Source organism: Ammospiza nelsoni, chromosome 3, assembly GCF_027579445.1.
Source record: "Ammospiza nelsoni isolate bAmmNel1 chromosome 3, bAmmNel1.pri, whole genome shotgun sequence".
NCBI classification, from domain to species: Eukaryota; Metazoa; Chordata; class Aves; order Passeriformes; family Passerellidae; genus Ammospiza; species Ammospiza nelsoni.
In genome coordinates, this window is record NC_080635.1 from 42066993 (window position 1) to 42139081 (window position 72089).

A 72089-nucleotide genomic window follows, 5' to 3' on the forward strand; every position below is an offset into this window, starting at 1 on the left:
CTACACACCAAGTTGATATAAACAAATTGGTGGAAATTTGTTTCCAAAAAGAAGCATGAATGTTTCCTTAAAGATGATCACTCACTTGTAGCTGAAAGAAAACAATAAAACATGAGAAGATAACTTATCGCTTGATCTTTATGGCCGTTAGCCAATACTTTGGGTTTCTTCGTCCACCAGAAAAAGAAATCACAACTATAATAACATTTCATTTCATTAGTCTTAAATGTATGTAAATTCTGAGTACCTTGAGTCTCAAGTGCTTATCCATGTAGTGAAAGAGTCTTAAAATATTGTTGAACTACTAAAATATATTTTTCATCTGTGGACTCTCCACCTATAAATTTTAAGTTCTGTAAGGATAATGTATAATGAAAATCAAAAAGAATGACCAGATTACCTGTACAGGTCTTCTACAATATAGTAAAGGGGTTTTTTTTAAATAAATTCTTTGATTAGAACAAAGAGCTGCTTATAATAAAACATGTTCATCCATAGATAAGTTACAAGTAAGCATTGCTGACAGTGCCTGTGGTCATTAAAGTGACTCCCTTCTGTAAACATGAAATGCCAAAACAGAAGAACAGGAAAGGGATTTTTCTTCATAGGTCATGTGACCTTTCAAATTCTCGAGACAAAATTGTCTTGTCTTAGTTCAGACTTCTTTTGTGGAAAGAATGCCAACTTTTTGGACTACTTTAAATATTACTGGAGAGCTGAGAAATGAAGAATGTAGTGGGGCTAATTTGGATCTGAAGAAAGATCAGATACTGAGATACTTATCAGAGTGTTTGTGCACATTTCAGAGGAAAAATATTAGAAAATGATCCAATAATTTATCTTCAGATTATCATTATGTCAGCTTCTTTAAGCCTGTGGTATTTACGGTGTTTATTCTTACCTCAAATGCACTAATGAAGGAATATTTCCCTTGAGTAAACAAGGTTTAAATATATTAAAATAAAATGGAAAATACTGAGATTGCAGAGTTTTTGTTTTACATTGAAGTTAACTAAACTGAGGACAGTAAGTGTTTTATAAACCAATGTAAGACTCAAAAATATCTTTTAACACATTTAGAGTTATGATAATCACCATTTTAAATAGTAAATATGTACTCATATGCATAATATTTTAAGTTAAACAGCTGAAGAAACATAATTTTGAAAGACAATTGCATGCCACAGTTAGAGGAATAGCCTTTCTTAAAATGTCTCTGAAAATATTGTCTTTGGGGTTTTTTGAGGATATCTCTTAATTTTATGTGTGAAAGATGGCGCTCGCAATTGTTTCAGCTGGATAAGAAAGGCAGTTCTTGGTTCTTCCCCTGATCCATGTAAAATGGGAATAAGTATTGTGTCCTATTAACAGTAACACAGTCAACAATTTCTTACTTAGTGTCATGTAACACCACTTTCCAACCCAGCATCATAAGGCAGAAGAAACTTACAATGAAACACTTAATATTAAATTTTTCTAGAACACCTCCAGATGTCCTATAACTTACCAGCATTTAATTTTACAGTGTCCCGGATAGCCATGTGGGATTGTTTGTTTGGTTGGGCATTTCTGCAAGGAGATGAGGGAGGCACATTATGCTTTCCTCTCTTGCCATTTCACTGGCAGTAACCAGCTGAGATTAAAAGGGCTTCCTCTATCCATGGGGTCTCAGGACAGCAGGACACAGCCACGGTGGGGACAGCCTGAAGGGCTGTGCTCTATCTTCGACTGCTGCTGCTTTGTGAGTACATGAAAAGACATTCGGGTAAGGGAACGGAATTTCTCCTGGAATAATCTGCCATGGTCCACCTGGGATGTGAGAGAGTCCATCCTGATTTGTGCCACACCCCTGCTTCACAAATCCTCTCATCTAAAAGTAAGGAAACCACTCTGCTTTTAACAGTCTGTCACAGTTGCGAGCTGTGGCTCCATCAAAGGATGTAACAGTGACAAGCAAAAGGTGGTGAATATTTTATTAATCTTGCAGTCTCAGCTGGAGAAACTCCCCATCCATTGCAGGACTCTTGAACATTTTTATGCTTCAGAAGTGACTTATCCCAGAACAACCAACACATGGTCCATAACTACTTCTAGCACCTTGTTTCCTACCAGCAACATGTAGCTCAAGATCTCAGTGTTGAAAAATATGGGGGTTTAATAATTTTCAAGGCAGTTGCCTCTAACTGGACTTCCTGGCAGCAGGTCCTCAGCAGCCAGCAGATGTTGCTCCTGAGCAGCAGAAAGGCCAACACCCCTTTCCTCCAAGGCTCTGGGTGAGCTGGAACTTGGTCTGTGTCCACAAGCCCAACCCCAAAGTCTGACCTTGAGTCATCTGTGGTTAGAGTTGCATGAAGGAAGCAGGGAATTCTGAACCCATTGAGACATAGGGAAGCTGAATGAACAGCAAAGTAGACCTTGGAACAGAAAATTCTCTTCAATATTAGGAATTTTCTTATAATTTGCGGCTTTAAAATTTGTGACACCACATTAGTGCTGGACCACTGATTTCAGCTAACACTCATAAGCTTTATTCTGGTGTCCAAGCAGTACATTTAAGTCTGTCAGACATTCAAAGACAAATGCTCTTTTAGGAATTTTGATGAGGGCCTTTTTAAAGACCTTTTTCATTTAAGGATCTTTTTCAAGTAATGTCCTACAGCAGTGCATAGAGGGTCCATCTGTAAATTGTGCCACTCGGACTAGTAACTGCATGAAGAAATTACAGTTCCTCTAGAGATCATCTTTTCTCATAGAATATGTTGTAAAAAACACTCCAGGAAGTAAATGCAAAGGGACTTTCTTATCTGTTACTTTTCTGGACTCTTTATATTGTCCTTGTTAGCAGTGAGAATGATGGTTTGCATAACAAAGTCAGCTTGTCCCCAGCTGAGATCACTGCACTTCAGGGGTTGTGCAGGTAGCTGCACTAAGGGAATTTCCATCTGCTGTGGAAGGGGTCAATACCATAAGATGACATCTTCATAAAGGGAAGTGATTGTGCAAACTCAATGGCTTCAATGTGAACGTTGACCTATTTTGCAAACACAGTGTCAGCGGTGGGGAGGGGAGGAGAGGTGAAGTTTCCTAGGGAATTTTTTTTTGTTCATTTTCTATTGCTTATTTCTGCTAAAATGCCATTGATCTGGCATCTTTTGAGAAGGAACAGGAAACTGACTCTGCAATGCAAAAAAATATTCCTGGAAAACTGAAACTTCAAAATGCAGCTCTGCCTTTTTTGCTCACATTAGTTCATTCAAAAACTCCCCTGAGTTATCCCTGGGGAAATGAAAACACTGCAGGGAAAAAAATCTCATTATCTAACTCAATTGCTACTGAAACACTTGTCAGCTCTCTGGATGGTGTTTACGGTTCCTTATTAGTCCTGTCACTGTGTATATTTTCAGAGGAGAAAGTACATTATTTAACAAGGAACTCTGATTAACTTAGACTAGGTTGGAAAAGACCTTTCAAAACATTGAGTCCAACCAGTAGCCAAGCACTGCCAAGTCCACCACTGAACCAATCCCTTTGTCCAGATCACCAGTGAAGCTATCAAACAGAACTGGCCCTACTACTGAGCCTAGAGGGACCCCACCAGTGCCCAGGCTCCAGATGGATTTAATTCCATTCACCACCACTCTCTGGGCCCAACTCTCTGGCCAGTTTTTAACCCAGCAAGCAATGCCTCTTCCAAGCCATGAAGAGCCCGCTTCTCCAGGATAATGCTGTTGGAAATGGTGTCAAAGTCTTTACCAAAGCCTAGGTAAACAACATCCTGAGCCTTTTCCTCATCCACCAGGCAGATCCCCTTGTCACAGCAGGACATTGGGTTGGTCAAGCAGCACAGCATCCACCTTTCATAAACTCAAGCTGGCTGGGCCTGATCCCCTGGTTGTCCTGAGCATGCCACATGATGGCCCTCAAGAGATCTGCTCCAGGACCTTCCTGGGCACCAAGGTCAAGCTGACTGGGTTCTGGTTACCCAGATCCTCCCTCTGGTCCTTCTTGTAGATGAGCATCACATTTGCTGACTTCCAGTCAAGTGGGACATCCCTGGTGAGTCAGGACTGCTGGCAAATGATGGAAAGTGGTGTGGTGGGCAACTTGGTCATCTTCCTCAGAATCCCTGGGTGGATCCCTTCTGGCCCCAGTGTGCCCAAGTGGTGCAGCAGGCTGCTGATCAATTTCCCCCAGAATATGGGGGCTTCATTCTGCTGCCCATCCATGCCTTCTGGCTCAGGGGGCAGAACACCTGAAGAACAACTGGTCTTAGTATTGTACATGGAGGCAAAGACATTGAGTACCTCAGGCTTTTCCTCATCCTTTGTCACTATGTTTCCTTTCACATCCAATAAAGGATGGAGATTCCTTGAGCCCTCCTTTTGTTGCTAATGTATTTATACAAACATTTTTAATTGTCTCATAAAGCTCCCTTTTGGAGCTCACAGGGAAATTCTTGGCAGAGTGGGTTTTAAGTTGCCTTTTTCCATCAGGAAATGTCAAAGTCTGGAGTTTTCCTGCAGAAATAAACCTTTACTTACCCTCCTGAAACAACATAGGACTGTAGGACTGACTGAACACAGGATGCAAGAAATATGGATGTGTAATGGGATGTATCTCACATGGTATGTGCAGCAAGCTTTACAGAAGCATCATTTTCAGCCAAAGGTAGAACAGAGATATTGTTTTGTCCATTTTGTAAATAAATGGCCTTTATTGTCTTTCTAAATATTGAAAGCATGTTTTACAGAGAGGCCAAACAAGAAAAGTAAACAAATATTCATTTATATTTAATATTTCTATATTTATATTTAATATTTCTAAAAAGCTCATCTGTTTTCTTCACTGTTTAGACATATATAGATTACTCTCTCTCTAACCAGTTTATTTGCTAAGTAAGGGTACTGATATCCTGCTTGAATTGTAGGATAAACTAAAACCCAACAGACATCTGTATTCAGCAAAAAAACTAATACATTGCATGGTGAAATATTACAACACTTACAGCACCATTATGAACAACTTTAAGAGTATAACATTTACACTCAATATCTCATTATTTTTTCTAATTTAGTCAAGGCCTGAGACAAGGGCCTAGTGAAATCCTACAGAAAAAGAACAAGGATTGCTGATGCCACGTCTCCATGGCAGCACAGCTAATTTGGCAGGACAGCCCAGTGCACAGAAAGAAAAAGAGGTTATTTACAAAGATATCTTTGATAAAAAGGGCTTTGGGGACAGGAAAGTGGTCTGGGGGGTAGGGAAGGGGGGAAGTCACAAAACGTTCCAAACCTTTAAAATAAATTCTTTAAATAAAGAGACAAAATAAATTGAAGAAAAATTTCTTGAGTCAGTAAGCACAGTGAGTTTCATCTTTGTTTGTTGTCGTACAATGCTATAAACCACTCTGAATGGCCCAGAATAACATTAGTGGTTCTGTGTATTGTAACCACTTCAATCAAGGCCTTTTGTTTTGAATCACCTGCCCTGCCTGCATTGGAGACCCTTTTATAGCCCAGTTGCAGCACAGAGATCTAATTTAGTTCCACATACAAAAAGAAGCAAGGAAGAAAATATACCCATCTCTTATGCTCCTTGCTTGAATCTACAAGAGAACAAATGGGACAACAAATGAATCAAAATGCCTTAGAGAACATTTTAAAATTTCCTCAGCTTATGATCCACAAGCAATTTGTAAATGATATTGTTCCAGCATTCCTGATGGATGCAGTTGCCCAGCTGGACACACGTGAAGGTCGCCTCAGCAGTGGGCATGCCTTCCACTGCTGTGAAGAGCAGAGGGGGGCAAGGAGGGCTCACCCTGAAGCCCAGAGAGCCAAGGGCACAGGGCTGTTGTTAGCTTCTGTGGAGCCAGGAAAGGCAGAAGTGCCTCAGAGGATTCCATGTGGTTGATATTCTCTAGCAGACAGCTCACTTGATGTTGCAGGCAATGCACTGAGACCCTGCCCTTGGCCTTGCCACAGGTCCTTTGCAGTCCCCTTCCACATCTTGCCTGTAGAAAGAGCTCAGTGCATAGGCCCATAGGGATTAGTAAGCAACAGAGGAGCATTTCTGTTAAAAATAAACTCTGACAGACATTGAAGTGCTGGTTTCATCTTATGAGACAACCTCAGACCAAGAAATGCATTGTGTCTACCACTGTGAGAATGATCACCTTTCTTCTAGCTTGCTGTAAAAGGATGACGTTTACCTCATCAATTCCCTGTCATGGAGTGGGGCTCAGACAGAGGCTGAGTACCATGAGATTTTGTGAAATGGTTCATTTGCCACAGACATAAAGGCTTCATGTGGGAGCAAAATGCCCCAGGCTGGCCGTGCTCCCTTACAGTGTCATGGACCAGAGCCTGCAACATCTAACCAGGCAGGTGTCTTTCCAGCATGAGGTCACATCCAGCTTGTGATGGGGTCATATCTCTCAGCACCACGGGTACAGCTCATGCTCTTTTGTGCTCTGGATGCTACAGCAGTAAATTTGACATTGCTCTAAAGGCAGCATTGTAGCGGATAGTCTGCAGATGCGCATATAAATGCAGGGTTGATGCTAGAGAAAACACCATGCAAAGTGTGTGTGTGTGTGTGTGTGTGTGTGTGTGTGTGTGTGTTTGAACTACATAGGTTCAGGGTGTGAATTAGCAAAACACAACCATAAACATTAGAATACACCTTCATGAAAGATAAGCATGAGATACCCTTCATGAGGCACCTTCGAAGCATCCTTGTCTTGTCTGAACCTTTCTTCTGGAGGAAATTAATTTCCATTTATAAACAAAAGGGAAAAAATATTATTTTCCAAGTCACTTATCTGGATCTCCTCATTAATTTCAAGTGTGATGTTACCACTTACTAAAGAAACAATCCCACTGGTTTTCCGTCTGCTTGCTACTTTCTACTATGAACGATTAATGTATTAGAAAATTAACTTGCAGATGAAAGAAAAGAACAGCCTGTGGAAGTTGAATAATGACCTTATTTTAAGATTTTCCCTTGAGTAACCCCCACTGTTGCCTCTTACAAATGCAGGAAAAATTATACGTGCCCATCTTTAATGTCTTTTTTGAATGCTGATGAAATGATTAGTGATTTGGAAAAGTCTGTGCAGATGAAACAACAGCAGCAGGAGTAACAGTCAGTGATATTAGCTAGAGACAGCAGTCTGGGAAATGCTGTTCTGCAGTTCAGAGAGAAAAATTAGCATACTAGATTATAATTAATAAACTAGAAGAAAATCAAGATAATATGGTGTGGGGTTTGCAAACCAATGAGATTAACAAATTTAGAAAATGCAGCTTTCTTCACAAGTTAGAAGCAATTACCCATTGCATTTTTGTACCTTATGCATTTATCCAGAAAGCACGTGACAATGTGCGATACCTCGTTGCTGAGGGGACCAAAGAGATCTTATCATTGCACTTCACAAGGGGGAGCCTTTCTGCTTTGGTAAATTAATTCCCTGGGTCCTCTCTCACTCCTCTAGCACCTGGTGGTCCTATTTTTGCTCTTGGGCCTTGCTGGACACTTTTTAGCGCTGTCTACAAAAGCCTTCTCTGCTGACACAGAAAGCCAGCTGAAGGCAACCCTTTCTCTGTTGGGATGCAGATGCCAGACACGGTCTGGGCCAACCAATACTGCCTGCTTCAACAACAATTTCATAGACGTCCTTAGATGAGTCTTGTCACCCCAGAATCCTCTTGTACTGCTGTTTAGAAATTGCATAAGTACTGCAGAACCTATGTTTAATGCCATGTATTTAGATGTTTTCTCTTAGTAGTAAAAGGTCCTTTTCATTTCTTGTGTAGAATGCAGATTTCATGGACCAGAAGGCTTGAAAAGTCACATAGCTGTAAATGGCACATCACTATTGGCCTTCCAGGAAACAGACAAGAGTCTTCCTTCAGTCATCCTTGCACACACATGTAATAGGGGAAGAGAATAATCTTTTTCTTTTCCCCTTGATGCCTTGACCAAAGCCAAGGAAGAGTCACAGCCCATGTACACAGGGAAAATACGCACTGAAATACAGGATTACTCCCTCTAGGAAACCCCTCAAAACCACCACAGTCACTTTGCCATATTTTTCTGAGCTTGCCTTGCCCTTTCAAAGGAGGCAAGAAGGATACATGGCTCTTTCCAAGGGCAACATTTCCTGGTGTGCCCTGCATGATAGTAAACCTGCTGATGGCATTGTTGCCTTCTGGAACCAGACTGCCTTGAACTTCTGAATTACTGTGACCTTCCCTCAGGATGGACAAAAAACTTCATTCCCAGCCTGGTCTGGTACCAAGAAAGATACTATAGGACTTTTCTTAAGGAGAACAATTTTGGAATTTTCTGTTTCAGATAATTCCCCCTTTAATAAAATGAAAACTGGAGGCTGAAGACTTCAGTCTGTATCTGGTCCTTGTCCTGCTTCACTCTGGCATGCTTGATGGTAGGGTCAGGAGGAATACCCTTCAAGTTTGTTCAAGAGGCCATGCAGAAACCAAACACAATTTGGGAGACAAATTTACAGTTCACAGACAAATAATTTCAAACTGGATTTTTAAACTGTAGCTTCGGATGGTCTGTAAATACAAGATGAGTTGTTATATCCAAGTTGAGGACCAAAGAAAGGATGTGTGGATGAATGAAATCAGATGAATATATTCCCTTGACATGATGTCTTACTCCACTAAGGTATCTCCTGTTTTCCTATGTTAAAACTAGCTACCAAATTAAACAACTTGTTGATCCTATATCCGTCTTTTACTGGGATATCCCTTTTCATAATACTGATCATGTCCAATTGACATCCTCAGCTACTGACCACATCCAACTGACATTCTCAGCAGGATTTGTTTCTAAACACTAATGTAGCACAGAAAGGATATAAAAAGTTAATGAATGAGAGAGAAGGAATGATGTATGGGGCTCCAGAGGAAGACTCAGTAGATACAGGTTAGATTTCAGGCTTTGTCATGGGTTTCCCACAAAATGCTGGTCAAAAATCAATTCATTAAATTGGTAATTGAAACAAGGCCAGGGCAAGGACCCAAGTACTGGCTCACAATTGTCTGCACTGTTTAATTGTTAGCACACTCTTTCACATGGCTTTGGCCCATGCTGACTTGATTTCCCCAGACAATGTCAATGCTCAGTTCAGAGGACAGCATGAAGCAGGGACTGCCCCAGCTTTGGGCACTTTGGACAGAAGAGTTCCCCCCTCTCCAGTCACCATGGGGGAGGGCTTAGCCATGTGGCCACAGAACATACCATCACTGGCCTGAAGGGCTACAGAATAGGCCCTCTCCTGCTTTATTTTCTTATATAGATAGAGTAATTTCATCTTTCCTGCCTTGCTTTGTCTGCCCTGTTTAGACTGTAAATTCTTTGGACTGAAGCAACCTTTTAATATGTATTTGAATGATGCCTGACACAATGAGATGCTAGCCTTTGCTGGGGGTTGCCTTTGCTACTGAAGGGACTATTAAAGAAAAAAAAAATAAAATAAGAAAAAAGAAGGAAGATTATTCAGCTCTCAAAACAGCTCTCAGTTATTCTTCTTTTAAATCCACCCATGTCAACAGCATATTTTCATCCTACAGTGGGGCTTTACAGCTGTCAAAATTTGCAGTCTCAGGACTGCAGCACATGTTAACTTTGAACACACAGCAACAGGGACTGAGAAGAAAAGTAAACTGTACCCAGTGATCTCTCACCACCACCAAAATCATTTCTGTGGCTCAGTCCCTCAACTGTCCTACATCATGTAGCTCTCAGAGGGCTCTTGGTGGTGGCCTCATGCCACCAGCAGTCTGAAAGGACCCACATGCAGAGAAAAGCCTAAAAGCCTTTGTTTGGGACCAGACTGTTCCTGTTGCTGACCTCAGGTCAGGACAGCAGCACGGTTAGTGTCCTGGTAGAAAGACAGCATTAAAAACAGGCATTTGCTACTTGCCTTGAATTGTCCCGTTGCTTCTGAGCCAACCTCACAAACAGTTCATCAAGACATCCACCTGGAGAGACAGAGAAATTAAAAATATAGATAAAAGGGCTTTGTCAAAAGCATATTGGAACTGACCTCTTCCAATTCTGTTCTTAACCAGACTAATTTTCAGCATCACTCTTGCTGACAGTCTCCCCTCCAACTCTCCTGTCTCTAGAGCACTTAGACTCCATCTTACTCCAAGGCAACACGTTAACATGCTACAGAGGCAAAGAGCAGAAAATTCTTCTTCATTGCCTGTTCCTCATAACTCTGGTCTTCCAAACACACATTTCTAGCTGGCTAACTCTCTTCTGGGCCAACTCTCTAGAAGTGTCAGGGGTCTTCTGCCTTCCCTGGGACCCCCAATGTACCCTCAGGAGGGAACTCATTGTGCAGTGCAGGTAAAGCTTTTGAGAACCTGAAAGTTGTTTGTGTTTATAGCCACACCTGACAATCCACCTGGATATTACTCATCAACAGCAGAGCTCCAGATCAGAGAGTTCTTTGGCACGGACTATTACATTGCTGTTTCGTTGTCATTAATGCCATTAAAATGCCAAACTTGCCCCCTGTTTGCAAACTCTCTGTTGCACAAGTCAGTTTATCTGTGCAGCATCTCCCCACAGTCACATACTGGCAGGGCAAATGCAAACAGCTTGTACTTTTTACCTCAAATGCTCTTCTTCCACACTTGAACTCAGCTGAATAAATCCTGAGTTGCCCCAGAAGAGTTTGAAAGGAGTTTTTAAGAGTTGTGTATAACTCCTGATGTTCAGATTGCTTTGATATGTTTTCCAAATAAAATAATTTTGTTAGAGAGAGTTTTGCCCAATATGTGCCAGTCACTCTTAAGTAATGTAGCACTATTGCCTTCTATAGGCCATAATACAACTGATGCTCTATAGATGAACTTGTTTAGAAGGCTCTGGGATCAATCATGCAAAGTGCTTATCTCTCTAAATTCCCAAGAGAAGCTCCCAGCTCTGTAGTAGCAGATCCTAAGAACAATCCTAGCATACTAAATTATGCTTTGACCAAGTTAAATATGTAACTCCAACATAGCAGCAATGCAGTGACAGCCAGTGCTCATGAAAGGACTACATTTTCTTGCTGAGCAATGCTGTGTTGGAGCACACTGGGAGACCAGGGAATTGTGGCACTGAGCCATATTAACATTTCCCTTTAAAAATTTTGCAGAAGTGAAACTCCAGCTTTGCATCATCATGTCAAAACTTATCATGGTTTTGATTTTTCAAAAAAAATCCAGGTCACTGCTAATCATAAAAGGGATTAAAAAGGAAATTTCTGACAGCTGGAGATGGTCAGCTAGGGAGAAATACCCACTGTATTTCCTCCTTGCCAAGATGTTGCAGTTCCTTCTCCCCATTCTGCCCTATGTTATAGCTTCTCTGCTCCACAGACCATACCTGCTTCTCATTACTTCAAAAGATCTGGTGTGTTAGACTCTCACTCAATTTTTTAACCCTTTCTCTCAGTGTCTAAGCAATAGCAACATAGAAGAGTAGAATGGTTTGGGTTGGAAGGGACCAAAGCCTCCTGACACAGGCAGAGATACTACCTAAAAATCAGGTTGCTCAGGGCCCCATCTGGCCTTGACCTCTTCCAGGGATGAGACATCCACAATGTCTTTGAGCAATTTCTCATTTACCTGAAGTTGGCCTTAAGCTCCTCTCTTTGCAGACTGCTTCCTCTCACCCTGTGCCTCGCTGTTCCCTGAGGAAGTGTTATGCCTTTTCCTTTATACCTGTTATTTGGTAAGCTCTCCCTGGGAAAAAAGACTGCAGGCAAAACAGCAAAGCTGTTTTCTCAGGGACAGAGTTTGCTTTCTGGGAGCCAAGAATGCCCCATAATGTCCCCAGGCTTAGCATTCTGGATGACCTGGCTATGGAGCTTATGAGACCACACTAGCCATGAAAGCAATAAGAACAGGGAAATGCTGGGACTTTCAAGATGTCATCAGAGGGTGGCTCAAGAATGAGACAGCTCTTTGTCTGATGGGCTTAGATAATTTCACAAACCTGCCAGCAACACAGGGCCCATGCTACAGCTGTGAGGGCTCAGACTCCTTTCCTCTTGCTCCTTCTAGTCCCTGCCTTCCCTAGAAAGCACAACCCCTACCCACAGCACATCTACAAACACAAAGCTAGGTCAGGGAAGGTATAGGTTGGATATTAGGAAGAAATTTTTCACTATAAGAGTAATAAAGTACTGGAATGCTCTTCCCAGGGAGGTGGTAGAATCACCATCTCTGGATGTGTTTACAAAAAGACTGGACATGGCACTTGGTGATGTAGTCTAGTTGAGGTGTAAGGGCATAGGTTGGTCTTGATGATCTTAGAGGTCTCTTCCAACCTCATTATTCTGTGATTCTGTGCTACAAAGAAGCAGCTGTGCCCCTAAAAACAAAATAGCTGGCCTTTGCCTCCACAATTCTCTATGTTCTTGCTTGAAGCTGACAGCCAGACACTGTCAAAGTATAAAATCCACAGTTTAAGAGTAAATCCACAGATTAACACGGAATGAAATATTTTCTTTCCTTCTTTTCATTTTCCCCCTAAGAAAAGTTGCTCAAGTTACATTCTTGTTATCAGCTGTTTGAAGTAATTCTTTTGAACATGTTACCATAGCCAGTTTTGTGAGTGCCTGCACATTACAATGCTTAAGGAACAAGCAAACACAGGGCAGATTTTATAACTTTTTGCCTATCTTCCCTCACTCCATGCAGGCAACTTTTTAAAAATAAATCACTCTGTGAACTTCTGTGCTGGCTGGTAAATCAGCAGCCGTGATAAAATATCATATGGCTTGAAGTGCTTTGTCTTGCAGTTCTGGATATGGTTCAAGAGGATGAGATCATTTCACCATTTTCACCATCCCACACACGCTATACATGCTGGGGATGACTTGAGCACATGTAGTCAGTCCCACTGGCCTCATGCTGAGCTGCTAAACTCTTCCCACAGTGGTACCAATGTGTTGAATGGCTCCAGCTACAACTGAATCCTAAGCTATTCTAATCCTAAACTATTCTCCAGCATGCTGGTGGTACAGCAACATCCTCAGGCTGGGGACATTGGCCAGGACATCCTTGTTCTTTGTGCATGTGGGAGGTGCAGATGCCCGACAGAGAGAATGTTTCTGCCCTGGTCTCTACAGCTGCAGATGTGAGCTGTGAGGATGGAGTGCCATGGTCAAGGACAAACAGAGTGTCCATGCTGCTGCCTCTGCTACAGTGTTTGCGGGATTCTCACACAGCATCAGTCTTGCACCACCTCCTGGGTTTGCTCTGGATATTTGGGGAAGTACAAAATGTCTTTGGAGGCCTGGGGCCTCCTGCTTGTCTGGTGTGTTTCCACAGCCTAGTGTCAGCACTTGCTGAGGAACAGGCAATCCTTAGTTGTTTTATACCCAGAAAAACAAGCTGCTCTTAACAGTGGAGGATGAACTTGACACTCCTATATCCTGCCTAGTATGCATTACTGTCATAGTCTCTGTTCAAAGCGCAGTTTAATATTAAGATTTCTCTTTACCTTTGACATCTTTCCTCTGCCTGATCTTAACTTTGCCTAGCCTAGCCTAAGTAATCTGGAATAAACATGTGGTGTATTCTGTGTATCTGGTTTATCTTGGAGAGAATATCTGCTTTTAAGTTCGAGACATTTTAGAACAACTAACTAGCTTCTGAGAAGGAATTTAGAAAAAATTGTTTTGTCCATGTCCAACAAACAAAATCTTGCATTTGAAAAGTTTAATTATGCCTGCCTTGGAGCCGAGACTTCAGATCTGGAGGCAGGGTTTGGAGAGGTAAGTAGTTTGTCAGTTATTCCCATAAAAGTGCTGTCCAAAGTTGGTTGCCTCTCAGCAAAGCAGAAATTTAATTCTTAGCAGAGATTCCTGCAGTCTTGGCATTTGCATTCCCCAAAGACCTGCTAACTGTACCAGCTCAAGCCAGGGAAGCTCATTTGGAGGCAGAACAAGACCTTTCCCAGCACTACATTTGAAGGAAGAAAACTTCTCCCATCTGTGCTCCAAACCTCACAACTGCTGGGCCAAATCTGCCTAGAAAAAAAGCAGTTTGTAGTCAAACAGAATAAAAATTAGTTCTGTCGGCATAAACTGGGCCAGGAAATGTAGGAAGGTGTGTGGACACTAAATTGGGTAGAGGCTGGTAAGGAGAGGGTGCAGACACTAGCTGGGAAGAGGATGCATGGCTAGGTGAGACACTAGTGCTCCAGGAGAGAAAATAAGGCTCCATTCTCATTCAGCACAATAAGGACTGAGGTCTTGTCTTCCCAGATATACTTATTTCCCTCTTCCAAAATCCTCTTGGGTTGTTAAGAGCTTCTCCTTGACTGCCTGGGACACAGGGTGTATCACTGCTATCCTTCCCACTGCCCTCAGCCCGTGCTGGGAGCCCTCCCTCCAGGGCTCTGTGAAATGCTGCCAGATCAGGAGCTGATGGACCACAGCCAGCAGCCAGGGCTACCTGGAGTTTGTGATCTCTGGCATGTGTCAGCCTACCTACAGCCTGGAAACACTCCCTATGCCAGCCAGGAGCCACCTGAAAAGTGCTGCAACTGCAACTCTTCCAAAGTTATCTCTGCTATAATTTTCATGTCTACACAATAAGTTGTAACATCCTACCTTTATTTTTCTTCTGTTCTTCATAAGTAATTTTCTTGCAGGCTTGCATAGGGATTTGACCAAATAGGTACTCTAGACAATTAAAAATGTGTCTTCATGAGTATTTAAATGCATCAAAATAACCTGTTTTGTCCATGACTCCAGTGTTCATTCAAGAAGTACAGACTTGAGAGACCTCAACTCCCTTTTTAGGGACCAGGCTTTTCAGTGTACAGTCCCAGTAAGAGGGCACTGTGGTTTCAGAGAAGCTGATTGCAAAGGACAAGATCTGTATTTCTCCTGTACAGTAGCATGAGACAGACATAAGGCAAAAATTAAAGTTATGCAGGAGCGACTACAGACATGACAGCTGTTGACTTAGATAAAATTTCTTGATGTTTGCTAATTTCAGATCAAAATATGTAACAAGATTTTCTGGATGAGCGAGATGGAGGTAAAAGATGTCAGTCTTACCTCAAAGAATTTTATGCGTTCTGGTTAAAAACTGCTTCCTAGTAACACCTCTATAAAATCCACAATAGGATGAACTTCAGAGCCTTCCTTCAAGGTGCAAGGATGTTTAAATATGTGACAATCAAATTGAGTCTAATAAAATATATATTTTATTATTTCTGTTAAGTATGACATCTGTTCTCCTATATATGGGGAAATATTTCTCATAAACATCAGATTTTATAGCCACGTGAAACCTCAGTTAAATTCAGCATGGATGCTCTGATGCCAGGAAATGTCACTTCTCTGAAAGACATTGTGGTGGGAAGGGACTTCTGGAGATCATCTGATCCAGTGTCCATGCTCATGCAGGACTCTCTCCACACATGTTCTAAATATCTCCAAGTGTGCAGATTCTACAACATCTCTGGGAAACCTGTCCCAGGTCTCAGTCACCCTCATACTAAAAAGTGTTCCCTTATGTTCAGACAGGACCTCCTGTGATTCAGTTTGTGCCCTTTGCCTCTGCTTCTGTCACTGGGCGCACTGAGAAAAGTCTGACTCCCTCTCCTTTACCACCCCCTCAGATATTTATATATATGGATGAGATACCCCTGAACCCTTTGTCCAAGCTGAACAGTCACAACTGTCTCAGCCCCTCCTCATGGATTAGATGCTCCACATCCATAACCACATTAGTGAGCCTTCACCAGTCTCCCTCCAGTATATTCATATCCCTCTTGTACTGGACAGCTCCATTCTGAACCCCACATTCCAGATACAGCATAGCCAGTGCTTTGGAGAGGGAGACAATCACATCCTCTGACCTGCTGGTCATGTTCCTCCTCTTCCACTGTCAAAACAAAGGTGGACAGCTGTCACCGTTGCCATAACTGATCACATGGTAGCCAGCATGTAGGCTGTCCTGTAGGCTGGCAGGCTACAGTCTGGCCATTGGGACACCCCAGGTGCCACAGGAAGATGTCTGTGATAGGTACACTGAGTATCCTCTGTTTAAATGGACTTGCCAAATGCCCCCCACCATGGCACAGTGCAGTGACACCACCAGCATGGTGGTGACCAGCTGGAGCAACTGAAAATACAAAAGGTTTTTGGCATGGTGTAAGAGATGGGGGGTCAGGCACGGTAGGGACGGACGGAGACGAGATCTCTTTGAAGCCAAGTCGTGAAACTATCGATTTATTACAAAGGGCGTGGGTACAGGGCCCTGTTGCAAGCTGCCAGCCACAGCTCGGAGCAGGGCCAAGAGAAGAGAGGCTTAAAGTGTAAGAGAGTCAACGGCAAAGGTTTAAGAGCAGAGAGCATGTAGAAAGGAGGGGGTGAAGAAGTGCAGAGGGAAGACAAAGAGACAAAGAAAGAAAAGGGCGCGAAGAGGAGCCCAAGAGTGGGCAAAGAGATAAGGGGGAAGAGAGATAAGAGAGCAAAAGAGAGCGAAGCTCCCGTTGCAACACAATAAATCGTCTTCAGTGTTGAATATGCAGATTCTCATTAACCAATCTACTTCAACATGCATATCTTATAACATTTCCACACAACCTATAAGAATCACTACATTACCATACTATGTTTGCGTGTTAAACCCTAAATCTTATTCTTTGGGCCCCATCTGCCAAGCTGCAAGGCCTGCTCTGACTCTTAGGCCTGCCTGCTTGCAGGGGGAATTGTTTCCTCCAGGGGGGATTACATTCAACTGGTCACATCATTGTTTTTCAGCAACTAAGGTATCTCAAAGATTGCTTTCTTATAGTTTCTATATTCTCTAAATCTTTTGCCAGGCAGCCATACCTAAAAGGCTTTCTTGTTTCATCCTCCCCAACATCATAGAGTTCTTAGATTCATTCCTTGCTTTTAACTGGACAGATTTTATTTTTTTTTTTTCAACTTGCTGTGGTCTCTGGCAGCCTGCAGCTATGACAAGCAATATTTTTCCCCTCCTCTTTGAATGACCCAAGTGAGGGATGCTGTCAGCAAAGGCTGATGGACTGAAACTGATGTGAAACAAGAAGAAAGACTCTCTGATTATAGAAATAAAGCTTCCTCTCCTCCCAGTCACTTCTCATCTTCCTGTTCTTCCCTTGTTTTGGGAGGCAGACCTGTCTGAGGAAGCTTCTCCACTTTGCATTTACCCATGGAGAAAGATGACTGTCAGAGCAGGCTCATGCTCCTGTCTAACCTACTGGAAGTGATCCCATGATCCCTTAAAGGGATTTCCTTCCCTCTTCAGGCCAGCTCAGTCCTTGCTGTTGGGGTGCCCACAATACAGCCTCTCATGATAAACTAGTTCTTGCCATTAATGTAAATTCCCTCCAATGGAGATTGATGCAATACACACCCACACAACACTGTAGTGCAGATGGGGTTTTATTTTTCATCCATAGGACTAGATCTAGTCTTTTGTCCTGGTAATATTTGTATTATTCATTTCCTGCAGTAACCAAAAGAGCAGGAAGTGGAATCTAGCCACTTCATTTAACTTTGCAAAGAGGAAGATTTTTGATAAGGAGGATCCTAAGACCTCTGCTTGTGCCACTTGAAATAAAGGGGTTGCTGCCCCAAATCCATCCCATGAGCCCATGAATGCCTTCCTTGTGCTCTCCTTGAATAGGAGAGCCATCAATGAAGTCTGGGTGGGAATGGGTGCCTTCACTTTGTGTGGCTGTCAGAGCTGAAATTTTGGTGTGACCGAGCCCCACCTCAGATGGAAATCACCTGAAATACTGAATTAAGTGTGGAGGCTGCAAACCTGTCCCCTGTCACCAAACAAATGAAATGACTCACTATCTGGGTGTTACACAGCTGGCTTCTCAGAGGGCTGCTTTTGGTGCATGAGTCACATTGTAAGACACTGAGATCACAGGATCAGACTCTGAGGTCTATCACATGAAGTCTCCTAGACTAAACCATGAGGTTGTGTAAGTCCAGGGCACTCCACTGGGGGAAATTAAATCTCTCTGCCTAGAGCCATCTCAAGATCTGAGAGGACAGCTCAGCAGCATTCAGCACATAATATTCAGGGGTAGGACATATAACACAATAGCACACCTGGCTATAAAGCTGCAGTCATTTTGGTGCATGATTGCTTCTTGACACATGCCCAGAAACAATGCTGATGGCCCCTGAGCTGGGCCAGCCATGCTTTTCCCTGCTCCTGGAGGCAGGCAATGCACAGCAGCAGCCCAGACATCTGGAGGCAGCTCTGTGCCCTGTGGCAGCCACACGTACCCAGCCATGTCCCAGGGAGGCAATGGGTGTGCACCACACACCACCCCAGCCCTTGCACGGCTGCACACACACACCTGCACGCACAAGGAAGGCAGCAGAGTTTCTGTCAAACCTGCCCCAACAGTTCTACATCACTCAGGAATCCCCATCACCTTTAAACACAGCAAATGCCACTCAGAGGCCAAGTATTCATTTTGATAGGGATGATTTTCATCAGTGAGGACAACAGATCTCTTCTGGAAAAGCCTTCTCCTTGTCACCGTGCCTGCAGCTCATTTGGGCAATGGCACTCTCCATGAGAGAGATAAATGCGTCATTTCTCAGGGAGCACCTCCAGGGCCACTCGGGCCTACAGGCACAGAGCACATGCTGAATGCACCAACCTTCCCAGCCCTTCAGCCCCAAGGAGCATTTCTCTGTGTACTGCTCCCTGGACTCACACATCACCTCTGGCCCCCAAACTCTCCCTGCTGTCTTCACTGGGAGGAAAAACAGAAAAGACTCTGGGGTCCAGCACACTTCAAAAATAGAAGCGCCCAATAAAATGCTACTCAGATAATCATCACTGTGCAGATCTTTAAAATTATACCCCAGCCTCACATACACTGTGAGAGTAGAGGAAGGATGATCTTTCCTCAATTTGGCTTTTTTTTTTGTGAATAGGGGATTTCTTCAACCCCCAGGAGACAGGGGAAAGGTGATTGCTGAAGCTACAACCACACCACAGTGTAAAATAGGTCAGAAACTGTCGTCCACTCCTGAGGCATGACTGAACTGCTGAAATTTCTGGCCCTGCTTCCACTCCCTACTTTGAAAGATGTCCACATCCAAACTGCTCCCTGGGAAGAGCCGGTTAGATACAATCCTGGGAGACTGAGAGCTTGCACAGATGGAAGGAAGTGTGTGGGCACACATGGAGTCAGAGCTCTGACGTGTGCCCTGCCCCTGCCTCCTCGAGATGACATGGCTGTGGCTCTCTGCTCTCCCAGCCTTTGGACTAGCAGACACATTGTGTGCCTCATGCAGCTACTCTACTCTGCGTTCTCCAACAGATTTGGATAACTGGTGCAGTCATCCCAAGCCCAAAAGACCAACGCAGTGGTTGTTTATTCACATGAAGATTACCCCAACATTTCTACATGATCCACAGGGGATTGGGGCAGAAGTTTCACTCAGGTGGGTGGGCCACCTGTGATCCTGCAACCCTCTTACAGGGGCTTTAGGTCCTGATGTATTTTTATGAAAGAAAGAATAAAAAATTAATTAAAAAGAAAAATTCTCATCTTTTTCATCACATACAAAACTGCCAAATAACATTTTCCTAGAATCTAAAGAAAAAATAAAGTGTAAAAGGCAATAATCCTTTAAATCTGAGTTTGGACTGTAAGGAGGCCAAAAGCTAGCCAGCCTGGAGTAGTTGGGAAGCCCTGCAGCCCACAGAGAAAAGAGCACAAAGCTCCCATTCCCTCTACTGTACCAGAGCTGCCTTCTGACACTGTTTTCGGGAACTTGCCAGCTCATTTTCTAACTTGTTTGTGAGACATCAACAGCCTCAAATTACAGCAGTCTGAACAGCCCAGTAAATATTTACACAAACCTGCTGGTGATGGTTTGAGCTGACATGCGTTACCTTTTGTGTTGGGGGGAGGCTATATTTACAGCCAACCAGCTAATGAACATGATCCCAGCCATGCTTTAATACAGATGGCTCTTTCAGCATTTGCGGCTTTCAAGTTACAGAGAGCACAAACTTCAATAGCCTTCGTTAGAAGGCTCCGTCTCAGCTCTCTCCGTTTTGTTTACAACCAGTCTCTCTTTGTGCAGTCAAGGGTTGACTAATGTTCAGCTGTTTGCAGCCAGAAATGCGGTTGTGTAGGACAGGGCTTGTTTCTTGTCTTTTTTTCTTTCTTTTTTCCCTTTTTTTCTTTTCATTTTGACACTGATGGCTTTTATTTTAAACTTACAACGAATGCGATTTCTGCGATGTAGATTCATTTTTGCTCGAGTGGCATTTCTGCAGGCTGCCTCACAGGGCTGGAGCCTGGTGTGGAGGGAGTGTGGAAGGGGACAGGAAGCCCTGCCCAGACCTGCACTCTGGCTGTGGGGCCAGAGGTAGAGGTCTGTAAGCCATCCTTTTCCAGGGTCACCCCCTAGAGACACATTTTGTCGACACCCAGGTGTCACTGGCTGCTCTGGTTGGATTCCAGACTGCTCTAAGGAAGATGACTAAGAAACTTGTAGTTTATGCAATCAGTGTTTATTGTAACAGCCCACTTTTTATATCTTCTTTTTTAGCCATAATCTAAACCGTTGGCTGGGAAAATCTCAGTTTTTTGTAGCTCTACATCAAAGAAATATTTTAGATAAATGAGATAGGAAAATTGGACTGAGGAAACTAATAAAGGAAATTTAGACTGTTGTTCTGACAATTATTCCAAATTGGTTGGTTATGATAGAAGCAGAGATAATCCTTCTCTTTACTGTCATCACACTTAAAAACCCCAGACTCTAAGAAACTGACTGATTCGAGACTACTGTACTTGAGTCAATACTCCTCAGTAGCAGAGAGTCTGACAAGTGCTCTGTGGTTGAGATTAACTAATTTTAGACTGCATAATGCCACAGTTTTAAACCTACACTACTCTAAAACTAAATGCAGGTGAGGAATTCTGAATGATGAAGCACAGCTGGTTTTAGAAAAAATTCTTGTATTGTGCAAGTATTTTATGGGCTAGTAGAATCTAACATGTCAGACAAAATCCCACCAAAACTGGAGTTTCATCTCCAAACTGGGGATGAACTCCAGTTTTCAAGTCACTGCACTCATATGGACATCTGTCCTGACAGCAGGTCTGACAAAGCACAGAAAATCTATTTGGTCAAACATCTCTCCTGAGAAAGAAAAAAGGTACCAGCGTCCTGAAAATATCTGACCTTTGCAAGGTTGGGCTTGGAAGTTCCCTCACACATCTGGTGAAAATACAATAAAAACATGGCTCAGAGAGATTTATGGCTGAATATAGCTGATCTGAAATTGTTAACGGAAAAGAAGGTCATCTTTTCAGAAGAAGAAATGGCCAATTCTCAAATGATGGGCTGGTCTTTACCCAAAACAAGAAGCTCTTCCCATTGAAAGCATCACCATTTCACTGCTATCATTGAACGAAAACACCTGATATTCCCTGGTGGACCAGAACCCCACGGTACTGGCAACTGCTCTTGAGTTTTGAAGTAAAGCCAGGTGAAAAGGCAGGTGACAAAGCTGGAGTAGGAACTTGATCTCAATCTGCCCTTTCTGACAAAAGTCAGGCCTGCTCTTTTAAGCTCCATGCTGGACCAGACTCCACTACTTATACTGAACCTTTTGCTCCATCAGATCTCTTCCTGGAGTGGTTACACAGAATTAATATTACACCTCATGGAAGCAGCATCATTTATTTAAATGCTTCCAGAGAAGAAAAGCTTTGGAAACAACAGAGTTGCTTAGTAGTACTTTGACAAAACATTTGTTACCAGAACACAGTCTGTTAAGAGCTGTTCACAGAATAACAGAGTTGCTGCCAAATGTCCTAAAACAAAACTTTTAGGGGGAATTTTTGTTTTTAAATAAACAAACATATTTCGAGTGAGATCTGGAATTTCAGATTCTGGTAAAAAGGAAAAAGGCTGATTAAAATAAAATATTACCAAACGTTGTAAGGAAATGATTTGGTCCAAGTAGACCTGGTTGTTTTGTCCTATCTTTTCTGGCTCATGACTATTCAGCTTCATGTTTTCATTTACCTTGGTTAGGAAACAACAGATCTTGAGATCTGTCACAGAATAAGAAGCATGTCTTTGGGCCAGGCGTCCTGCAGCTACATGTGTCTATGTAGAGACTGCCTGTTTCACATTTCCCCCTGTCCTTTGTGTGTTGTTTGTCTGCTTCAACTATAAATACTCCAGGATAGGCAACTTATTGCTATGTACATCTGACAGGCACCTGCCACACTCTTCCTTGCCTCTGGATGTTCCACCACAACAATAATTATTCAATAATACATGAGAATGCAGTACCTCTGAAAGGAAAGTATGTGATCCTATGAGACCAATGCTCATCTCTGTTCGCCAGAAGGAATTGGTTCCTGAGTTTGTAGAGGAGATGGTAATTGTGTCCACTTATCCAAATTTGGGATGGATGCAGGAATATCCTGTGAGAAGGCTTCAAAATGTTTTTGAATGATTGCAACCAGTTAGTGTAGCTGGTGCTAGGGAGAGAAGAACAGGACCATGGTGAGGAGGCAGGACTGCACTAGAAGATGTGCTGTCAGCCTTTTTTTCATTCCATTGTTATTTTCCCTCTTTGGCTGGTGGCATAGCTGATTGAGAACTTCCCACTTTGATTTTCTGCAGAAATATCCCATTTTGTGAAATCTCTAATTTGCTGACTCTCTCCCATTTACAAGGGTTTGTACCAGAGGGTGTGTGGGCACTTGTTATGAGATATAACATCATTCCCTGAACTCTTCCTGACACAGACTGCTTGTTGGCCACCCAGGCAGGCTACAACATGCATGGGAATTTTGTACCTGAGTGTTTATCTGGGCTGTACTCAGACATGTCACTCAGATCTATTGATTTTAGAATTACTGAAGAAACTGCTTGTGATCTGGAAAGTCCCCTCTCAGTCTTGGGGAAGAGCCCTTCCCTAGCAGCTCCCGACATGAAACCAAATAGAAATTTCCTGGGTTTGGACTATTCTAGTACCTCATTCTAATGACAATGTGCTAGTTTTTCATGTGTCTCAGGAAGTGGTCAAAGGTCTTAAAAGGTAAAATTCAAGGACATGTGCAAGGTCCAGCCTCCACCAGCATAAGCTGTGGAAGTCATAAGCCCCTTCTGCTCCCGTTCAATTGCTGCTCCAGAGGGACTGTGACCCAAATTTGATGCACTGGGGCTGTTCTGTTAGGCAGGTCTGGAAAAGGAAAAGGGGGAGAAATCAGAGCCTAAAACAGTCCTAAGAGCCCTGCTGAACCAGGTGAAAGCCCAGTTTGTACCACACAAAAGAAATCAGGAAGGAAGGACCTGGAAACTGAGTATCACACTTTTTCCATGAAGATAATTTAAAGTTTATGCAGGGATATCATTACAACGGCTTATGATTACAGTTGTTCAGCATATTATAAAAACTTGTGGACTAATCTAGGATGGAAGAATTTAGCTCATAGTAGAAATCAAAAAATAACTCATATTAAAAAATGCATTGACACAAAGATAAAACTTGTGCAAGGATAGAGTGAGCTGTTGATACATGTTTGTCTATAAATAGAGCAGCATCACTTAATATTCAGGGATATTTTTTACATTTGATTTTATTCTTTCACATAATCTCCTTCTAGAGAATTTGGACAGAACTGCTCCAGATTTTTTGTCAACTCTTTAATCCATCTTCATGACCATGTACAAAATAAGCCACTGAAGAGGGAATGTACTGAACCAGAATGATGACAATTCTGCTTGGCTGAGCTGAAATGGACAACATGCGTGTCCCAGATGGCTTCAAAAAGAATACATTCTGATTAAGGAGCAGTGGGAACATTTTCCAAATACATTTGGGTGCCTTTTATAAATTTATAAGGCAGATGCTTCTCCTTAGAAGCATCTGCCTCACAGACCCTTTTTTCCCCTCTACTCAGATGTATTGAACTTCTGTGAAATGCTGAGTCCATTGCAGTTTCGTGTACATGCTAAACCCAGTTTTGCCACCTTCACAATGAATGATGCCCTCATTGAAGAGCTTAAACAGGAGGGGGTTGGGTCCTCACCTCACAGAGGATCTGGGAATGGGAAGATACCAGAAAAGAGTGAGATCTAATAGGAAGGACTCTCCTGTATTCATACACAGTACCTAGAGTCCATCTATGAACAGAAGAGGGACTGTTCAAAATTCTCCATCACTGTTGCAGGACTGCTGTTTTGCATTTTATGAGATCCATTATCTTTTTCTGTATTTGATCAGGCTGTGTTCCTCTCTGAGATTAAGTAACCAACCACCTAAGCAGCTAACTGGCTTGTGAAATGTGTGGGCCTCTAACACCACTGCAGAGTGCCTAGAGAAAGGTCTGCTGTGCAGCCACAAGCACATGTGGAGATCAATTCCAGCACACAGACCACAAGACTGGAGCGGTTCCTCAGGGCCTTTTTGGTACACTGGCCTTGAGGGAACCTCTAAGCAGTGATAGCCAAGGCAGTCTTATGAAAATACTTAACTCATCCACAGCACAGTGCATTTATAGCTGCTTAAGGCACATAAATGTTGCTGTCTCTGTTTTCCTTAGACAAGTCAACTTTTTATTGTCTGGGGATTTACAGTGCAGGGTAATGCAATGCCTTGTGAGCCCTGCAGGATCAGGGTGCAGTGCAGGAGGTCAGAGGGAATAAGCTTGTAGCAATAACCATGGGATAAGAAACTCTGCAACTCCCCATTTTACAGCCCAAAGCAGCATACACAGCTCTTACTGGTGATGGAAAAGCAATGTTTGGGTCCTCCTTTGGGTGCCAGAGCAGTTCTGTTGGGGCAGAACATGGTAAGTGCAGAGATTTCTCATCCCTGGGGATCCTATCTACAGCCACCCTCTGTGGGCTGGCCAAGGGACTGACAAGCAGTGGGAGAGCATCACAGGAGTATCACAGCACACATAACTTAACCCAAGGCGTTAGGAACCAAACCACCAAGAGTGCAGGGTGACAGAGCAGATCAGTTTGGAAGATGGGTTAAAGATCTCCGGTTCTGCCCACCAAGGCACATTACCTTGCCATTTGTGTGCTTCAGCTGAGCACAGACAGCTCACGGGGCCCATCATGAGCAGTGCAGCGTGCAGCAGCCTTTCATCTGAAGAATGTGGCTCTGCTTGCTGGGAACCAAGACTCAGTGACAACAGCTTCCCGCGGACACTTGTCAGGCACAGGCACATTTCTGTGTATTTATGGACACAGTGTGGGTCTCTTCTGAGAAAGGACCCAGAAGTGTTGTGGCAGAGACACTAAGTGCTTGGCAGAGTGCACTGGAGAGAGGGAAATAGTGTTTGTCAGTGCCCAGCTTTGCCCTGGCTGCAGCAATTTAGCAAACATTCCTGTTTTGAACATCAGACACGCTCACAGAGACTCTTGTGCTCTTGGATTTCAAATAGATCAGGAGCACCAACAGTCTCAAAAGAAGAAATCACTGTAAATATAATAGTCTTTCTGCTCTAAAAGTCACACAGAAAACCATGCAAGCATCTGTATTTAATCTGCACATCAGTCTGACAGACTGATTAAAAGAACCCAAAACATAAAATGAATAACGTTGCTTTGCCTGAAGAATATTCATGTGATCAAAGAGTAGATTTTTAAGTCAAGTGCAGGGATCAAATGGTACCAAATTCCAGAGTATAACTAGCAGATTGGTGATCCAGTTTTACTTCTTCAAGTCCTTTTCCAGTCCTACTACCCACCTGGCAAAAAAAAAAAAAAAGTGCTGTTCCAGTATTTTTTTTACTCATAAGAGAGCAAATTTAGCCATTTGATCCCAACTCAGAGCTACTGGGCTCATTCCCACTTCTGCAGAGACCTCCCCTGTGAGTTTACATGTTCCAGTTGGGCTCTGCAGCTGCTGGAGACGGTGCCCCACCGCAGTGCCATGCCGTACTTTGGAAAGTCTGTGTCTTGTTAGGAAGCAGTGAGGCTCATGGATGCTGGTGTAAAATTCCCTGTGCCCTTGTGGTCCTGTCTCCAGCTTCTCTGTGCTGTAGACACAACATAGGTCAGAGGGATGTTCCTCAGAGCAAGGTACAACTACACAGGAGAGCAAACTCATGACTTCACTCTCAACAGTACTGTTCCTTACATCTAAAAAAGAGATGTATTTATTCTTCTGTGCCCCATGATGGCTCTAGGACTTTTCCTAGGTGGTTGTTGTCTCTGAATGAACTGTTCCTGAATGGTCCATTAAAAACAGACACATGTACCTGTGGAAGCTCCTACTATTAATGTTCTCTAGCCAAGGCTGATGGTTGCTTGTAATGGCTACCTACCTATGGCAACACTCTTCCCATAAAAATATTTCCTGCCTTTCCCAACCTTTTATCCTTGTCTTACTACTAACTCTTACACATGTATGAGTTCCAGTTAGAGGTGAGCATTTGCCTTGCAAGATAAGAGGTAGTACTACTACCTGTGAAAACTGCTGCCTTTCAGACAGCAGTGTGTGCTGTTGGTAGGGCACCTTGCAGCTGTTTGTGGTGGTGTTTGGTAGATGCAGAAAGCCTGGGGGCACACTCAGCCTGCTGTGACAGCAGGAGGTTACTTCTGTTCTCCTGGACAAGGCAATTGTGGTTTCTCTTTTAGTTTTTTATTTTTTAGAGTGGAGAAAAGGCGGGGGTGCCTCCTGCAGTTTTTCTACATAGTTGAATTTTACACACTTGAAGCAAGAAAGTCTGTTTATGTTGCAGTTCCACTTCTTACAGCCCTATCCCAGACTTATTCCCATTGCCTCACCATGTGCTGTTGTTTTACTGGCCCCCTGCAAGTTAAGACAACCTCTGAGGAACTGACCTCAACAAGTGGCTGCAAGGAGGTCACTACTTGTCTCTGCTACTTTCAGTCTCACCTCTCCATAAAATACAACCTCTGATGTTTCCTTCATCCAAAAAACAAACTCCTTAGGGCAGGAACAGACTCCTATTCTTTGCACAGCATTGGGCAACACAAGACCAGAGCCACCTGGGACAGCTGTCTGCAACACAACACAAATAATGGAGGTTTCACTACCGGGGCAAGAGGGCAGAGTTTTCCTCTGAGCATTCAGAATTTCTGGACTGGCGTTGCAGCACCCAGCAAGCAGCAGAAAGCTGTGGACAATGTGATTAATCTAATTCCCTCTGAGGACAAGACTGCTGCCATGGATGACAGGAGTGGGAGTTTGAACTTGTTGAGTTCAGGGGATTCCCTTCCCTTCTTAGATCTCCTTTGTCTAGATGGCAGCAGCAAATTTTTATGAATTGGAAAAGTCCCAGGGCAGCCCAATTTCCAGCTCCTGCCTTCCCTGAGGCTCAGTGTATAAGGAAGAGGTCACAGAGGGGAGGGGAGGATGCCGTGGGCTGCTGACACATGAAACGCTGCAAATTTCCACCCGCCCGGGGCGCGCCAAAAGGAACTGCTTGAATCAGGAAGTTGGGCAATGCATGGAAACACTTCCCCTCACTGCACACTTCTGAATAGAGTTGTCACAACTCTTTACTTTTAAACTCATTGGCTTTCTCCCTGCTCTGTCGAAGATGTCTCTTTCTTTCCAGAAGAGAAATAGCAATGCATGTGGGAACTCCACAACCTTGAAGGCACCAGAACTGGCTGAATTCAGGAAAGTCAGTAATTTCTCTCCTGCAGGATGCAGAGAACAGAGAACTGAGTCCCCAGGTACTGCTCAGGACCCTTCCCACAACAGAGGTGCTGTTCCCAACACGTATTAGAGATACTCAGCAGGTACAGTCAAGTCCCTGGTCATGAATAATGAGAGTGAGGTGTTTCATGCCAACTTCAAACATTTGTCCTCCTTCTGACCTGGAACTAAATCAGTATCTTTCCCAAGTGTCTGAGGCAGCATGTATAAGGAAAGGTTAGGTCAAAGCTGCAAAAACCCACATTCAAATTCCTGTGTTGCTGGCTCTGAGTCAACATTTCTTTCTCTTAAATTACTCCTCACTGGAGAAATCAAGGATTTCTACCTGGACTTCCCACTATCACCATCAGCATCATAACCAACCACAAGCACACAAAGTGAGAGGCTCCTCTTCCTCCCTGTCACCACAAGAGTCACAGCATCTCATAGCTAGAAGGATGGGGAAAATCTCGTCTGAAAGTATTCTACAGACTAGGAAAAACAAGAGGTTGAAAACTGAAAGCTGAACCTGAGCCTTCTTGGTTTGTTGTGCCATACTGGATGTCTCTTCATGGAGGAGTGGAGGACAGCATGCTTCCATTCCTGGGAGAAAACACAGAATAAAAAACCAGCATTATCGATTACTTTCAAGAGCATCAGCTGGCAAGGCTTGAAAGTGAGCATAGATCTTGCTCCCCTCTCCTTGAATCTCTCCTACCCCTCTTTCTCTCCAGACCTCAGCCCCTGCCCCCCAGAACAACCTAAGCAAACAACTGAGATTTCCTGTGCAGTGAGTCATGGGATGGAGCACAATAGGGAATACAAAGCGATGGATGAGGAAATGCTTCATGTAAGATGGGGGAAGGAGGGAAGCAGGGCAAAAGTGAATTGAAGGTAGAAAGAAAAGTATCAAGCAATTTAGAGAAACTCCGACTTAACTGGAGATTGAACAGAAGAACCTGAAAAGAAGTAATAACTGAAAGTAATGGAAATGCATTAGGAGGTGTTGACGGGCTGCAATGGAATGACAGAGGACAGTGGGAGAGCAGTTCTGCAATGCTCTGAGGTCATTGCAGGCACAGGGTGAAGTCACTCAGGGCAGATACAGGGTGAGGTAGGACTGTGCAGGTGAGCAATGGCCAGGGCAGCAGGGCAGCCAGCAGGCAGAGCTGCTCACTGGATGGAATGAAGGATCCTTGGTAGGGAGTTGGCTGAGCACTGCCCTTAACAAGGATGCATATCTTTTTTCTGAATGCTTTCAAAAGTAGTGATTCCACTTCAGACAACGATGGGTGTTGTCAGAAAAAGGTATCAGAACCCAGAGAAACAGCAAATATGTATTATATAACAGCAAATATATTATATCCAGCAAAGAAGTCAAAGCACACCATGTGAAGATAGCTCTCCTTTGCCATATGTGTTACACAGTTATTTACACCTGTTCAAAGGGGCAGCAAATATTACTAAAATCAAACAGCACTTTGGACTGGTAGCATTTTATGCACATCCCACTTAGCCATTTTGACCTGGCACTGATGACATCCCCAGGGATTGCACAACAAAGCATTAGAAGACCCCTGCTGGCTCCCAAAGCTGAGTCTCCCCAAGACAAGAGCCCTCCTGATATGCCTGCACATGAGATGGGGGCATTTTGTGAAGTCAGGAAAGCAATGACCCCTTTAACACCACTTGGTGCTGGCCAAGGAGCAGTGAGCTGCACAGTGTGTTGTTCTGCCAGCACTGCTGTGTCACCCTCCCAGCCCACAGCTGCCACACTGTGTGTATCTGTGTGCTTTATCTGCCATGTGTCTGGGTGCCAACATCCAGGCCTTCAGCCACAGCAAATCAGCTCTGCTTTGCTGAAATCCACCAGCCTAGGGAGCTACTCCAGCTCACCCAGGATGAGGCCTCTGGAGCACTGAGAGGAAGGGCTGTCTTTGTTCCCTATCTATGTCCTGATTAGTACACTCTGACCTGACCCCTGACTTGGTCTCCAAACACAGATGAAGTACAAATAATAGTGTTGCTGGATTGGATATCAGCAGCTCACTCAGGGATGCACAAAAGTCTTTTGCCCTCTTGCTTTAAACCAAATGTGTGTCAAGCAGGGATCACCCTGGGATGACTCCAGTGCTGCTGCTACTGTGCTAATGGACAGCGCTGCAATACAGCCACAGTCACTGCAGCCCCATCATCACAAAAACAACCCCACACAATTTCAATCCCACCATGGGAATAAGTGACAGAATAAACTCAAAGAAAATAACATCTTGTAGAAATGAAAAGCAAAAATAATTAAAATCCAGAACATCAGACTTTCTAAATTATCTCTTTCCCATTCATCTTTCTATGAAAACACAAATACAAAACTACAATTTGTTGAATTTTGGCAAATTACTGTGGATTTGGACTTTTAAACCCAGATTTTCTGCTTTTTTTTATATATATATACCTAGTTTGTACCAAGATAAGTCCATTTACACAAAGGGAGCTGCTCTCAGGACACCTGAAGCAGTCACCACATCCTTCCGGATCACCCAAGGGTGATGTCACTTTTGTATCCAGGCAGTGGCACAGCAGGAATCAGGAAGTGTGTAAACCTAGAGCTGCAGCCAATGAGGCTGGCAGTGAGAGGCAAACAACCTCAACTCACCCACCTTTGCCTTTTTTCCAGCAGTGGGGCTGTCCTCTAACTGCCCTCAGGGCAATGGGCTATTCCTCAGCACGTCTCCACTCAGGCCCCACAGGGACTTTGCAACCCTCTGTGCAAAGACCTGATCCCCTCACTTCTGTTTGGAGGGCATGGGCTTTCCACAAGGCCAAAACAGAAAAAAAGCGCAGAAGAGTCCAAGCAGAACAGTGCTTAAGTGATAAATCTGGCTCCATACTGCTCCAAGTGTAGGTATTTGGAGCTAGGAGTTGTGGTTCAAGCCCATCTCTAATTCCTCTAAAAATACGTGACACAATCCTGTGAGTCTTTCATGCTAAACACCACTCTCAGAGCTTTCATTTAATGGCTTTTCTTTCCTGCTCACAGCTCCCTCTCATCTCTGCAGCTTTTCACTGTGCAGTGCCAGAGCCATAAAGATCGTACTGTAAAGGCCCCCCAGACTTTATCTTGCATATCACGACATCGTGATTCAAATGTTACAGCGCTGCAACACAAATGTAACATCAATGTACATCCCATAACAGGCCCTAATCCATCCCAGATTTGGATCAGTGCTCACTTGCTCAGATCCCCTTGGACCACACATTGTGTGCCACTGTTTGTGTTCAGCATAAACAAAGCATCAGTGTGGAAATCTCATCAGCACAACAACAGTATGGTCAGATCAAGAGGAGCTAGCAGGAAGCCACTCTGTGTCTTTCCAGGAGACTCACCAATGAGAGTGTTTTATGCTCATGGTGCCTTTATCAGAGGCACTGGAGCTACACTTTGCAAAGGCATTGGCTGCACCCCCCAGGGCAGCCCAACACACAGCACAGCAGAAGCTGTATTCCCAGACACCACCGAGGGATGCCTGGCCTTGCGTGGAGTGGCCAGGGCATGGGAGAGCTCACAGGCTGGGCCTGAGCTGATCCTACTGCTGCTTCAGCCACCTGAGAGCCCAGAGAGGGAGTCATCCCTGGAGAGCAGCAGCAGGAGCCTCAGGGCCCAGCACACCCTTCCTGGGAATGTGCAGGCACCCTCCATTCTTCTGCCACCTGAGCCCCTTTTCCAGTTTGTTGAAATTGTCCTTCTGACAGGAGAGACTTGTGAGCCATTCCCAGGTGAACTCTTTCTTCTCCTTACCTCCTTTGTTGATTGTAGGGAAAACAATAAAAGTCAGCACATCCTCTCCTGCATTCTCAGGCATTGTTCATTTTACTGGGGAAAAACCCTTTCTGTGCAAAATACTGCAAAGACAAGATGAACATCAGGTCTATATTAATATTTACATCAATGAATATTACAGACCAAGGAAATAAAATTCAAAAAAAAAAAACCAAAACAACAAACCCTCCATCTTGATCACAGCTGCTGTGAAAGCCACTCAGCAGTGCTGGAAAGCTTCCTCTCATCCAAGTATTGATTGCTGGAAACATTCCCTGCTTATGACATTCACTGAAAGGGCAAATGCTTTGAAAATACAATAGAGTGAACAATTTTTCTTTCTTTCCTTCATCGTCTTTTTGGACTATGAAGTTTGACAGATTTTTTTTTAATTAAACAAAATCAAGTCCACAGTACAGCTATATGTTGCAATATGTGGTTATATATTTGTCCTGCCCTGCAGATTTAGTGCTCAGGCAATACTCAATATCACTAAAATTAATCCAGAGCAGCCACATCATTCTCCTGTGGCTTTGAGATGACCCTGTATGTGGTTTGACCATCCAACAAGAGAAGCAAACCATGTGTGTGAGCAAAAACATGCTGAATCAGGGAGGCTTATGTTGTTGTTAGGAATACAAAATTGTGTTGTGGAAATACAGCCTGGAGACCCTCATTCCCTCTTGGTAGTTCCTATCCTATGCACTTGCATAAGTTTTTGTCTCAAAACATTGTATGATTCCATAGGTTCCAGAAGCTTTGAGACAAACATGGTCTTGCTAGTGTTGGTTTTGCAAACATCATGCAAAGCCAGCTGGTTTTCACACAAAACTGGATAAAACAAGCAAAGTTTTCCTGATGTCAGATATTCTCAGAGTTAACTACATTTTCTTCAAAGTGTAGTTGTTCGTGTGGTAAGTTGACTGTCTGTGTTTAAACATGAGGTTCACTTGCAAACAATGCAGAGTGAGATCCCCAAAGTGAATGATCATACGTTGGTGGACAACACTTTGGGCATGGGATGTCAGAGTGGGAGAACTCTGGACTTATGGACAAAAAGCCATGAAACCCTTCAATGTATCCACCAGGTACCATTGCCTGGGGTGCTGCACAAGGAGAACTGCCTGCTGCATTGGCAGTAAGAGCTGAAAAGAGCATTCCTGGCCCACCAGGAACATCTGGCGTGTCAATTAGCATCAGCATTTGGGCTTGCCAAGTATTACTGCCTGTATACAATTGCCTGAGGAGAAGGAGGAAAGCCAAATGTTCGTGGCTAATTCCACCTGCTGGAATTACCTTTCACATTGTCAGGTCTTTCACATTTGTTACCTCTTTTGCAATTTTAGGTCCTCTTGTTTATGACTCGGTTTCCTAGAGGAATTTAAATTCTTAGCCTCTCTGGAACAGAAATTTTGGGGTTTGGGGATTCATCAAGACACCGCATCTTGCTAATGAAGGTTAATCTGACCAATTTGACTACCCAGATGCAGAAATTTCAGCTCCCTTGCCCCCTCTCCAACACATGTAGAAGAGCAGCAGATTTGGAGACAGGCTGGTCAGCTCAAGTGAGGGCCAATGTCACCAGCTCCAGGGAAAGTGTAACCTTTGGTGTGGTCCGTGCAATCAGAGCCCTTGACCAGGGTATGCCTCAGCCCAAGAGATGGCAGTTTCTGGTCAAGAAACACTGAAGCTGTCTCCACTGCTGTTCTCCACAGGGAAGTGCCTCTGCTTGTTCTTTCAGATACAGGGGTTTGATATACCCTAATGTAGATGAGAAGCATGTATAGGAAATTAGATATATTACATCCTTTGAGTATTTTAAAGTCTCCTGCCAATTTTAGGTTCTACTGTCCTCCTTTTCCCTCTAGCAAGAGGATTAATCTTTCTGCCTGCAACCCTGTGAGGACCAGTACTCATTTTCCAAAACTATACCTCAGCCCCATCTGGGCTTTAACAGCTATCTAAGTAATTGGGACACCAGTTTGCTAGCTCAAAAATAATTATTTTGTGGTGTACAAAAATTAAAAGTTTCCATTTACTGAGAAAATTAAAGAAAATAGACAAAGCTGTCTTTAGGCTATGGGCAATGTGGATAGCCTATTGAATGTTATGGAAACTCTTTAAAGGAAAGCATTGTTTTCAACTGAAAACTCAAACGCCTCCTTTCAAGAAAGATCCCAGGGAATTTTCTTCTCTAAAAGCTAGATTCTTCTCTGATGCAGATTAATTTAATTCAAGTTCAGACCCCACCTCCCAGCACAACTGCCTCTATGGCTCTTTTCTTGCCCTCTGAAATCTTCTCCCACCTCCAGCTCTAGGTCATACAATCCCCACCCTGAGAATACATTTGAGGGGGTTGCATTATTAAGGTGGAGATACGTGTATATTTTGCTGTACGTTGCTCCCCAGCTGTGTGATTTGCTGTTTGTGTCCATACCCCTTTTCAAGGACTCCCAAGCTGACCCTGCTGTTGTGGGCTGGGGAACTCCTCATCTTCTCTGTGCCACCATTTTGGTTTGCCATCCCATTTGTCCATTGGAGTCCACTGGACACTGCAGGAGCCAGACACAGGGAGCAGATACAGAGCAGGTATGGAGCAGGCACAGGTTCTGCAATCCTGGGAATGCTAAAGGTCTGTCTTGCCTTTCTCAAGCCCTCATGCCAGAGAAAAGGGCCATCTGTGGATTTTGGCACATATTGAGTTCAGGCCTTAATTCCTTCCTACATGGAGGTTTTTATCTAACCCAGAGCAATAAATAACTGTCAGATTAAGCACGGCCATGCAAATGTTACTGTACTCAAATTGTAAAAGCTCCCTTTTATGTGGGTGCCCTCTGAAACAAGGCGACCCTTCCCAGCCCTCAGCTACGCTCAGCCCTTCTCTAATCACCGTGTTTCGGATGTGCAGCTTGCTGTGAAAGACAAATGACAGGAGCTATTAAACTCTGTCTTGTTGTGAGTGAGCCCAGCTGCAATATTGCAATTACAGACAGGACAGCAGTTTGCTGGGGACTGAGGGCTGGGCAAGGACAGCTGAGCTCTGGTAGCACCTGCATCTGCGGATCAGCCCAGACCACCTTCCAAACGGGTCTGCCAGGGCCGTGCAGATGTACAAGCCAGGGCTCACCAGTGCTCATGCCATGCCAGGATGGAGGAGAGCCCTGGGAAGAGCCAGGAGGTTCCCACAAATGGAACACATCTTCATTCATGGAGCTGAGTCGTGGTGTAGCAGATGGGCAGAGGTGGGGAGAGTCCACAACCCGCCTTGCTCCCTGCAGCTCTCTCACTGCCCTGGGAGGGTTTGGGCACGACCTGCATCCTGGGAAGGCAGGATGAGTCAGGCAGGCAGGAGACATAGAGGAGCATTTCAGTGACACCTGGATGTTTTGTGAGATGGCCACTGCCCTGTGAGAGCAGCTTGCACTGTGACTCTGGACTCCCTGCAGCATGGAGCAAGTGCCTTGACAGACACCCAGGAACACTCAGGGGCACCCAGTAGCATCCAGGGGCATGTCCAGGCTGGGTGACAAAGCTGCCAAAGGTATCAGGATGCCTAGCCTCCATTAGAACTCTTTCAATCTTTTCTGGAAAGGTTTGCCTCTCTGAAAAGGAGGCTTTCTGTAATGGCAAGGTGTTAGCAGTTTCTTGAGCGAGAATAAATAAATGCTGCCAGGAATTGTAAATTAAAAGTGATAATTGGAAGAGCTATATTGGAGCATATTTGCCACATACACACTTGCTCACCTGCTCTTCATTAACACTGTTCAACATCCTAGATTCAGTTAGGGGAAAAAAAGATAAAATGCTTTTTAATCCCCCCTCCCAGCCATCTTCCTGCTACTTGGATGCTAATCAGGATAAAGCCAGAAAAAGCCAAGGGCAGCCACTGTGGCAAGCAGACGCCTCACTTGTGGGCACACTGAACCACATGCTCTCCTTGAACCACATCCCACTGAGCACTGAGAGCACCCTAACCACACCTGAGCCCCTTCTGCTGCCTCTGCCAGTGCTCGGTGTCTGCAGGGGCTCTATGCAGCACACAGGGTGCATTCATCTTGGGCTCACCACAGGGACTCATCTATTTCATATGAGCCAGTCCTTGGCCTCTGGCAGTCAGCAGTGTCAAGGTTGCTGCTGCCACAGAGATGGATGCAGGTGAGCAATCTGTGTGAGAGGGCTGAATAAATAAATTAATGGCCATAAAATAAAGGGAAATAAAATACAGATTAACTTTTACAAAGGTCAAGTTCTGTGAGAAGGCGGTCTCCAGAAAGGCTATGTGGAACTTAGCAAGCACTCAACAGGGTTGGGAAAAGAAATTAATTAAATTATTTCTTGTTACAAATATGGATGTGGCAAATCTTTCCATGATACAGAGCTATCTACTAACCCTGTAGTTCACAGGGTTGTATAGGCATTGACCACCAGCAGATTTCATTTGTAAACTACCAGAAGGCAGAATTTTACAGCTACATTTATTTATTTATACAGCAAATGAGAATTGCCTTTTGCCTGGCTTTTCTGCAGAAAATAATTTGATATTAAAAAAAAAAAGCAATACATCTCATTTCTTTAGAAAGGGGACTGTTTATACACATAATGAAAGAGAAAATGCAAATGCTTAGAAAAACAGATGGGTAGATATCAGTGAAAGATAATAGCAGGGATTAAAGATGAAAACTATGAAAAATATTAATTAGATAATTTCCTCAACAAAAGACATCAAACTGTACCAATATGGGGAGTGTATGGTGGTAATGATTTGCATTGTGATACGATCACAGTGTCCCAGGAAGGGATTAGGGCATCGCTGTGTCAGTGCTGCAAAAGCCTATCTTTGTGAGGCAGCTTCAGATCTCCTAATGAAAGGAGCTATGCAGTGATAAATGGCATTATGTGCTTGCAAGGTTATTGTTCCCTCAAGGTCACTGTTGTGACTTCCCTCTCCATACCATCATGAAAGCCAGCGCTATTAAAACTCAATCACAGTAATAGGGAGGGAGCTTGCTAGCACACAAAATGTGTGTTAGAGACCCTTTGCTGGGGTAAAGCCAGGATTAAGATTTTAACTTTACAAGATGTTGTGTGGCAATGACACACCCACAGCTTCCCTTGAAAATCTGCCACTGCATGGGTGCGCATTTCACACCTGTGGCAGAGTATTTTGAAGACATTTTCCCCCAGATATGCCTCACCAGCCATGCTGATGTCTATCTGCTGTCACTCTCTAGCCAGCAGGTCACGGGCTTTGTGCTGTCCCCAGCCCTGTGAGTCACTCAGGGGTAAGCATACCTTCAGGGCAGTGTGAGTCCCTGGCACCTTATCAGGGGCACAGGGATGCTCAGTGGCTCCATCAGTCCAGTGCTAAAAGCCCAGGTGGATTTGACAGACACACTCCTATTAGTGGTATCCTCATTGTGCTGCCAGCATGTTCCCCTGATTCTCTTTTTCTGGTGAGAAAATTTCCATCTCCTATTTTCATGGGTGATCCCATGCACATTTAACCATTTCCTGAGACACACAGGTCAGTCAGATCCTGTTACACTTACATCAGGCTGGTGGGTAGTGCTGGTGCAAACAGGGTACAGAGGGAATCCTGCAGCTCAAGGCTGGAGGACGACTGAGTTCTGTCTGGAATAAAAGCATTGAAAGCTTTAAAAAAAAATTGCAACTAATTAAAATTTAAAATTAGTTGACAATTTGACAGACACTGACACATGGATCTCAAAGCAGGAAGTTATTTTCAGTCATTTGTGTGTCTGAATGCAGGGGCTGCTACTCCATGTAATGTGCTAACTAGAAAATCTGATTAACTGAATGATGGTAATTGAGTCCAGAAAATGAAGGCATTTATCAAAAAATCTCAAGTATTTATTATTGCACAAATACAATGTCAATACAATTGCTATATATTACTGATCAATATTCTAGCCATGCTTTTTTTCTGAGATGAATGACAAAATGCTTTTTGTCATAACCTGCTTATGCTATCACAAAAAGCAGTTTGGAGCAGTGAGACATGTTTTGCTGGAATTAACAACAATAATAATAATAATAATAATAATAATAATAAAATTGCACAAAATAAAGATCAGAGGCTCCGAACCAAACTTTCATTCAGGAAAATGTCAGCTGCTGACTGAAATAAGGTGAGAATTTGGGCCACTAGAAGCAGCTGGACAGAGGAGAAATTGCTGCCCAGGATTTGCCGTGCAAGTGAGTATTAACAGCTTGCACACATCTCAAATCCTTGCCATGTGGTAGCTCATTCTTATGCAAAGGGAGCCTGTGTTGGGGACCCTTACAGGTTTTAGGAAGTTGAGCTATCTCAGATGAACACAGCTCTGGACTCCTCCATGGCACCAATTATTTTTGCGACTCTGCAATTTTGAAGGGAGAAGAACTGCAGGTGCCTAGATGCTCCCTAGTGATGCAGCACAACCTTTACGAGCTTGGAATGAACCAAAGCACACACAGTTAAGGGAATGAGAGCTGAAGTGTTTTGCCAAGGTCCGCTCCAAGTCTAGTGACCCTTGGCTTCCCATCACAGTATCATGCTGTGGTGGTTTGACCAGGAAGAAGTGGGAATTCTGGGATGCTGTGGTCAAACCAATGGATGCTCAGATTTTGATATTGGCACCTGATGTGGCCAGTGGGGTTTGGACACACCTCCGAGAACACCCAGGGGTTAAAAGCAGAGCTTCGGCTCCGGGAGGCTCTCTTGGGACTTCGAGGGAAGGAGGTCGGATCGCCCTCCCCGATCCAGCCGCTGCTGCTGGGCGGGGGAGGGGCAGCCATGTGGTAGGCCTGGGCCTGGACAGAGATGGGGGGTGAGGAGGCCCTTGAGGATGGAAGGGTGGAGGAGCCCCAAGAGACATCGGGCAGCCATCCCCCCCCAGGAGAGAGAGAGAGGAGAGCTGGCGTCTGAATTTGATAGCGGCAGGCCCAGGAGGAAAAGGGGGGGAATGCAGCAAGGAGGTGCCCGGCCGGAGCAACAGCGAGTGTGGGAGTGCCGGAGCTCTGGGACAGACAGAGACTGAAATGTTTAACCCCTTTCTTTCATGATTGGGACCTTGCAAAAATGCTGATCCTCCTCGGAGCTGAATAAGAAGGAAGATAGGAAATGAGATAACCAAGAACTAGGCCCGAAGGACGTGGAGAAGACTGGCTGAGTGGGGAGAGAGATGATTGGAGTGGCCTTTTGGCTGGACTTTTCTTGTGTAGCCATAGACTCACCCAGTTTTATTCCTGTGACACAGAGACTGCATTTAGGGGGAGGCAGTGCCTCAGAACCAGGAGGGTTCATTGTGGGGACCCCTTGGCCCCAGGGGGTGGAAAAAAATGGGGGGGACAGATGTCCCAAAGCAGAGACTGTGCCTTTTTGGAGTGAGACAAGGCATCCTTAAAACACAACCCTAAAAGCAGCTCTGGTCCATGCACAGTGGTGAGAGCACTGGGCATGGAAGGAAGGTGTCACAAGCGGCAAAAGGACTTTCTGGGCAGTGCCGAGTGACATGGAAGCACACGAGGTTTCAGCGTGTTTCCAGGGCAAGCCTATGGTGCAAGAAGGACTCCTCTCCTCTTCATGGACTGAAGTTTGAGTATTCTAAAGGGTGGTGCCAGACTGGGCAGTTGGTGATTTGGGGGAATGTATCGGATTGGGAAATTTTGGTGGTGGGGAGGAGGAAAGTGCTTTTTCTAAGGTTTTCAATTTTTTTTCTTATAGTTTTTTTTCCTTCTTTTCTTGTAGTTTAGGCAATAAAGTTTTCTTTATTTCTAAGCTGGAGCCTGCTTTGCTTATTCCTGGTCACATCTCACAGCAGACACCAGGGAGAGGGTATTCTCATGGGGGCACTGGCTCTATGCCAGGCCCAAACCATGACACATGCATGCAATGAAACAGAATCTCAAATCCTGTGTCTGGTCTCATTCCCTCTGCTCTTCCAGTGACGGCTGTTCAGAATCTGAAAATATTTTGTCATGTTTTTTCAGAAAAGAAAGCAAACAGCAGTCTTCATTTTTCCCTATGTCAGAAAAAGCAAAAAGTTATTTTAATGACCATTGATAACTTAAAATCTTGAGGTAGTCTTTGTGCCATTAAAAAATGGATGCAGTGATAAGCAGAAGACACCTGCAACTCTCCTTCAGAGATGCACCCTATCAATACCAAAGCATTACAGATTTCACAAAGAGAAGGTAGTATCTATCATATTGAATACACTGCAGCAAATGGGTATAGCAGGGAAGAAAAGGGAACACAGATCTGTAGCTGTGTTTGTGGCCAGATTTTTAATAATCTCTGCACACAAGGTTTCATCAAGAAACCTTTTTCAAACACCATCTCCTCTGCATACATGAGAGAGGAAAAGCATTTTTAAAAAATGTATTGGAGACCACTGGACCTTTAAGTGAACACATAATATATATCAGAACATTGCTACTTAATATTTAAAATTATTTGCATCATCATAGCAGAATTTATGAGTGATACGTTCAGCTGTCAATGTGCATAAACCTGTATTGATTAAAATAATATCTAGAATTCATTACAGAGGTGGGGGATTAATAACCATTTGAGAGGTGTGGATGGCTCAAGGTGTAGTCAAGGACCATTAACCTCGCTTTGTCATAAATATCCAGAAAATGTTCAGTACCAAGGTCATTATCACTGTTATAAACTCTAAATGAAAAATTACATAAGTGTATGGATATGTTTTTTATATAGCTGATGCAGACTTAATTGGTGTGTACAAAGCATGACTCAAGCATTAGGACTGTTCAGGAGTCTCCCAGGCCTGCCTGAACCATTTCTCAACATTTTGCTTTGCCTTTAATTAACTGCACTCTTCAGCCTTGTTTCTCTATTTGTGTCATGCCCAAGTGGAAAGAGCATTTCTTAATAGTAACTAACATCTAAAATAATTTCTTACAACTTTGAAGGTGAGATGCATTTCCAATATTCATTTGAAAGAAAACTCGTTGAGAATTTCTTACTTTATCCCTTTTTAGATGCCCAGGTCTCAATTTAGAAGCTCTTCTGTTTGCCTCACATCACAGAGAGGTGTATATTTTGCTAGCAGGAAGGATAGAGTAGTCACAGCCTGTTAGCAAAATACACACCTCAATAACAGGGAAGGCTAAATTTAAGAAATAACGGATGTTTTTTTACAAGGCAGGATATAAGCAAACAAACACAAAAATGGTTCAAAAACATGTACAAATATTAAAGAGGATGTAACAGATTCCACAGCATTCTTGGCAGATTATCCCAGGAGAAAATACGAAGTTTATATATACATAGAGCTGTGTGCATGTCTGTGTTAGTGGTTAAATTTAATGTGGAGGACATTTAGTGTATGTATCAGAATAATATTCTATGAAGGTGATCTTAGTAACTGCATGGCTGGAGCTTGCTTCAGATTTCAGACAAATCAGCATTCAAATATCTTTGTTAGAGGAGGGAAGAAAAACTGACTGTTGCCAAAAAAATCCCCCACCATTTATTGCTGAATTAAATTTGGTGTTCTTGAAGATATGCCATAATTTATATATTAACATCTAATTAAGGTTTGTACATCAAAGGACTTTACTAGTTTTGTAAAAATCAGGGCATGTCTAATATTTACATGAAATATTTCATGTTTAGTTTACCACAAGAGAGGAACTGAATCCTTTACTTGGCACTGTGTGCACCCATCAGAGGGATGCCCCATGATGTTTGCAGTGGGAGAGAGGCAGGTACTTATGATAAATGTCTGTCTGTCCTGCTTACCCAGCTGTTTACACTTGCGTTATTGTGAGCAGCTGGAAAAGACTGATGCTCTCCAGAATCAAGTGCCTGACTTCCCTTGGTGCTTCACTGCTCAGAAAAAATATTATTAACAGTCTTTTGTCAAATTAGAAGGGAACACCAAGGGAGAAAAGAGAACTGCTATTCAAGGTGCTGCTCTGGGATGCCATCAATTCCTTGAGAGAGTGAGATATGAAATATGGAATACACTTTAAGATTTTCAATAACCAGAGATTTGGGAGGGTCTTGATTTGGGAAGGTTAAAATTTGAGGAAGGGAAGGGAAGGGAAGGGAAGGGAAGGGAAGGGAAGGGAAGGGAAGGGAAGGGAAGGGAAGGGAAGGGAAGGGAAGGGAAGGGAAGGGAAGGGAAGGGAAGGGAAGGGAAGGGAAGGGAAGGGAAGGGAAGGAACAAGCAGGTCTCCATCACCTGACTGTCACCAAGGTCAAAGCCAAGTGCCACCCTGAGGAGGGAAGGGGAGTCTCAGCCTGCCCAGCAGCAGTGCTGGGGAAGGGGGCTGGGGGCAGCTGGCCACCCACAAGCTAAGCATGAGCTGAGAGGAGGGTGGTACCACAAGGATGGGTCTGTGACACAGTGTATGATTGCTGTCACCTGCCACCTGGCACAGTGCTGGTCACGGATGGAGGAATGACACTTTGTGGAAGGTGGCAAAGTGGGAGGAATTCAGAGGAACAGCAAGGTAGGAAGGTAAAAGTTTGGCAAACACAACCTACTGGGTATCAAAAGAATTGCGTCTGTTTTGTTCAAATCAGACAGCTTCTGGCATGCAAAAGGGTGTTTACAGCAGACAGTGGTATGTTGTTCCTCTGCTCCAGTGAGGCAGCACAAGAAGAAACTGGCTTGCAACCTAGGCTCAGATTTAGGAAAGCTTTTTAATGATATGTCTATACAAGGCTACTTGGACTTTTAGCCTTCTGCACTGGCATCTTTTCCAAACAATAAGAGATCACCACCTGTCAAGACTAACTTTCCTTTGGACTGTACCTAGAGCAGGAAGGAGGACTCCAAAACTGCTTGGAGTCCTCTCAAACCTACTTCCCCTCAGCTCCCTGACTCCATGAGAACAAACTAAAAGCTCCTTTTCAAGAGTGACAGTCACAGACTGGTGGCTGTATCAGGGAGTCGGCTAGATGGAAGCTATAAACAAAGGTAGGGATGAGAATCAGCCACTATCGTGTGCTGTCAAAAAATGCTCTAAGATTTAAAAGACCTGACTCATAAAGGAAAGATACTGTCCCTCCATCTAAGCTTGACCTCAGTCTGTAGTGCTACATGAATTCTTGTAGATTAAGTGGTTGCAAATCCATCCTTGACAGCAGTAAAGGACATGCTACAAATCAGCCACATTCACTCAGTTTCTCTCTGTTGACATTGAGGTAAAAAAACACGTGTCTGGTTTGTACCTCATGGTCTGAAGCAGAGAGGAACTGTTTCTTGAAGATGAGTTTCAGTACTAATTTGATTTAACATGAGTTTGTAATTTCCAAAAGGGTTTTCTTCATTGTCCATATTTGTAAGCCTAGAAGTTTGGTTTTTTTCTAGGAAATTCCCATTTTCTGCCCCTTTCCTGTTGCCTTAAATAGTGTGTTTGATATGGTAGCTGAATTTCAGATTGGCTGATGATGGTGTAGCTGAAACTTACACAATTAATATTGCAATGAATAAATAAGTAATTCATCTACAATAGTTGTCAGTTTTATTTATACAAGTGTCACTTTCATGGAATTGTGACAAATATGCATGTTGTGTGGTCCAGCTATCATGTGTCTGCTTCATTTTCATTATGCCATATTCAAGACCTTGGGCTAACATACCTTGGTGACTGTCAGCAAATTGCCCTCTTCTCATTAAATATACAAGACTGTTTGGCATCTGAGAGGGCATCCTTGTCAGCAGGTTTTAGATGATGGCTGCCTTTGAAATAAAAAATCTGACCCTCCAAAAGCAAAGAGAAATGTTGGTATCCAAGAAACTTAGAATGTGGATATGCAATTAATTTAATGTGTGTCTTAAGCATATATCATGGGAATAACTAATCCATCATTTTTAATGGCCTGTTTCCCCCACAATTAGAATTCAGTTACTTTCTCTGTACCTAAGACCTTGTAGCATTAAAAAATCCTACACTCTGCCTCAAATGTGTGCAGTTTTTATTCTTACTTTTATTAACATATGTTTCCTAGGAAAATACAGTACTGAGATGAGGTACTTGTTAACCAGCACATGAAGGGGACAGAAATAGAACAGCAGACATCACAAGGGTTTTGGGTAGTGTCTATGGTTATCTGTTGAAGGACGAGAAAGAGGACCTGAATATGCTAGCAGGATTACTGTTACCTGACCTTAGATATCCCCCTGTGCAGCAGCCTGATGGCCTGAAAAGCAGAGATATTTAGGTGACAAAAATGTTCCAGATTTGAGCCCTACCTGAAAGCAACACAGCAAAGCCCTTCTGTAGCTGAGACTTAACAGTTCACAGAGGAAAAATAAATATCTTAGTCACCCTGCCAGCCTTTGAGCCAGGTAAGAACAGAGTTATGAGATCCCATCCCCTTTACTTAAGTGCTTCTGTCACCGTTTTTGCCCTGCTACAGCTGGGAGCAACCACACAAGCCTGACAACGAGCCACATTGCTCCTGCCTTGCAGCACCTGTGGCAGGGTGAGACAGGCAGCTTCACACCCACACTCCTGGCTGTGGCATCAGCCAGAGACTCAGAGGAGACGTCAGGAGCATCCTGTCTGACTTTCAGGATGCAGTCTGGGCTGCTTGAACTGAAAGAAAAAGCATAAAATAAAACAGCTGGTGCGCCTAGCTGAAGGTAGTCCCTAAGCAGAGCTCCACAGCTCTGGCCCTGGGAAAGCACCAGCATTGAACATTCCCAAATGACTGTACCCCTTCAATTCAAACACCGGGTTTTCATTCAGCAAAGTTCTCATACAGTTGGACCTTGAGTTATTTGGTTGGGTTATTTGCCTGAAAGGAATAATCTTGCATCTTCTAACAGTTGTGATTTCTCTGCTTCATTGATTAAAACACCTCTTTTCCGCTATTTTCTCTCCAGCCACACACCCCACCCCCACTAATTAAATAGCTCCAACTCTCACAGCCGTGAGACTTCAATGGCTCAATAACATCCCGAGTCAATGTGTTGCAAAGCTGCTTTTTAATTCATTCTTCATGCAAATGATATACAATTAGACCTGGGTAATCTGCATTCCTTCTGCAAATGCTATTGTTAATAGGATTTAAGAAAAAAAAACCTTCAGCTTAACAAATCAATGGCACATACAGGCTATCAGATCAGTTACTCCTTAAACCTTTTGGATGGCCAGACATATGGGGCAAGCAAGCAATGATTATAACAAGGCCTTGCAAGGGTACTTTGTGGTGCTTGGGATGTCTGACTTCAGAAGCTTTCCACTCTATTTTTTCTCCCAGCACTGCTTGCCTACTCAGATCAGGAAAGGGGAAGGAGGATCCCAGAGGAAAAGGTCAGACCTTGAGGACATTCATTAGGGATTGCCAAGGGCTGGGGTTTCCTCAAAGCTTTCTTTCTAAATTGAGCTGAATTTTTCAACAAGGGCCCAGCCCTTAGGACAGGTTTTTACCTGTTAACAAAGAGACAGAGGGAAGACAGAGGGGGAAATAAAGCACCCCTGTTCAGGCATGCCAGGCTGTTGTGTAGGGCTGCTACATTCTGTCTTGAGAGGAAAATTCTGAGTATGCTGACAGACGTTTCCAATATTCACTTCCAGTTCAGGTATCTCAATAAGTCTCTCAAAAGGGAAAATATTTTTCTTCTAAACTTTGACCCACGGTGAAAAACAGTGGCCAGGACCTCCAGGCATAGTCTCTGCCTTCCTCAACAGGCAATGGAGGACTGCATGGTCTTTCCTTGCACTTAAAGTACATGGGGAAGAGCTGTGCCTGTTACCTGTGAGAAAAGATGGCCCCAGTGGTCTCACAGCCCTTCAGTAGCCTGCAAAAAAGCATGGTTGGGCAAGGAGTGCCAAAGTGGGAAGGGTCCTGGGACTAGAGTGAGTTCACTCTCACATAAATATTCTTGCCTTTCACTTCAACATTGTTTGTGAAGTGTGACACATCAATAAAGCTGAGGAATTAAAGTTCTCCATCCACAGAGCATGAGCAAAGCAAGGTACACAGACCTTCTCCATGATGAATCTCTCCTTTCATTCAGCTTTGGCCCCCCAGTCAATAAGGGCACCAACTGTGATGAGGGCCCCAGTCCATCTGGAACTATTCATTTGGGTCACCAGATGATATGGACTTTCAATCCCTGCCAAACTTGTCCTGATTTGCACAAGGGACCAGATGCAAAAAGGCTCTGTATCCCAAGACAAATCCTCTCTTGTCACATCCATACCAGATACACTCACAGGCATCTCACACTGGGATATCACAACCTTCTGCAGCAAGAAAATATTATCCTTCATTATGCATATACCTTCCAGTACAAACACAACAATGACTGATGTGCCTTGACAGCTCTTCTCTCTTTCCCTCTCCCCTGATGCATTGCTGAGCAATGAGAAGAGGCTCTTGGGGAAAAGTTTGCATGAAAAGTGATAACATGAGAATATGTCAGCATTCCTGGAAAGCGTTCGGGCAGCGTCAGTCAACAGAACTGCCTGCAGGCTTAAAAAAAGAAAGCATGGAGCTCTTCTTAGCCCTCACAGCCTGGCAGCTGCCTCGCAATCGCTCCGAGACTCTCCAGCCTCGCAGGAATCAGCTCTTTTTCTTTTTCCAGCCAGGAGGTATGCAGGACAGCAGGAGTAATAGGGTGCCATTTTTCATTAATTGAATAGAAAAATGCTTGGCATATTTTTTTTAAAGTTTTTTGCCAGTCTTCAGTGCAAAGGAGAAGCTCATCCCATGAGCACCACAGGCAGGCCTCACACACCCACCCTTACCCAGAGCCCAAAAGGTTGCTTGTCTTAGTCCCCTCCACCTGGAAAATAAACACAATGAACAGGACAAAAGGACAGGCAGAGGACATATAGTGGTGGGTTTCGTAGCAGCTCCAGTAAGAGCTTCATAATTTTAACCATACCACATTACTTCTCAGTAGACTTCAAGGCTTCCTCTCTACTCCCTGCCATCCCTTTGTCCAATCTCCCTTTTCCTTTCACTGTCCATATTTGCTATAAATGCACGGTACATTGCCATGGAGTGGCTGCAGTGTCCTGGCAGCTGTTTTAAAGTGAGCAGTGGAGGATCCAGGATGCCCTCAGGCACAGCATCTGGCATTACAACATCCACTAGTGCAACTCACCCGGGCCTTCTGCCACAGTGTCATAGAGAAGAAATCACAGCCAAATCATGATGAGCAGGATCTGTGAGCCCAAGAGTGTCCTGTTTGTTTGTGGCCGTGCACTCTCCTTTGGAGTCACAAGAGTGCTAATGACAGCTGTACTGAAGCAGATCATTATAATAACTCATCCTCTCCTGATTGCAGAGGGCCTGCTCTAATACAAAATACTAAAAATACTAGGTGCAAACCCCAAGCAATTCCTTTAAAACCAACTGGATAACCCCAACTCTCCCTGGTGAAAATGGCTGCATGTTTTGGCCCCAAAGTCCTTTTCTGCTCTTCCTGTTGCAGCCACAAGGCAGATCCTCCAGAACTTTGAACATTGAAACAAAATAATGATGCCTAAGACATATTAAAAGGGCCAAACTCTCTGAGCCACAGTAAAGCAGAGCTCCGTGGGCTGGGTCTATGCAGCCCAGAGGTCCCTAGGTTATGTAGATGCTCGTATTCCCTTGGGACACTCAAAGGTAAACCAGCATTTTTCACTTTCATGGCACTTCTCTCTCCCACTGCTCCAGCTCAGGAGGAGCTGTTACCTTTATTCAAACTACTTCTGCAAGGGTGATTTTTTGGCTCTGTTTTTGAACAGCAGCAAGAGGGGCCTCACCTCATCATGTCACCATAGGCAGTGAGACCTGTCGTCTAGCTGGATGTTAGAAAGAAGAAAAAGACAAGACAAGACAGAAAGATAGAAAGAAAGATAGAGAGAAAGCAAGAAAGCAAGAAAGCAAGAAAGCAAGAAAGCAAGCAAGCAAGAAAGAAAGAAAGAAAGAAAGAAAGAAAGAAAGAAAGAAAGAAAGAAAGAAAGAAAGAAAGAAAAAGAAAAAGAAAGATCTCTGTCGATGTTGCACACTTTGTTGCAGGCTGTTCTAACTAGGCTTTGCTACCTTTAGAGTTCACTAACATTACATTCATGCACTTTCAACCCCTCGTTGTTAGAGATGATGCTTCTCTCTCTCACAAAGATACGTTAGATAAGCATTTCAATTATGATCATTCAAATGAGTTACATCAGCAAAGCAGAAGAGAAAAATATGTATATAATAGTCAATCTGGTTATCTGATAATCAAAAACTGTTCAGACATGCCTTTGAAATAAGGGGCTTCTATTTCACAAACTGTTCCAATTATCCCAGGTCCTTATACTAGGCCTCAGTATCTCACAAAAATAAGTTTTCTTGTAGATTTGGCTATTTATGCAATAAATATATTTGAGGTCTTTTTCCTCTTTACATCCTCCTGCACTCATCTTCCTTGGCGTGTGCCCATTTTTATTTCTTCTTTTTTTTTCCTTATGATCATGTTACTTCCAAACATCTCCATTTTATTGTAGTTAAGGCAACTGCTCTTGTAAATAGCAGGTCCAAGTGTGGGTGTTGCACTGAGAGTCTGGCAATGTATTTCAGCAGTTCTAGCCAGTTCTACCTGCATTTTCAGGAGGAGGAGACCTCTTTATTGTCATCATATAAGATTATGAATAAATACCAAAAAAAATCAGAAACTGACCTATCTTGTGAAGATTTTGCTCTTTAGCTCTGGTTCTATGCAGGATTCTGCAAAACAAAAATAATTAAAGTCCTAACCAAGCAAAAAATGTTGCCACCTTGGAAAGGCTGGCATTTTTTTTATATGTCCCAGTTCACTTACCCTTCTTTTTGCATTATTTTTCTGAGGCTGGGCTGCCTGATGTGGTTCAGTGATCCACTGTGATACCCCTGGTCCTGCTGCAAGTTCTGGGCAATCTTTTCACTTTCAGGCACTGCTCTTCATATATCCATGACCTGCAGCCCTCATGTTCACAAAACTTACTGATCTTCATGGCATTCTTTTCTTCTGCTGGAAGATCTGGCACCAGTTGTGACAAAATAGATTACAAGCTAAAGGATGGGAGGCCTAGAAATGGATCATTAGAGGAAACCAATCTTGGAGCCAAAAGTGGCCTGAAATCACTCTTGCGTGGGAATGTCTCCCCCGGCCCATCTCCTGCAATGTGTCCTCCATGCATGTCATCAGCTCTGTCACTTTCCTGCAGGGAATTACTAATGGGTTGGGATCTCTTCTTCTCCCCCCTCTGCCCTTTCAAACCGGTCATGGCCATCCTCATAAATCTGCCAGGATGCTGACAGCCAGACTGCAGCTCACAGGGGCTCAGGGGACTTTGAGTGATATTCCTTCTGTTCCAGCTCTTTCCAAGACAGCCACTGATTTAGGAGGATGTCTTCTTTTACATGTTTGAACAAAATAATAATAACAATAATAATAGTAATAATGAAAAAGCAATACAGGGAAGAAAAAAGGAATAGGAAACATAGTGGTGCCATGATCTTCTGTACTGAGGTGACTGCAAGTGCAGGACGTGTCCCTGGAGGAACAGATTTCCAGGCAATGAAAGGAGCAAACAAAGAGTAGAAAAAAATGGACCAGGGAACTTGACTATTTGCCTGTGCGTTTGATAGAGTGCCACACATGTTTTATCTCTACCCAATGTCTTGTTAGTGAAAAGCCATTTATTTATTTTAGAACATGTTGATAATGAATGCTCCTAGCAGATAACATAGTCTCATACCAAAACAAGGTTTTCTGTTGATGCTAATCCCCTTGATTTTATTTCAGCTAAGACTATCTGTAGTATTCTTTTACTTTCTTTACCAGTGAGCTGCTGCCAACCCTAATCACTCTGGCTCACACCCGACATTATTTCTATTATCTGGCTGATTCTAAACGACCCTGTCTTCAGGATTGAAAGGCATCTTGATGTTATCTGGGGGACCACAGAAAGCCTACACAGTCAAAGGCAGGCTGAGCAAAAGCCCTGTGTGCCACTAAAAGCCCTGTATGCCACTCACTCATCACATGAAAGCAGCCTTAAAATCAGTTTATTGATCTCTGGTTCTGAAGTGAGCACAGGAGTTCATTGCTTCCTCACTCATAATAAATGCTGTGATGGATGAACCTCCAAAGGCTGGGAGGTTTCACGTGGGTGAATTCTCACATGCTGGCCCCTATACAAGTGTCTCCTGAGGATGCAGAACTGGAATAATAACCTAGTGGAAATATACACTTTTAGACTACATGGGTGCTTTAGAGATTGTCCACAATTTAACAGCAGGAGTTGTAGTATGAAGGTAAATTCAAATTGATTCTTTCTAGGCATAAAAAGAGTTGGTAGCCTTGAAAATAAATGGGAAGAGTCATATTAAAAATATTTATATCAGGTACTATAGCTTCTTTAGAAAGGCTCGAACAGACAAAAAGAAAATGGGAAAAGAAGAATTCTGTATTCAAAAAAAATGTAATTTGACATGCCAATAAGCCAACAGTATTAAATTAGATAAAGCATGAGTGGAGCTCTTTGGTGGCCCTTGATAGATCATCAGTTTGAACATGTGAAGGGAAAATCAGATTTGTAAATACCTATCTGTAACATGTGAACATACAGGACAATCTGAATACAACAGAACAAAGTTCTCCGGACAGCGATTCTCAAACAGCCTTTGCATTTTTTAGGGAAGATTTTCTGACTCAAATAGTAACTAATTTAGCACAGGGAAATTTGTTTCTGGAACTCCTCTTGATAGGCAGAGGAGAGCTGGGAACTGGAAAGATTGTTTAGACAAAAGCAACAGTGATTTAGTTGCCCTTGTTTTAGGCAAACAACATGAAGTACAAAAAAAAAAAATAATAATATCAATACTTGATACTTTAAAGGGAACATTTCTCAACATTGCTCAACATCTCAATGGTTATGAGCCCAGCTCATTGGGAGAAAGAATTGAAACAGAAAATTTTTAAAATAATCTGGAACCACAGAAACTGTAGTAAACATAGAAGACTCCACTACTTAAAAAACCCCAATGTTTCAGAAGGGAAGTGAAAGCAGATAGGCTTTTATGTAAACCAGCAATATATAAATTAAAGGCTAGAAATGGCCGGAAATTTTTAAGCACGCAGACTAAGTTTATCACATCTGAGGGTATTGGGAAGAATCAAAGACAATATTTAAAACGCTTGAAAGCTGGGGCCCTCAAACCAGAGAAGAAATAACTCCATGAAAGACTTGAACAATGAGCTCTATAACCAACTGAATGTCTGTTCCCATTGCAGGACCGAGGAAAGAGCAGTAAAGGTGGCTTTTAGATATCTAAGAGTATGAGGATGAATATGCTATATATTCCACTTCAGATGTTCTCATTTCAGAGACTGATAAGCTGAAGGACTTGACAAAAAATCCTGAGTAGTTAGGAATTTGGTAAATATGTTTTAATGCTGAGAATTAAGGAGTTATTTAACCATTTAAACTAGCAATTTAGGCAGAAGGGAGATGACAATGAATTTCATTGTTTTATCAGCAGTTACAAATACTTGCAATAGGAAAAGCCAGAGTGACAATCATGACCACTTTGACCTAATCTTGGATCCAGTGGCTTTAATATGAACTTGCAGCGCAACTACAAACAGTGCTAACAGAGGTGGATTTTCTTAATTGGATGTTTATTAATCAAACCTGGCCATTTTGCCCAAGGTCTGAGAAGAGAGGTCACTTCTGTCAGCAAGGCACTGGACTGCATTTCTGAAGAAACAGCTGGAACTTTGCATACGGGAGTGTATCACAAACACCACATTTCTTCAGTTTTAACGTGATAGTCTGAGAACCAACTGTTTTTCCAAATGGACTGCAAGGTCTTTTAGGCAGGTCCCATCTCTGTCTATGTGCAGAAAATACTTCAGTGAGGGCAAGACTCCTGAACTTCACTGAGTTCTCTCAAGGCTACTGTAATGTAAGTAGAAGCAGCACATCAAACAGTCCTTCCATTCATGTAGTCACCACTTCAGAGGTGAGAAAAGCCACTTCTGAAGTTCCAGCAATCTCCACACAAGCTCAGGAGTGTTATTTCTGAGGAAAGCAGCTTCCTACTGCAAAATGTGTTGCACAGCACAAAAGCAGACAGGTAACAACTCCTGCTGCTGCAAGAGGTCCTGTGCTAAATGCCAATGAGTGTAAACTCCCTTTTCCCCATGGACATATATATACACACATGTGCACACACTGAACATTTTCCAAGGTTCTGCTAAGACATGGAAATGCAGGTTGGATCCATCATGTTTTTCAGTGTGCTGTCTGTTCTGTAAGTGTTTTGCTTAGCTCTCACCACAGCAGCACAGAGGGTGGGCAGAGGGATGATGGGCTGGGGATGGCCGCCAGGGCCAGAGAGCGCCATGGTTAAAGTTCAGCACGAGTATGGCACAGAAAGGATGGGGCTGAGGGCAGGCCAGCTGCAGCACAATCCCAAGCACAAGCTGTTTATTAGGGTGAGCATAAAGCACTCCAGAAGGGCAAGACTCAGTGTTCTTCCTTTTGATCCTATTATCATATGACAACATGATTAAAGACAGGGTAAAGGAAAGGCCCTCATGGAAGAAGCACAGGGGTGTCAAACCACTAATGGAAACTGTCACGGAGGAGACGGAAAGTTTAAAGAAAACATGGCCCTCTCTCCCCCCAGGGCAGGGAGCGAGGGGGATCCCAGTGCCAGCAGTGGCTGCACACAAAGGCAGAGCAATAAAAACAAGAACATAGGACAGAACTTAGAAAAGTAAATGTGGTGTCAGCTCCTCCTTTGTCATCTCTGCGTCCTGGGAAACCAGATGACAGCAAAGATTGGCTGCATAGCCCTTCTGGACACAGCCCTTGCACACAGGCCTTATTTCCCTGGGTCCTAAACTCATTTTCGTTTCCTTTTTAAGCCTTCAAGCCCACACCTCAACCTAAGCTCCTCAACCTCCCTGCATAATGGCCACGCACAGGAATGTCTGATTCAAGTAGGACACTGGGCACCAGAATCCAATCCCAAGACAGTGAGGAGGTTAATCCAGACCCTATGAATGTGTTTCTCCCCACACCAACTGGTCTGGAGTATCACTGTGTGGCAGGTGATGCTCTCTGACACAGGGCTCCTAGTGCAATGCCTCTCAGCAGCTGGCACAAGGCTGCACTGGTGGGACACTGCAGGGTGTGGGGTTTCAAGCTGCAGTCACTGTACTATTATAAAGTGAGACCAGAAAAGGCAAGCCCTAATTCTCCCTTCCTCTCTACACCAGTCCTGTGATGGAGTTACCCACGTCCCACACTCCCTCTCCCCTCCTATGTGCCTATGAATACCCCTGATCACTAACTAACTGTGTCTCATCCCCTCCAGTAACAAGCATGGGGCCGTGCAACACCAAACTTCATCCAGGGGCAGGTGTGCTGAGCACAGGTGAGGGTCCCAGGCCCCTGCTGAGCACAGGGAAGATGGACTGAGGGTTGTTGCTCAGCATGTATGGGCTGCCATTTCTGCAGAAGCATGGAAGGAGAGGCAATGGCAGGTGTGCTAAGACACTTAAAATCTGAAGACCAGTGAGCTTAGAGTGTTGGGAGAAGCATTAGAGGGGAAGTATTACCATAAAAATGTGTAAATGAATTACTTAGGAATGGACAGTGCCCTCCTTCTCTCTGTGCAACTTGTCTGTAACACCTCTCTCCTTTTCCATCTCCCATTTCCTCTGCTTACTTTCTTTGGCTCCCCAACACATCATTTTCTTCCCTTCCCTTCCTTTTGTGTTTAAATACCTTCCCTCAATCTCCTCACCCTCTTCGCCCTTTCTGCCCCACCTCCAGTTTCATCCTTTGTCTCAAACACTAGATAGGTTTTGTAACTTTCTGATGTTGCCAGTTGGTAGCCCTGAAGCAGCAAAGGCTTGGGTACGTTATTCTCCCTGGCTACATCTTCAGACAACTGCAGTAGAGAAAATCCCTGGGAGTTACAGGGGAAAAATCACCATAATGTAGGGTAATCTGAGGCATGTTTCTGCTTCCTAAGACCTCAAGGGTGCCAGATCTCTGCAACACAGCTAGCAGGACTATAGCCAAGAACTCAGTTCTCACCTTGCCTCTCCAGTCACAATGGGTTAAACACATCTAAGTTCAGGAGGGTTTTGGCACTTACAGTGCCTTCCTCTTAGGAGCTGGATGTGCACCTCTGTGACAAATGCAGCACCACTATAAACTGGTGTTCCTTTCTGTGAATGGAACAACCAATGAGCGAAGTTTGTTATAACAATCCTGAGCATCAACAGCAACATGGGATTAAAAAAAAAAACAACACTGGAAAGCTGTCAAAAATGGAATATTTTTCACATAAGATATTAAATCAATATTTATTTTAACAAGTTTAATAGGATTCTTCACCATTAGCTCCCAGGAGTTCTCAATCAGATGAGCCCTCTGAAGATGCTTGGAACATCTGGCTACTCATTTCTCACTTATTTCCCACTGGAGTCTTAAAAACTCAGTTTTGTTCAATGTCAAGGCAGGACTTCTTCCCTTTGGTGTTCAGGAATATTCATTTCATTTTTTTCTTCTTCTGTCTGTTGCACTTTCCAAAAGGTGGTTGGTTGCTGATGTATCAGCAGTATCTCAGATAGATGGAAAATATTTGCCACAAGAGCAAATACCACTTAGGCTCAGAATGGCTGTGGAGACAGACACTGGCAGGCCTGTGTGTGTACAGGCAGAGAGGCAGGTGGTCACTCAGGATGAAATAACTTTGCAGTGGAGTACTCCATGGACGAGGAGCATCATTCAGGATGGATCTGCTTCACAGGAGCAAGAAGACTACAGTGTCCCCTCAGGGAGGGAAGGAGGGAAGGAGGGAAGGAGGGAATGGATAGAGATATAGAGGTAAGGATGGATGAAGAACCATTGTTTCTGCAATTAAGCTATATTTCAATTGTTCTTTCATTTATTTGCACCCCATTGCTAAAGATGTGTCTTCCAACATTTTATCTCTTTGGGTGGAAAACCTGCTGCAGCTACAGAAAAAGCAGGCTGCACCCATTGTCCTTCATTTTCCAGAACTTTCAGGTGTGCACCTCGAGTGAACCTTACTGAAGATTTGTTCAGGCTTATGTCTGATGCCATTGAAGGAAGAACAGATTTTCTATGTAGCAACACACTTTGAGTAAAGCTGTCAGATCCGCCTGTCAGATCCATACAAGAGTTCTTTGAATCCATTTGCCAAATAGATATAAATAGTACTCAGGAGACATATCTCACTTTGAAAAGACCTTGGAATAACAAAAGTATGTGCTAGGAAAACAGGTATTTTGGGAAAATCTGGTTCCCAAGTCACACACGGTGTCCCTAGATATAATCAACAATACATCTCAGATTGAACATCCTGTAAGCAGTAATGCTTAAAGTTGAAAATGTACAGATCTCCTTTTTTGGTGTTGCTTCCTTTGACAAGATGCTGCAAACAGCAGATTTTAGTTTCTAACAAACACACCGTGTAGTTTTGGCATATGAATCTGGCATCATGACAAAGCGTAACAAATGTTACTGCCTTATTAATACCTTTATTGCAGTGGTATTTTTATGATTTTCTACATTCTTCTTCAGTGGGAGCTTGGCATCTGGGACACCTCTAATGTGGTATAACATAACCACTGATAGCTAGTGAAAGCCTCCATTGAAGGCGTGACACTCCGGGCTGCTCCAGCAAGTTCCTCAGCAGCATGGGGACGGCTGCGGCTGACTTGCTGACAAAACGGCAGGAGCAGTGGCTGATTGCACAAAGCCTGGGGAGCAAATTCGGCTGGGCTTGGCAATCTGCTCACGGCTCCTCGGGCACTCGGCGCTGTGCGCTCCGAGGGGAGAATCAGTGCGGGGGCATTAGGGTAACCCTTCACACGCTACTTGCAGGATTAGAGGAGAGATGTGATGACAGCTAGAGCCATGATGGATATTTTTAGCAAGCTATATAGTCAACATGTTTCACTTCTAGCCTTACTCACAAACTGTTTGTGAGGATTTTTTGGCTTTTATGATTGTGCCTGTTACCAAAGTCATTCAGTCGCTGCTCCGAGTGCATTCTGGTCAATACGTGACTGGAAACTATAGTCTGAGCATGTACAGGCTGTTTGTTTCTCACAACTGCTGGGGAGGCTGGTTACCACAGCCACACTATATTGTTCCCAGACTAGAAGACTTTAGCAACTGTCCAGTAGGGTGCCCATGGGTCAAAGACAGGATGTAAGAATAAGCTGTGATGCTAAGAAGAATTAGCCGCTCAGACCCTGAAAAATTAAGCAATTGTCTTAATGCCTGATTTGAAATTTCCTTCTGTCTTCAAATTCCTGCTCAGAGTTTCTGCTTGTGCTGTCCCAACTGCAAAATGTTCTGCCTCATCTTGGGTGTCACCATTGACTGCCTCCATATGTGCTTCCCAAGCATTCTGTGTCCCAGCTTGGCAAGGGAACCCCAAGATACAAACTGGTTCCTCTCCCCTCTGAGGATGGGTGAAGACTCCAAACCCAGAAAAAGACCATTTGCTGCTTCAAGTGAGCAGGGACCCACTGCTGCCGAAAACCATTGCTCCTCATGCCTACAGTGAGTAGGCTTAACCTACATCTCTCTTAATGCACAATAAGTCAGTATCCCTCCTCTATTAACCTTACATACCTGAGGGCTCCTATCACGATTTCCCTTCAGATTTGCCTTTTCCAAAACTATTCCATTTCCTCCAGCCTGTCCTCATAGGCTGTATTTGCTTGCCCTTATCATTTCTGCTGGTCTCCTAAGGACTTCTTCCACTCTGAGTATGTATTTTTTTCAAAGCAGAGTTTTATCCTCTTTTTCATTTTCTTCTTCAAATCCAGTTCCATCATCCCATGACCCAGATCACAACAGCCACAGCACAAGGTGCTAGCAGAAAGAGATCAGAGACTACAACCTGCTACAATAAATCTGCCCTGAATGCACTGTATGTATAAAATTGCATTTGTTTTATGTATTTTGTTTTCCAGGATTTGTTATGCCCCTAAGCACCTTCTCATTTATTCCTGTGTGTGATAAATATAACCCAAAACAATTTTTTAAATTGTTAGATAGATATAAAACATAGATATAAAACACTGAAAATGTTTTATAAACTACACACCCGAAGTCTGGCTTTTAAAGGGATTCCTTTTCCTTTTTAATAAGCATGCTTGCATGTTTTTGCATCTCTGATTGTGGACAACTGGCATTGAATTCACAGATCTGATGTATAAACAACTTCAGTACAAAACCCCAATTTTTTTAATGCTGTGTTTGCCCCTGCAAAAATAAAGCTTGATACAAAAATCTTAAACTACCAGTTATTGCAAAATTCTACCTACAAAAAAAGACAGAAACGGGCTCTTGCTCATTCATTTTGTTTTCACTCTTCCCTCTGCCCTCCTCTTGAACTTTACATGACTTTTTTTCCCCACCACTTCTGTCAGCGATGGGAAATTTCTAATCCAACATACAGGATCCGTCCCTATTTGAAAATGAAAAGGAAACACATTTGCACTGAGAGACACTGAGGGGCATTTGTTAAAGCCACGGCAGAGTGGCAAAGTTCATCTCCCAGCAGCAAGACTTGTGGCGAGAGGTAACTGCATTTGTCCCTTTTCTCCCAACGACTCATTACAGCTGAGCAGGTCAGACCTGTCAAACATCCACACATTCGATGGTGCTAGGGAAAAAAAAAAAGAAAGAAAAAAAGAAAGAAAACACCCTGTACTTGGATGCAAGGGCTGTGCATCCCTTGTGCTTTGTCTGGAGCAACCCTTTCACAGAAGCACAGACATTGTGAAACGGGGTCAGGAAGGTAGCAAGCCAGCTGCCTGACATCCTTTCGACCGACTCCCGTGACCGAAGAAAGAGCAGTGGCTTCAAGAACCTTGCAAACACCAGATGAGCGCCTCTCCTGGCAAAATCCAAGCACAAGCCTGATTTTGGTCTTGCTGCAGGTTGGGGATCAGAGTGCTTGTTTATTTCAGTGTCACCTTGTGGTTTCACAAGCCTGCTGCTGTTTTCATGCAGGATGAAGGAGAGTAACTCAAGCCCTCTCCCCTCCTTCGGAGGCGGCAAGCCGAGCCTCAGCTGATATTCATGAGCCCAGTGCCACTGATCCGGCGGCACAGCACGGCGCGGCACATGGCCTCCCCCCAGCTGGCTGTCTGGGCCAAACTTCGCCTGGAGCCCAGCAGCTTTCAGCCCAGGGTAACTCCACCAGAGTTGGGAGCTTTATGCTGGTCTAACAAAGAAAGGAGACAGGCTAGCCAGGCCTTAATGAGCTGATGCTGATCATGTAACTGTCTTATTGAATTTGCATTTCATTAGGAGACTTCATTTGAACCACAGCTGTGAATATTTGAGGGCCTGATTGTGTCTATGGATACTAATTTGTTCAAAGAAGACAAGGAGGATACTGAGCTGCAATCCTGACCCTTTCATATCGATCAGACAAGATAGGTCCTCCTTAAAACTAATGTCAGAGCTGTACCAAAAACATGCCCAGGTCCACATACCCTGGTTGCTATTGAGCTGACTAAATGGCTCTTCCAGAGACTCACTCCTAGGAAATGGACAGGGAAGCGGGACTCCAGCACCCACCACTTGAGCCTTTGCCTGATAAAATTTCATTTTCCTGTACTGTAGCTTGGTGAAGATGGTGAAACCCATGGGATGGGAATACACCATCAAGGGAAAACATCCCACCACCAGAAGGAAATGCCATCATTCAAATACTGACTTGGTATTTCAGGCTTCATGATTATCCCTGTAGCCATGTAAATCAGATTACCATACCATAATGTTCTGTTGGAATCCCACATCACTTAATGATGGAAAGACTGCAGACAGCAGGAATGAAACAGTTAAAAAGCCAAGACTTGTGATAAGCAGATGGCAATTATTGCTGCTTACTGGTAAAACCTGTTTGTATTAAAAATATCTTAATGTTTCCATTGGAACCTGCCAATTAAGAGATTAAACTGTGTTTCATTCACATACAAGTGGCTGTGAGCTCACACACACACACACCTGGCACTCCCAGCTCCAAATACTACATAGAGGCTGGCTGAAAATATACCCAACCGGTCATCTTCTTTTTCATGCCTGTTTATTGAGTGGGGTTTGGGTTATTTCATGAGCTGCCAGGAATAAGATATTTGCACCCTATTATCAGGAGAAACAGGAAGCTGCTGGTAAACACAGCTATTTTTCAGAGAATTATCTTACTGGGGAGTAGACCTTCATTGATGAAGCCACTTGAAGCCCAGCCAGGCCTGAAAGGTGGATGGTACATCGCCAAGATTTTATTCTCAAGATAGCCTAAGCAAGATGATTTGTCTGGGAATTGCCCTAAGTAAACATGCCAGTAGGATGGAAAAAGTTAGCCCCTTTGACTTCTTAGCTAACCAGCCATTTCCCCTCTGCTGAGGGGAGTGACTGCTAGCACTCAAGGGCTTCCTGCATGTAACTGGTCAGTCTTTGCTGCAGTCCCAGGAGCCTTTTTCTGCTAACAGGGAAGCCAAATTTCCTTCACGGATGCTGCCTTACTCCAAGCATCGCCTCTGCCACTCAGGGGCTGTAAGTGGATCTGGACGACTCCCCAGAGGACTCCAATGTTTATAAACTAATAAAGGATCTGATGCTGCCAGTCTGAAAGCCAGACGTGGCTGCTGCTGATATAGGAGGGCTTTCTGTCCCTTCTCACTTTTCATACCTTGACATCCAGAAGGATTCAGGAAATGGCCCGGTACTCACACTCTTTACGTGTCATTTGTGACCATTTCAAAGGATGGAGTAAGGGCATGCCAACATATATGACAAGCTGGGATTATAAGCAGGATTTATGTAAAGAAATTATGCCCCTTGCATTGTCATCAAGCACAGGGTAACTACTCAGGTGAGTGATGCTAACTAGCAAAGGAAAAGCATTGGCTTCAAGTAGCTCAGCTGACCAAAGGTCACAGCTCTGGACACATCTGGACATCTTCATCTGAAAGCTCTTGCATAACATACTTTCCAAGGACATTTCCAGTCCTACCTGGTACTGCCGAAATCAGTGGTGGTGCAAGGACAGCATTTGATTTAGCTTCTCAGTGCTTCCACCTCTGCTTCCTTAGCTGAAATCAGATTGTGCAGAGATCCATTTAAACAAAACAAAACAAAATTTAAAAAGCAAACACACGAACAAACAAACAAACAAATAAACTTCTTCCAGCAGTGTTAAAAATTTCAGTAAAAAGTTCAGTTCAGGCCTGATCAGGGACTTGGCGGAAGCTTGGGAATAGCTTTTGCTTTGTTTGAACCAATCCCAAAATCCACTACTAAGTGTTGCTTCCTGGTGTCTGCACATTCTCTGAGATGGGGAGACAGGGAGGGGGAGAAGAGGTGTCTCAGTGTGTTTTCCACTCAACCTACTGCTTCTCACAGGGGACTTTTAACTTTCTCAGTCTGCTGTTGGCAGGAAGGGGCAGGGAGTCTCCCAGGAGACCCTGGACCTGATACTCCCTGGGACAGGCAAGCGTCTTCAGAGGCAGTGCTGGTGCCGTTCTCCACTGGGATCTGCAGGGGAGGCTAAAGTAGCACGACTGGCCGCAAAGGTGCACTGGCCTAGAAAGTTCCCAGATCCCCCATCACAGCCCAACCAACCAAATAAATAAATAAATGGTGGCACACAAGCGCTCCCTGCCCCTTCCTCCCCCAGGTCAGAAAGATGTCGCCTCTCCTCAGGCCTGCTGCCACCAGAGGCTTGCAGAGCAGACTGTTCTTCTGTTCCCCGCTCTGCCAGTGCCACCTCTGGGGTGGCATTGTGCCTCTCCTTGCAGTCTATACCCATCCCTGCCAAGATCCACTCCTGGCATCTGCGCTGTACCCAAGCTCATCCTCGGCATTTTTTGGAGGAACATCTGGATTTCTGAAGGAGCAGAGGTGCTGCCTCAGCTTCCAGAGGAGCAGAGAGTTGGGCTGGCCGGGCCTGAGGACACTGCTGCCCCACAGGGCACCCGGCCTGCCCTGCACTGCACCCAGTGAAACCCCCTGGGCTCCCCTCAGACCAGACAGCAGCAGCTCCCAAGGGGATTTTTAACTCCTTCTGCCATGTTTACAGCCACTCATTCAGCTCTGCACAAACATGCTTTTCTTCGGCATGGCAGAAGGGTTTTGTTGGGTGTTTCTGTTTTTATTTTCCTCCCCTCCTGCCCCTTCCGAGGCAATAAGGTGCACAAAACCAGCCGCCCATAGGTGTCTGATAGCAGAACTCGAGCCGCCCTTAAATAATAAAATAAAATTTAAAAAAGAAGACGGGGAAAGAAAACCCACCCCGTGCTACCCAGGGGCCCCGTTGGTTAAAGGCTACGGCGCAGTCACTCTGAAGTGAGGGTTTAATGAAGTAGCCTGTGAGAGAATGGAGGGGATGGTCCCCGCTGCACAGATGGCTCTTTGTCACCGCTGACACCTGCCATCTGCTTGTTTGTCTAAATGATGTCGGAGGGGCATCGCGAGCCTCCAATCTGCTGCGCCGCCTCCACCAGCTCGGCGTGACCCCCTGACCCGCGTGTCAGACGGGTCCGGAGAGTTTGTTCTTTCCGCTCTGTGGGCCCGGCCCGGCCTCTTCCCCGCCGGCAGCCCCGCAGCTGCCCCCGGCCGCGCGCTGCCGCTCGCCCCCCACGCCCGCCCCACCGCCCGCCAGCCCCTAAATCTCCTCTTCTTCATGCATATGAAAGGGGGAGGACATGGAGAGATTAACCTCCCAGGGCATGAAAGGGGTACAAAAGTTTACACCGCCGGGCAGCCATTTAGACCTTTTGCCGGGGGATGCGCTCGCGCTCCTGGGCTTTTTACCGTCATCTCCGCTCGATGCTCAGACTCTTTCTGAGGTAATTAAGAGGCCAGATTACCCCAGATGTAGCACCACTGATATCAGGAGAGGCAATTAAAATATTTAGAGAATACCGTTTCTTTCTATTTCTCTGCCATGAGGGCAGACTGGTGCCTTAACATTGGCTATAAAATTTAGAGGTCTCCAAAGACGCCTGGTTTGGAGGCAAAAGAAGGAGGCAGGATCCACTTTCCTCACAGTTGTCACACACACACTTTTGAAATCAGTCTTGGAAACAGGATCTATTACTGCAAATTCATTCAAGTAGAAATTTTTCTCAGCTTCTCACGGTAGAAAAAGAATATCTTTGTAATACACGAAAAAGGGTTTCTCAGTGTATGAAAAGTGATTGACAGCTGCCAAGAGGGTCACGGCTTTGAAATAAACTTGTTGGAACAACAAGTGTGTCCCGAGAATCTAACATTTAATTTAAAAACAACATTAAAGTCTAAAACAGACTAAAAATTCTTGGCTGGGTTGGAAACCCCCTAAGTGGGTTGGAAACCCACTTCCCTTTTTTCTTCCCCCCCACTCTAAGCCCACAGAAACTCTATAGTCTGGATATGACTTCAGATCACTTCAAAATACTCAGGGTGAGTACCCAAAAGGAGCCTCTTTCCCAGTACAGCCAAGAAGCCCATCTCTCTAGGATGCCTCAAAAGAGACTGAAGCTTGCTGTTCATAGCAGCACATAAATTGCACTTGATGTTATCAGCGATGTCAGTGTACATGGAAGGTGTATAATGGATATTAATTATGACTGTTATCACTTATGACTTGTGTAGTGCAGCCAGGTATGCCTGAATACTTGCAAACACAGCGGCTTTTACACGTGGCAACTCATGAAATGGAAAATGGTCACTCTGCACAGCTCTAATGAGGGCAAGGGTGATTTAAGCTAGCAGAAAGAATCATAATTACTGTAGGTTCAAAGTGATCTTGAAGGAGAGGAAGTTAAAATGGGGTTGGGATTGATCTACTTTCATGCTTTACTCGGCCCATTGTTTTTAATGCCTCATTTTGAACTATAAACAAATGGCTTCAGGTGATTTGCACGGTTTTCTGCAAATAATTCCTGAATTTGTTCTGGGCAAGTGTGCACTGTGCAAAAATAAATAGCAGGGAAACTGTGACAACAGCCCCCACCCTCTTTAGTCTGTCCAAAAAAAGTCCAAATGAAATGCTGGATTCAAAGGCATGTCAGAGCACAGATGAGGGGAAAGGGCTCCAAGGTTTGCAGAGCACCACATGCTTACAGGGCAGCTGGTGCCCATGCCCAGCCCCAGCAAGGCAGCCTGGATGCTGAAGGCCTACCCTCCTGGGGAAGGGCTGGCTCTGGGCTCCTGCCCTGGATCACAGGCAGAGGGGACCACCAACCTTCCCACTCCTGCAGGTCTCTGCCGGCAGTGCTGCCCTGCCTCCAGCTCACATGGCCTGCTCTCCACTGCAGCCCCTTGGCCGCCAGCACCTGGGCTGAGACCAAGCACAGCAGGAGTAAAAGGAAGGCAAAACCCAGGGACTCTTGGAGAGACACAGAAAGGCCTACAGGCTATGTCCTCAGCCTGGGAAGCCTCTTTTTCTCCCTCTCCTTCATGACAATGCAGTTTCTGAGCCCACAACAAAGGACCAAACTATTAATATTGCTGACAGAAAGAGAGGAAATCAGAGGCAGTCATATCCCCATGCACCCATCCAGGAAAAAAAATCACTGCCTGAGATCCCTCTTCTTTCAATAATATTGGATGATAATTTGGGGTGATAGAGAGAAAAAATAAAGGGAAACAAAAAAGTCCCCCAAAAAACACCCAGTCTTTTCCAAAATCTAACAGAGAGATAAAGGGTGAAATTCTGGTGTTGTGCTTATTAGTTCAGCATGGAAAGGCTTTTGCCCTCCTGAATCATTATCCAAGGGATTTATCTTTTTTTACCTGAGGTGCTTTTGGTCAATTGGTGTGTGTAAAAATGTCTCACTGTGGAAGCCATTCCTGACCCAGGTGTTAAGTGTCTAATATCTGTCCAGCTGCCTCATGATGGGTACTTTTCTTCCTTCAAACATCCTGCTAACTCCCTGACCCTCAGCCAACACCATGCTCAGCAGCAGAGCCAACACATCGTGTTTGTCTTGGCAAAATGAGCCAGTCTGCATTAAAATGAGGGTCAATGGAAAACAAAAAGAACAACAAAAGTCCCTTCCTTTCTTTATTTTTGTCTAAAAGATAAAATCTGCATATTTTGATGCTTTCTGCCAGCCCACCGACTCCAGAAAGCACCTAAACATCCCCACAACAGGGTGGTGAGATGCTTCAGGAACATTTCCTCCAAAAGCTATGATGATAATAAGCTTTCTGTACCAAACAATTTCAACGCGATTCTATTTTGATGAGATGAATGACAGTCAATTCCCATTAACTTCCCCCCAGAAGCTAAATTTCTTCTGAATATGATTTTATTTTCTTCCTGAAAATGTTTTCCTTTCTTCCTGGCAGAGCTGAAGGTGGATTTGCATGTACAAAGTTTCTTTTTTTAAGACTGGAAATGGGATTTTTTTCACTGTATGCTTTCCTTCTGGAGCTCAGCCTTTTAGCATCAATCCCAAATAACATCTCTTGACCATGGTCAGCTCAGCCAGATGTGCAAGCAAACTAATCAACTCTATAGAGGCAAAGAAAATATTGGCCCAAGCCTGTGTTTCTGTTAAGACTGCCATGGGTGGGTAGGTATTATGGCACTTGATCACTCTGTCTTTCAGTGTGCAAGAAACCAAAACACAAATATTTTAATAGGGTGAGGAGACTATTCTGCATGCATTTTTGAATCAATGCAAATGCCTAATCAATTAAGCAAGCTTGCACACTGCTGTGGACATCACCTCAAAATCTAGCCCTGCAGGCAGCCATACTACTGTACCCTTTTGCTCATGTGAAGCAACACTGTCTCTGGCAAGACAGAGAGCTTCCCTCTGGCAAATTTCTTCATGTGACAGAGGCCAGAGATTTTATGTGTTTTCTGAAAGCAGCTATGGCAAACAGTCAATTCAGCTAAACAGTCTTGGCCACAGTACATCTGTGCTTAGTTTGGGCTTAGCAGAGCAGAATAACACATGTACTTCTCTCTCTGTCCCGCTCCCAACCTATGATGGTGAGAAAAATAGCTGAATTACAGAAGTGCCTTCTGTCCAGAAGTGTCCTGTGACAGTGCAAAATCTGCATGACTGGGTATTCCAGCCAAAATGAATTCACAGACCCACATGATTTCCTCACAAGATGACTTTGTGGGGAGGGTTTTTTGGCTTAGTTCTTCTTGCTGTTGTTTTGTTGGCTCCTCAGATCAATACATTTACTGATCTCACTAAAGACATTTTTATAATCAAAAATATGAGGATAAACAGAAGTGAGGAAATTTCATGCAGGTCTCTGCCATATTTATAATCACGGTTTCCTTCTCTGACCCTTCTTGTCCTGCTGCTGGAAGAGGCACCAGCACTCTGTGAAACAGCAGCACCATGCAGCCAGTGTCACCACAGCAGTGATGATGACATTTCTCCAGGTGTCTCAATGCCCTAAGAGGTCAGGCTGTGTTTTCCAATGGGATTTAAAGTTCATCAGCATTGCTTTTTGCAGGCATGTATCACTTGCTCCACAGTGCACCATAATCAAAAACTGCATGCCTGTATTAGCTTGGGCTTTAACCAGGTTAGGCAGCCCAGGTCCCTAAGCCAGGCTCTGCAGCTCCGTAGCACAGTCACATGAAATGCCACAGAGATGTGCCCAGCAGACCCTGTACACCTCTGCAAGGTGGTGACTCTTGCCAAGAAGAGCAGAACAGCAATCCCCAAGGCAGCACGGCCAGTCAGGGCCTCAAGGCACGGCATAAGCACTGCTACAGGGCACTGCCCCAGCCTCTCAGCCTTGTCACACAGCTCCCAGCACCCATGGAGCCATCCCTGTTGTCTGCAGCACTGCAAAGCCATGATCAAGGCTACAAACTCTCAGAGAGTTCACAAAATGCTCACGGCATCTTTCAATACTTCAAATTGCCTCCCTTGACATCAGTTACACCAAATTTGCTAAATTTGCCATCCCTGACTGTACAGACCATCGTAGAGAAACATTGATTAGCTTGCACTGCATTCTTCACTTAATTCAAGTAATAAATGCACCTCTTCATCACTTCCTCTCCTATTTATAAGCTTCTCTTAATAACATTTAGCCTCTCAGCAAAAAGGCTAATTTTTCACAAAAATATTTTAGTTTTAGAAAACTTCTAAATTTGATGGAAGCTCTTTATTCAATAGACTATTTAATTCTTAGTTTCCAATTAATATTTTCCAGCATTTGTTTTTACTCTTGGTTTAATGGACTGTTTTTTCCTGCACTTACACTGATTGGTTTGTCTTTGTCACTCCAGACAGCTTTTTAGAATTAAATATTTCTGACACTAAAATGGTTTCCTTTCCAAGAGTGAAAAGGGTTCAGAAACAAATTCAAGCAGAAAATTTAATTTTGTCACCAAGAGGAAAGAAGTTGCAAAGGCTCAGGCTATTGTAAACACCACTGGACTAGCAGTGGCTGAGAGATGATCATATTTGATCCCAGAATTTACATCTGCACCTTGGATTTGGAAGAAAAGTTTGCTTCAATTCCCTACACTGACACAGATTTTCAGCATGGCTGTGGGTGAAGTCCCTGAAAGAATTTAAGGTATTTGGCTTTACAAAACAAAGACCCAAACAGCATTTTGTATCCAAATTCCTGAATGCCAGCAATACAGTGAAAATATTTGAAGTTAAAGGGATAATCAGCCCAAGCAAATCACAAGTTGCCTAAACATGCAGCAATGCTTGGCAAGCCCAGCTGGTTGCTGTGATAAGCCACATGCACACACCAACATGGTGAGAGAGAGCTGGGTCATCTTCAGCCCAGAGCCTGCCACGGGCCAGCTCTGAAGTACCCAAGAGCAGCTGTTCCCTGACTGCCAACCTGCTCAAGCTCTTGAGCATCTGCAAATTTTCATTCCAGCAAATGTTAGCAAATAATCAAGATTTACTGTTCATTTGTTAATCTAACAGGGTGGAGCTGGATGGATTTTCTTTTTCCTGTCTTTAGTCATCTGGTTTTTGAGCAATTTTTACAGTCATATTCCTGTTTCTCAGCTAATCTTAGAGCCAGTGACATAATTTCACTGAATTCATAATATTTCAAGCACATCTGCGTGGTTTGCACAGAACTCAGTGACAGGATAAATCACATTCTGTGTTGTTTTAACTTTCTTAAAATACCATTTTGTAGCTTAAAAAAAAACTATTTCAGGAAATTCATCCCTGGTCTATGCTTGCATCACCAAAGGCCAGAATTCCTTCTCAGTTTCTCAGTGCAGAATGAGACCAGAGCAGATATGAAATGTAATAATAATAATAATAATAATAATAATAATAATATGCTCCCCAGGTGGTGCAGGCACTGTGGGCACACGCTGGAGTAAGTGAGGCGCACGGGTGACCTGCTGCCCTTCCCACACAATCCTCCCCAGCAGGGCTAGGCCCCATGGGCTCCACTCTTCGGTAGCGCTCGAGGCTCAGTCTGCAACTGCAGCTCTTGCTCCTTCTGCAGTGGGGACAGCCAACAGACCCTTGGCTGGTGCCCACCTTGAAGGGTGCCCTGCCAACCCCAGTGCCCAGCACGCAGCTCCAACCTTCCCGCTGCCCGTGAGCAGCGCAGCCAGCATGGCTCTCCCACACCAGGCCGGTGTCCCTGTCCCAGCCGATAATTGGCTGGGATGAGCGTCATGCGGCCGGGCGCGCACATGTGTCCCATAACCTAAACCATCTGCGAGCGCTTTAATTAACCCATCCCCAGCTCCTCTGCGCTGCCATTGAAAAGATCCCGCCCTGGCCCCAGCCGAGCCTCCCCCGTGCAGCCCTGCAGCTCCCCTCCCCACCCAAGAATTCGCAACCACAACTGTGCAGCGTGGGCCCCCCGGCCCTCTGTGGCTGCGCGGGAGCAGCCCTCGGCAGCCAGCGAGGAGAAGATGAAAAGGGTTCCCTCCATATGTGGCTGCCGACGCGGACCTACAGGGTAGGCTCCACGCACAATAGATAGCAGGAGGCTCCTTCTCACAGCTGTTCGGCTGTAGGGCCTTCCACGTCACATCATACGCGCAGGCGTCAGACACCCCTTACATAAAAAATGACTGGAGAAAACAATAAACCTTCTTTGAAGCCACATGGATGCACATCAACACAGAATTCAGCCTACTGCTGCTGAAAATTGCTGGAAAAATGCAGCCATGTCAGGCCTCATGTTCTCATTACTCTCCAGGGATGTGACTTTACTGTCTGACTGGTTTTATATTGCAATGAAGTGAAGCTTTCAGTGGAAGCACTCAAATTCATTGGAGTTGCTCTGGAGGCTGAAGAGAGATCCAAAGTCACCAAGACCTAACCAAGATCAGACTCTAGAGGAAGGGATTTAGGCACTGTAAACACAACAAGGCTCACAAGCAATACTGTCAGCAAAACAGGAAATTTGCACTGGCATGCTAGTTTTGCAGCTGGTCTAAATAAGAGCAGCTTATTAAGGAAGAATTTGATGCTGCCCATCCAGAGGCAGGACACTCTCGCTTTAGGATCTGTTCCTCTGGAAGTCACCATGATCATGGTATTTATAAATCTGACATGAGTGTTAGTGCAAAGTAACTCAAGAAAGCAAAACCTCACAAGTTTACTTGGAGGTGCTCATTTTCACCAACTATTGCAAACTAGCTTTAATCATATGAAACTCATACCATCATCAGCACTGTGGTTTCTCCAGTTGTCTGGGGGGTAATTCTGGGCAACTTTTCTATTGCACCTTCCACCGAGCTCTCTCAAAACAGCTTTATGTATGAGATCAGCAGTTTCACCATTTCCTAGGCAGATAAATTGCACAGAGCTGTGAAAATACACTTGCTTAGGATAGAATATTGACAGAGCTGTACTGTTGTGTACAGTTAACCACAGTTCCAGCCTAGGAGTTGAAAAAAAGATTGGTGTAGACGTATTTGTTCACAAGTAGAGTTTTCCTGCAGGTTTCATAGGATGGAAATTGCACAATCTCTCTCACTGGCACCAGAGATCATTGACACACACAAACCAAGAAGGGAAATTTTCTAATGAACAAATCTGGCATATCAGTTTGTCTGGATTTCACTTGAAGTCCAGCCCTCCAACTATGATCCTGCCATATCCATACAACTGTGATGCATCAGGGCTTCAGATACTCAATGAGTGCCAAACATGGGTCTGTGCTGCAAAGTTCAATCAACTCCTGTGCTATTTCATCTCTCCCTGCCTGCAGTGAAGCAGGATCAGACCATAAGGGTCAGACTCCCTACTCCATTACCATCCCCCAAACTGTATTTAAGAGCAGCATTGGGGCTGAGAAGGTGCTCCTGCTGGGTTCAACAGCAGAAGTAAAATCACAGTTCCATTCACTCATTCACTGAAAGCCTCTTATGACAGAAATACCTGTATTTTCCACTGTATGGAGAGCAAACAGCTCACCTGTGTGCAAGTGCGGAAGACTGTCCCCACCAAAAATGTGGCTTTGATCCCTGAACAGAACCTTAGACTGCTAAGGGCAGACTAGGTAGGACAGTTCATTCCTCAATGTGCTCAGCCTCCTCTGAATCACTCTACAGCTCATCTTGCAGTCCAGCTGGACCTTTGAATCCAAAGGTTTCTCATAAGACATGTTTCAACATCTCTCTCAAAAATCAGTGACAACAGCACACTGGTCTCATGCTGAATAAGGTATAAACATTGCCCTCAAGGAGTCAAGTCCTTAGATTCCTGTCTGATAAACACAAGATACATTTTTAAGATCAACATTCCCAGTCATCCAGCAGCTGAGTTTTCTGAGCATCTCATTTCTCTCCAGTGAGATTTTTAGAGTGACTCAGAAGCTTTGAGTGGAGCTGGAGGGTTTTGGAAAACAAACTAATTTTTGTGCTACCACCTCGCTCATTTTGGCTTTCTGGGCTGTGAATGCAGAAATTGTGCTGTGCTGTCAAAAATGCTTCTGATTCATAACCTCTGACAAAAGCACGAGTAGAGCAGCATCATGAATTGCACAGCTCATTGGCCACTGGGGAGGGTTCATTGGCCTGCTAATCTGAACTGTCTGATCCTAAACTTCCACTTCCTATTGCATTCAAATGCACTACTGAGTTATTTGACTCCAGCATAGACCCAGGGATGTTTTTCTTGTCTTATAGTTTTGTACTGACTGAGCTAACCCACAAGATAATTATTAAGGCAAAGAACTTAGCGGGATCCTAACAAGAATTAGAGATTTCTATGCTTCATTAAAATATTCCCAGTGCCACTGGCTGGGATAAAAATGTGTAAGAATTGTGTTAAAATTATAACACCAAACTTCAGCCCAGAAACCCCCATGAAGAGAATCCCTGGAAAATGCCACTTGAGGATGTCAGAGCTGCACTCACTGAAGTGTCTGATTCATTGGAAATCCAACCTGAAATCCCATTGACTAGCACATCCTTGCTTTCAGGCCCATACAGAAGCAGCTGGCTCTTGGGGCAAGATTGGGAATACCCAGATAACCCATGCAATATAGGCACAGCTTCAACTGATTGTGCAACAATCCTGCACCAGCTGAAGATGCAGTGTTTTAAGCAAGAAGCTTTGTTGCTGGTGTTGCTTTGCTGCTGCTGCTCAGAAAACATGTGGGTTTAATGTTCTTATCCTCACCTTGCAAGGCACAGGTAAGATTGATTGGGCTCTGTAGACCATTTTTTTGCTCAGGACATATCCACATATACCGGCATTAGTAATTTTGCACAGAGAAGGATGGCGCGTAAAAAATTGGAAACTGAACATTCAGTATAAAGGAACCTTAAGTCAGATGGACAGGTTTGCCCAGAAGAAGCACTCTATGGTTTTTTGCAAGGAAAAGATCATACTTCTCAACATGGCAAAAGGATATAGACTCATCCTGCTGATGCTTGGGGGCATTATGGTTGCAGTTGTCACGCAGCAGAGAACAGCAGCATTGGCCAGAGTGTCTATCCATTTGTTTTAGTTCAGATTTCCAAAGAGGTAGTGCTGCAGTATCACTCTCAAGTGTGTGTCTCTTCACCTGTCTATCTGCACTCAGCTGTGCTTCTCCCTCACCAGTAACTTTTGAACCTGTTGACCAATTTCAAACAAATTTGACAGACAATAGGAGGTCTCCAAGGTATTAAATTCCACCACATTTTGTGAAAATTGGCAGCTGGCTAGAGGAGAAAAACCCAATTAGTGGCCCTGTGGAGCTGAAGGCTGCAATGTGAATGTGACCCTTATTAGACAGTGAAGATCCTCCTGGGAAAGAGATATTATGTATGTCCACAGAGGGAAAAACATATCAGCACTTACATCTTTTTAGATACCAAACAATCCAGTGTAAACCCCAGTAATGCTTGAGGAAACTGGCTGCTTCAGCTCTGCTGCTCAAAGAACAACACGTCCATGACCTCCAGCTGGGGCACTTGCAGCCTCCTTACATGCAGGTAGAGAGAGAACTGAGGAGGAGGGAAGAATCATAAGGTGCTGGGCTAAGGGAAAGGGAAAAGCCTTCTTCCAACAGCTGCTGAATGCCTCTTCTGATCATCTCTTCCAGGTCTTTCACTGATCCCTCTCAACCCTTCTTTTCCATCTGTCCTGAGCATCCCATGGATCCTTTCCTGGAAATGAAAGAACTTTCATTTCCCCATCTTTTTGATTTTCCTTAACCAAGGCTCCAAATAATCCCCAAACAGCCAAAGGTCTTCACTTCACTTAGGTCTCTGCCCTCTCACCTTCTCAGAAATGCCCTTTGCTGCAGCCACAGTCTAAATGCATACTTTTCAGGACAGTTTGCCCTCAATTTTGAAGCAGCAGAATTAGTTTTTCCTGCACTGCTGAGAAACCTTGAGCCAGCTCTAGAGTCATGGCACACTGAAACAGACAAGGATATTACATTTACGAATTGGGCCTGTCCTCAGGGACAAATTCATCCTTCTTATAACCTCCCTGAAGTCACAATAGAGAAAACATAGCCCTAATTAATCCAGCCTGCTTGCATTGCAAGAGATAACATGGCCTAGAGAACAGCATCTGACTGGAAGAAGCAGGAGGGTCATGGTCTTACATGACTTTGTAACTGATTCGATCACTGCTGTTAAGCACATTCTTTAGCTGCACTTATAAATTCAAATTGTCGGACTTATGCTTCAGGGTCTGGATTCTCAGCTTGGATGGGCAACCACGTGCAGGCTACACTTTTGCAACTAAAGCTTGTGAATCCACAGTGGCTTCACTGGTTTGCTGCTGAGGAGTGGAAAGAACTCACATTGAAAGGCACTGAGTGAACTGCAGCCTCACAGTAACACAGATCCCTCCAAAGGTCCCCTTGCCTGTCCTTCAGCTCCTATCATGTGTTCTTCCTTGGGAAAACTGCTTCCTTGTTATAAATCATGCAGATCTCCAGCCCTTTCCTCTATGCTCCTGTTCCAGCTTTCCCCCTCTCTTCCCATTCCTCAAACAAAATGTTAACAGAAACATTAAAAATCATTCAAAAACATATTTTACCTTTTAAAATTAGAGGAATATATTTGAATTCTGTAAGGACAAGTACAATAAGGGAAAGCA